The following is a 72,089-nucleotide window of genomic DNA, read 5'->3' on the forward strand; positions in this document are numbered from 1 at the left end:
ACAAGTCAAGTAACACTATAGATAAGTCATTAACAGACTTACCAAAAGCAGTAAGAGTAACTGAATATGCAAAGACACAACAAATCAGACAAGTCAAGTAACACTATAGATAAGTCATAAACAGACTTACCAAAAGCAGTAAGTATGAGTAACTGAATATGCAAAGACACCACAAATGAGACACTAAAATGTCTTCGGACAGATAATTTACTTTTATTACACGTTTACAACATTTATCCCTCAACTCTAACTGCAGAGAAAATGTAGAAGTTATTCCTACTCGAGGTAATGCAATTATCAATGTGAAAAATATTTAGTTTCCACAGATTTAGCAGTCAAGCCTTCAGAAAAACTGAAAATGGTAGTGTGCCGGCACAATTGAAACGACACATTTAAAAACTACAAAACGAATGAACGAAATTACACAGACAAGCCAACTTTGAGAAATGTATATATAAAATAAGTTGACTTTTTATATGAGCTATTAACAGACTTGCCAGAAGCTCTAAAGATGTGCACAAATTCCCCATGCACAAAACGGTATAGAAAATTTGAGAATACATGTAAAAAAGCTCATGGCACACGGATTAGCATAATCCTAGTTCACTGCTGGGCCCATCTGTACTTAGAGTCAGATACTAAATGAACCTCATAGATTAACAGAGTTAAACACATCTGGGATTAACAAGGTTGAACACATCTGAGATTAACATGGTTAAACACATCTGGGATTAACAAGGTCAATTACATCTGGGATTAACAGGGTTAAAAAATTGGTCCTACAGCACTAACAGATGCTATCCTACACATAACCATTTGTGTTACAAACTATGGTAGATACCAATTGTGTTGATCATACACACGCCACCTTATAATCCTTCATAGCTATATTAAACAGTGTTGCATTAAAGCTCATCACACTCAGTGATATGTTTGCTACAGTTTGCATCCGTTCAGGCTTTTTAGTTGCAATAGAAAATGAGTTAGGAGCATCGATCCATTGTAGCCAAGTGTACGTAACCGCAAGGATGCAATCAAATAACATGCTATAGACCCGCAAGCTTATAAGTTATATACATATAGATAATCTATCAAATGCTATATATTCAAAAATAAGTGACATAAACAGCCAATCATTATAGTACACGCAGAAACCTAAATTAAACTTTTTGAACCAAAAATCTTTGCATCATTTGCTCAGCAGGTTTCATTCTGATTGTCGCTTTATTTGGAAGAATTTTATCTTCTAGCTGTTCAAAATTTTACATAGTGTGTGCTAACCTGAACTTTTCTGCACTGCTGAATTAGTCGATATTAGTGTCTAAACAATTATTTTATTAGAGCAAAACTTTTACGCCCTTCTATTTGTAGAACCTCTCGCAAAAAATAATGATAACCCTTTAGCCCATGCGTACTGCACAAGTTATAGTCCGAGACAACTTAGGAACAAATTAGCTGAACGAATGACTGTCTGAAACGCATATCATTTGTAAACTGGGGAGCGTCTGTATTACAATGAACCAAGACAAATAGGAAGGATGGTGACACATACAAACACATAGAGAATTGTTTGTGTAAAAAACTTACCGAGTTCTAGATACTCCAGCAGCTTCACCTCTTAATGCTGTTTTGAGCCAAGACTGTTTCAGAGCCTACTATTGACCCTAAATAGAGCTCTCCATGTGTATTACAAGCCTTCATTACCTGTAAGACAAGATACCTATTAGCCTGTGAACAAAAATATTAGCCTGTGAGACAAGACATCAGCCTTCGAGACAAGATACGTTTGTGAGACAAGATATTAGCATGCGAAATAAAATATTAGCCTGTGAGACAGTATTTTACCCTGTAAGACAAGATTTTAGAATGTGAGAGTATATATATTTTATATATAATTATATATACATTTTATACTATAAAACTATATACAAAAAAACTATAAAATATAAAATTATATACTATACAGAATATAAAACTAGACAGCGCAATGATATTGATAATTAAACTTGAACAGTCTTGTCTTGCAGTTAAATAAATATTAGTTTAATGTAGCCGAGAATTGGAGTAATATTTTTCTTTGAGGAGGGGGTGGTGAACAACCCACACTTCTATTTTTTTTTCCTGCAAACCTTCGCTGCTCATTACTCGTGACAAAAACTGGCCAATTAATAAATAGCTGAGTTTCTAGAGATTTGAATTGGATTGGGGCCTTTGACCTATGACCCCTTCTAAGGCAGGCCTGAATCACAACTACGAATAACACGTTTGTATCAATAGCAAATATAATTTGATTCGTATTTATAATTATAACACAAATCATGCGCAAATTTTTTAAAATATGTACACCAGAAATATGTGTAAAAAGCACTCAGAAACATAAACCAGGGCGCTCATGATTCTAAATAAACTTTAGTGTACGAGAAGGTTCATAAGTGAAATTCCTGCAGAAAAATACCAATACAAACTATTCACCTAGCAACAGAACTATTGACTGAGTTTAAAACAAATTGTTGCTAAGCTACGAAACCACCTTGCGTAACAGCAAATACCAATAGAAGTGCGCCTGCTAGTATAGCCAGGTTCTTTAAAAAATTTGTTGAGGCTTCAAAATAGAGCCCATCTGCAGCTAGTCGACATATGATCATGAACTGATGCTACTAGATATGCAGAAAATGTACTGCGATGCCTACATTTGCCAGTCCTTGAAAAAGTCATTTCCTTTGTCGTCAACGACGACAAAAGCTGGAAAGTCCTCAACTTCAATCTTCCATATTGCCTCCATTCCTAAAGAGTAACCAATCCAGCGCAATAATGAAAGTTGTTGTATTATGAGATTCGTTAGGCACAGGCTATATTGGCCTCTGAGCTCACAGGTGGTCTTGGCTCACAAGCAGTACAGGTGGTCTTGACAATTACGGTAAGTGAATAAAGCTGGATAAAGCTAGTGAATAAAGCTAGTGAGTAAAGCTAGTGGGTAAAGCTAGTAGATTAGGTAGTATAAGGCAGTATGGGGAGTATATAAGGAAGTCTAACAAAAGACGGAATGTCTTCTTCACCTTCTTCATGTAAATCTATTTATTGATACAACATGGTGCAGTTGACAAAATTCTAGAGTCTTTTGTGGTGTTATCGTTAGCACTAATTTTCTGGTTGTGTTATTAGTTTAACGTTTGACAGGACCCTTTCATGGGCGTGCAGGTGAGGTGATGTGTGGTAGTGTAGTGTTTTGCCGACGAGTTGTGAGGCTGTGAGGCGTTGAAGCAGTGAAGTGTCAGTGTCGGAGAGGTACAGAAATTTCTCATTCGTTCAGCTGTGGAAGTTGAGAATAAAAAACTTAAACGGAAGATGTAGAGTGAGTTAGTGGCGTAAAATATATTGCGTTGTGACGTGATGGAGATCGGTTATCCAACGTTGGTGTTTGGTGAGCATGGTGATGGTCCGTGGGAGACATTTATAGAAGAAATGAATTTATGTATCGAGAGTGCAGCTGAGAGGAGAGGTTATGATGATGGCGAAAGAGTGCCTATTATGAGGGGTAGAGCTAGGTTAGTGCCACTATTGAGAGACATTGGAAAATATAAAATTATTATAGAAATTATAAAATAAAAAACTATAAAAAATTGGACAGAATTAGACAACTTCTTTTAACCTGCTAAAAATTCCATTTCATTACGTATTAAATTTATTTATAAGTGTACAATAACATAATTAGCATTGATGAATATTTGCCACCTCTCTGCTCTACTCGCTACATGTACCAGCTCAAGTCACGCTACTCCAAAGGTATGTATGTCCTGCATAGTAAATAAAAATTCATTTTTCTTTTCAATGGCTATTAAATGGTCAAGTGTGCGAGAGGCTGCTTGTGATAACTGCATCACTCGGTCTTTTTTGTTGAATTAGGTTGAAAAAGGTTTTAACCAGACGCGCTAAATGTTATAGCGAAGACAGAAACTGATGAACAAAACTTTTGTGATATGAATTTGAAATTCAGTCAAATAGTTAGAAGACTGAAACTTTCAAACTGGTTTCAAATGTGAGTTTAGTAAGCTAAACTTATTTAAAGTGAACTGAAAAATTATGTTATACGTACGTCCTGCATTTGGTACACACATTTTAATGTTGCATTTTATTGCAGATCATAGCCATTAAAATACCTTGAATACAAACAATTATTGTAGGTAACTATAGTTACTAAAGTTAGTATACTATTTTGTCACTAATTTTCAATATATACACATTTTTATAAAAATTTTGACGATTTTTACCAGGGGATGTTTGCATTGTATAATTACAATGGTCTCTATACCCCTACATACGAATTTTTCACCCTACGATGTCAACCTTGGAATGGATAAATATTGTATCCCGATGGTTAGCCTGTCTTGACAAACTGTTGCTTTTGCAGAGTTGTTCCGCCGTCGAGCAGGCGAGCAACACAACAGCTTGTCACAAGACGTACTGCACCTGATGCATCAGCTGCACTTATAGGGAGTTGTTCTATTCCGTCTATGCAGGTTGGTTGCGATGTTATGTCGGTCACTCCATTGGTAATAATTACGAATTTCGCGCAAAAATTTATGTAGAAAAAATAAGATTACAACGTTTAACCAGCGACCAGTCTCTGCGGTAAACTTTAGTAGAACCTGAGAACTTAGGCAACAACAGCGACTAAACACGTCGTTATTTGTGCGCTCAGTCAGTTTTATTTCTTTTTTTTATATCAGACAGAGTTTATTTGTTCTTATAGATTATGTAAAAAAAACGCCAAAAAAACCAGTTTGTCAAGGCAGGCTACTTGAGGGTGCACTGTACTTACTTATTATTTCACATTTAAACTCTTTCACAGAAAACACTTTCTCATGATATGAAGTTTGAAAGTTGGAATGGTAACTGTTGTTATATGTGAAATGAAAAACTTTCTGTGCATAAATTTTTTTATCACTCATGCAACGCCAGGCATTCCCCTAGTATACTATGTATAACAAAGAGACCTGATGAGTTACGCCATGAAATAGATTAGTAGTTAGACAAAAATTCAACTTTTCAGATAATTTTTAGTCTAAACAAACAGTCCACTTATTATTATTAGTGTAGCTTTGAATTTTACCTTGACTTATTTATGTTTAGTCATAGAACTACTTTTGAACATAACGTATCATAACTATCTACTGCTACATATCATATTATGTAGTTACATACTGTATACAAATACTAGGTGAATACCTGGGGTTGCACAGGTATTAAAACAGCTTATAAACATTGGCAGGTGATGTAGTTGCCTGCCACTTGCCATTAGCCTGGCACATTGTCAATGACTAATTTAGGTAAGCTACTATCCTATTGCTAAACTTACTAATAAGAGCTGTGAGAGCAAGCTTTAGTGACTTTGCGTAACACAGGGTGCTATGTGTATTTTAGCTGACATATTGACTAATATTGCCTAATGAATCCATTGCATCTCGCGTAGCTTAGCTGGTTAGATAATCGCCTGGTGAACGGGAGGTTCCGAGATCAAATTCAGCATGAAGCGGATCTTCCATTCCTAGATTTTAATAGCTATAAAAAATAATAGCTGCCTTACTGAGCAATCGCGCTTGATCAACTCCCGAGGCAATATACAGTATGACACTATATGGAAGCAAATAGGCTAGCGCTTTCGGTCATGACGGAAAGTCATAGCGTAACTCCGTAGAAGTCGTAGCTCTTATTAGCAAGCTTACACAAATTTTCCATTGGCAATGTGCCAGGCCAATAGCAAATGGCAGGCAACTCTCAATACCTCTAACTGTTTATAAGCTGATTTTTAATACCCGGGCAACGCCAGGTACCACAGCTAATGTATGTATATATACTAAATGAAATTGGTGTTAAACACATCTAAAACTAACGAGGTTACAAAAAGCTGTCCTGTCATCGACTACTACAATAAACCAAGCAAATAGGAAGGAAGGTGCTACATACAAACACGTAGAAAACTACTTGTGTATAAAACCTACCGAGTTCTGGATATTCCAGCACCTCTACCTTCTTAATGCTGTTTTCAGCTAAGGCTGCCGCAGGGCCCCCTATTGACCCTAAATAGAATCATCCATGTGTCTTACACGCCTTCGTTACCTGTAAGACAAGATATTAGCCTGTGAACAAAAATATTAGCCTATTAACCAAGATAAAAAAGAATGGAAGGCATACGCTTTTCCTAAAAAAGTAGAAACTATTATCACCTGTAAAACTTAGCGAAAAACAAGCGCTGTCAAATAAAAAAGGCAAAATAATTCCAGTTTAAAACCAAACGTCTTCAAAGTTATTTCAATTATATTGCCTAGAAATTAATATTTGTGTCATTTACAACAAAATATCATAAGTTTATGAGCATTTGTCATACAAATAATCCTATGTTAGCAGTTGTTACAATCATGGCCTATTGATGAGCGCTGTCTGAATACATCTTATTGTCAGACATATAATAGCCTCTTGTAAATCTTGTACTTACCGTAAAACCTTTAATTGAACGCCATGGCGCTCTATTTTTCAACCCTTACTCTATAGAAGACTAGAAGTAGTCAATTGGAGGGGGTGCTCGAATAGAGACTGGTGGTGTACTTTTCCAATGGCCCGTAAGAAATTAGAAAAAATAAATTTAGGTCTATTACGGGTGAAACGAATCTCGCCTATAATTTCACTCTTTTTCCGGTGGAGCGATATCAAACCTCTTGGATGCAATAAATCTGCTAGCTCACCTCCAACTTGTCAAAAATCTCTTAGTAAATATGTATCGAAAAACTGAGAAATATCGCTACCAGCTGATATCTATCGCTTGCAATTGACCTGCGATGATATTACAGCCTGTGTCTTTCTTTGCAATTTGTTGGCATTTTCAATTTGTATTTCATTCAAAATTTGAAGATATATTTTTATTTTATATCTATATTTAACATAGTTGAATAAAAGATGATTGCACTCACAGATATGTTTGCTATAGTTTGCAGCTGAAACTAACTAACTGAAACTAAGTGCAATATAAGTGGAGTTATAAGTATCGATCCATTGCATGATCAGATTACCGCAATGATCCTATCAAATAATATGCTATAAATTTGCAATTTTATAAGTTATATAACGATAATCTATGAAATGCTATAAATATATATTCATGAACAAGTGACATAAACGAACCATACTTACATGTATATTACATGCAGAAACACAAATTACCATTTTTAAAACAAAAATATTTCCATCGTTTACTCGGATAGTTCCATTCTGATTGTTGCTTTCGATGGAACAAACATCTTCTAGTTGTCCAATACTTTTCACAATGTCTTCTGGCCTCAACTTTTTTTCTGCACTGCTGCACTAGTAGATATTAGTGCCCAAAACAATTTTTTGGGAGAGCAAAACTTTTACGCCCTGTGTTTAGCACAAATACAATGTGTAAAGGTTTGCACACTAAGCGTAACCTTTGACCCAAAACTTGCAAACCGTTTTGATATGCCTGTTCTTCGAATTAAAAGGCCGCTTTAAGCAAGGAAACATTATTAGCCTGAGATCGTTATTCATTATTTCCATGGTGCTGCTTTCAGAGTTTTAATGAAACAATTGCAAAGATTTGGAGTGGACAATAAGAGAATTGAGAGACAATGATTGTTGTTAATGTAAACAATTCATTATGAATATGATTTTGTGGACACTTTTCTACTGATCACTTGGTACTATGGGTTCATAAAAATCAAACATAGTCAAACTACTACTCAAATGGAAGTGGCGTTCAAATAGAGGGTGGCGCTTTATTTTTCAACCCTTCTTTTATAGCGGTGATCAAATAGAGGTGACGTTCATATAAAGGTTCTACGGTATATATTCACCATATAAGTACATGTCAGGAGTTGTCATACTTACAGCCTTGCTTCTGTTTCCTTTGGCAAGCATGACCATACTGCCGCCAACAGCCTGGAATTCTTCAACATAGGAGTCCATTCGTCCAGCTGTTGTTGGTCCAAATGAGCCACTGGCATAACCCTGCAATGATCAGCAGCAATACAAAATAGCCTCATAGTTTCCATGACGGCAAATATCATTAATTAGTTTAAAAAATCAAAGAAACTTACATTTGTAATCGTCCTACTCTGGAGATTTAAGAGAACAACTCTAACTTGATAGAAATAGAGAATGTGATACATGTAGCAAAAACATACATTACACATAATATGTCAACAATTTGAAACAAGAAACTAAGACATTAGTAGTTGCAAAATCTCCAACAAGCAATATTATATGGTGAATAATATTCAGCTTTATATAGTTTATATATCGCTTTAAAAAGTTCCCTAAGGCTAACTGTTTACAGTATATAGACTCTGTGACCATAAGGCTACCTGGCAGACACTATTGTGAAAAAGCGTAACGTTTATTATGTGTAATGTATGTTTTGCTACAAGTATCACAATTTTTATTTCTATCAAGTTAGAATTGTTCTCTTAAATCTCCAGAGTAGGACGATTACAAATGTAAGTTTCTTTGATTTTTTAATATAACTAGTAGAAATACTCAGTGTTGCGATAGTCACCCTATAGAATGAAATTCGCATTTGGTTAATTTTCAACTTTATTCATCAATCCTATCATATTCTACAATAATTATCACTCTCGCTGAATATGAACACTAATCTCAGGATATACTATGAAGCAACGTTGTCTTGTTCAATAAAATATTGAATGAACAATGAAATTTAACTTGATAGACTACCAGAAGAGTTTCCAGGGAGTGATTTCAGTCTAACCAAACTTCTGATATCTTTACCAACCCAGTCTACAGTTGTATTTATATGTTTCCTGTAAACTAGGATAGATTGACTACCTCTGGTGTCTTAGCAGGTCCTGCATAATAGACTGGGTACTTCAGCATATAATCAGGCATGCCCTCTCCATTGTCTAACCTCTCCTTAAGCTTGGCATGAGCAATATCTCGGGCTACCACTAAAGTTCCTGTTAAACTCAACCTGGTCTTGACAGGATGTTTGCTCAGATCGGAGAGTATCTCAGACATGGGCTTGTTAAGGTTGATCTGTAGACAAAAAATATTTTAGTAAAAGATGATCTGTAGTTGTTGCATTGAGTGTATGACACGGTTTTCTACATATCCTGGCTGAATGTCCAGCATTGCACAAGTAATAAAACCAGCTTATAAACAGTGGCAGGTTGTGTAGTTGCCATTGGCTAAGTTCACTAATTGACTAAGTTCACTAATTTACCAATGACAAATTTAGTAAATTGGCTAATTGGACTAACTTAAGCTAGTATATAGCTATACTTACTATAATAAGAGCCATGAGTTGGTCAGGCCATGAAGCCAGATTATGTGACGTTATGTTATGCATCACACCACAGCGGTATGTGTATCTTAAAGGATATAATGACTATTTGCATAATTAATCTACCCTAGGACACTTATATTTCGCTAGTAATTAGTTTCGTGAGTAGCATACAGAGTAAAATTTCGCAGCAACCTAATTTCGCAGCTCTGATGAGTGCGAAAATATAGTGATGTGAACATAAATGCAGTGGAACAAACATAATTAGATTCCTCAGGTTCAGTTCACCGATAAAAAAAATTTCAATTTGCGACTAGTTTGTAATTGTGAACCGCAGGTAGAATGGTGTGGGCAAGATCGATAATGCAATTTGATCGCTTGCTGCCGTTTGTTTCTTGGACTATCAACAGGCACGTATTCTCTGGGGCGGCTGGCCGGCTGAGCCGCCCCAACTTTTTGGAAATTTTTTACGGCTAAATACAGTCCAACTCGGATAACTCGCCCTCGAATAGAATGTAACATTTCATCTCAAACACAAGGTTAACTCGAACGGATTTGTTTAGTCAGTTCCGACGCAATGATAAATTGCTTCAGATTACTCGACCTCAACATCATTTATTCGAAAAGTTATTTGCCAAACGGCCATGGACACGGTTTTTATCGCTGTAGAATATCACTCCATTCCAAGCCATAGAGACAAACATCAACTTTTAGTAGTTCTTAGGCGTCATTATTATCATCATCAGCGGCAAAATATTCTTGTTAACGACTTTTATAAAGGTTTGCAAAAGATCAAGTTTTACCAAACACCCGCTTGGCCATGTCCCATCAAAAGTGTAAAAATCTCCGAATGAACTTAAAATAAAATCCGCAAAATTGATCTTTGTTGAAACGCTCAAAAGAAAAAGTTGTCTTTTTTCTGAGCGTTTTAACTGCGGTTAAGTTTTGCCTATTTTAATTTAAAAACGTCTCGTCAGTCACATCACCTAAAACAAAACAAATCTCAAAAAATAGAAAAATGTTGATACTTTCCAATAAAATTTTTTAAAACTTCATACGAGAGGCCCGGCTGAGACCCTACATGAGAGAAACCTGTTGGGGGCTTACATCGCCCCCTCCACACCCTAGGTGTTCATAACAAGTCGCCTAATATTAGCCGCCCCAACTTGCAACCAGTGAATACAGACCTGACTATCAATGGACAAAGCTATTTTATTTCGCGGTTTCACTCGTTCGTTATGATAGTTTAGTTTCTCACATGAAATTTTTTCGAGGGGCTGGCACCGCGAAAACGCGAAAGTTAGATGAGGCGAATACATAAGTGTCCAAGGGTAATGCGTCGCAAGAAGCATGTGTCGCTTAGTGGATAGACTGCCTGCCTGCAGAACAATTTGTAGGTCCTGAGTTCAGTTGACAGTTACTTTGCAGTTGACGATCGCGCACCTTTATCGGCGAATACCTGACTCGGCCGACCAGTCTTTACCCGCCGAGCAGTTGACAATCGTGCTCTTACACTCCCCTCGCAATTAATTGCCTTGCAATCAATCGGCTCGCACTTGCGTCGCAATCAATCGCCTTGTACTCGCCTCGCAATCAATCGCCTCGTAATCAATCGCCTCGGGCTCGCCTTGCTATCAACCGCCTTGCAATCAATCGCCTCGCACTCTATTGCTTTGCAATCAATTGCCTAGCACTTGCCTCGCAATCCCTCGCCTCGCACTCGCAATCAATCGCCTAGCACTCAATCGCTTCGCAATAAATCGCCTCGCACTTGCCAACACATTCATACGGAACGCCGCGCCTGAAGACTCTCGCTGCACTCGGGGCGAAAAAAATCCCTGAGTGACGCCACATCACGGAGTTGTCCTACTTGTGTACAGAGAACTGATAATGAAATTGACATTGCTAGGCAAACTGGAAGTCTTCAAACTTGCAGTATTGAAAAATTTTGCATGTTTTAAAAAATTCTACAAAATATTTTGCTTTTGCCAGCATTTATTGAATGGAGACTTCTACATGCTTAAAACACTAATCATGGCTCACCAGTTCTTCGTCTATAACCTGTGTTTTGACATGGTATATACAAACAGTAATGCGGTTGTATCGATAAAATTTATATGCATAACAGCACAGACAGTATGATGTCAAGGCAGATACAGCATTAGCACCTTACAATAATAAAACATAACGCCCACATGATAGCCTTTTTATGAGATACAATAAGGAAATATATATTGAAAAACATGTTAGAAAATGCTGCATGTGGATAATCTGTAGGTGTAGCAGAACATGAAGAACATAGCATGACATAACAATAACATAATGTTAATTCAATGCAAGCATGACATAACAATAACACAATGTTAGTTCAACGCAACACTTGCGGATAGACACATTTTTTTGTTTTTCTGTCGGGTGTATGAACAAACAGTTTTTGGCTTGTGCCTACTTTAGAGCAGGCGACGTACAGCTGGTCATGGCTAAAGCAGGGTAACAGTAAGTCGATACCAGCTGCTCTCTTTCTTCTCACCATCGCCTAGCGCAACGCTCGGAGTACCCGTGCAAGTTCTGTAGTAGTAAGTTACAATACTCGTAGCAGGAAAAAAAATTAGTAACTCAGCTGCTGAAGGAAATGAACATGTTTAGTATCACGAACAGTGGAAAATCCAACGCTTTTAAGTAGTGGAGGTTTGGCAATTCATAGTTTGTTTAATGAGTAGTACATTTGTATAGCTGTATAGGCACCTTTGTATAAGCCACAGAACGCAGGACGGTGCTTTTTAACACGGCAGCAACTTTGCTGTTTAACGGCACTAACGGCCTAACGGCACTGTTCCGTATTAACCTACGCTTTTTAACCCAGTGCCTAACGGAACAGTACCGTTAGGCATTGTTTCATTTTTTCTTTTACCGCTAGAGGCGCACTAACTGGAGATTTCGGTTAATGCGCCCTAGCCATGAAAGAAAGACCACAGAATAGCCGCACCCTTATATAAGCCGCATGGCTCAAATCATCATAAAAAAGTAGCGGCTAATAGTCCGAAAGTACAGTATTTACTACTCATATTAATTCAGTTCGCTCCGTACGACTGAAATTCGTATGACGAAAAAAGGAAAGACCGCACTTTAAGGTGGACAAATACACCCACACGCAGATTGCCGTTTACATAGTAGATAGATATAGGACATCATTACCTTCACAACATCAGAGCTGAGAGACTGTGAGGTAACATCAGGCATATATTTTTGAACGTCTGTTTCAAGCTGTTCAAGAAATACACCCTCAGATGTGATCTTTCCCAAAGCCTACCAATAATATACATCTAAATATAGTCTTGCCACTCCCTGGCAGGTTTTTTAACACTGAAAGCCTACGTGTCACTTTTTTTCTGACATATTCCATCGACTCTCTTTCCATGAGCCGAGATTAGATATTAGAGACTCAATAAAAATAGTTGTGAAAACACCAAATAATTCATACACAGGAACAAATTCTGAAACACAACTATTAACCTAGTAAGTCTAATCTAAAGGAATAAATAATTTCCATTTAACATTAGTGTGTGAACATTCTTATACAAAGATTTTGTTAAAAGGCATCCCAATAGTTGAGACTATGGGTTGTTTATTAAAAGCATGTGACATTCGCATGACCTTCAAAACTGCGATGGTAGGTTGGAACAATTTCAATTTTCTAAATACCAGGTATTAGATATTGACTAACTGTACTCCCCGCATGTGTAATAAAATTTTTTGGACAATTCTTTTTTGTATTTAACATATAAGAACATTTGCCATTCTAACTTTCAAACTTTGTCAAACAACTGTAACTTTCAAACTTCATATCATGAGAAAAAGGTTTCATGCAAGTCGAAAATGTTTTGAGCAGATCAAATAAAAAATAAGACAGCTATAAAAGGGTTCAAATGTAAATGTGAAATAATTAGCAATAGCTAAATTAAGTCTGTCTTGCTACGATTACAATAAAAGATGATTCCGTAATAATAAAATTAATACGAATTGAGAAAACAAAATCAAAATCCTGAATATGTGGAATTAATAATAACAATAACTTATTCGGTTCTCAAAGTTACTGTTCCACCAAAACTTGGAATACGACGATACTGGTACCTCTCGATACTGGTACAAATGTAAAAATGAGATATCGTACTGTCTTTGTCTGACCGAACGGAGAGACAATGTCAAGGCTCTTCCTACGGAGGTAATACAATTGTCCACATGAAAAGAATTGGCCTTGACCACGATATAACAATTGAACCCTACGAAAAACCGAAATTAGAAGTTCAAGAAAACACGAAAGAGCATCGGGTTTTATAGAGTTGATAGAATTCATAGTTGCAAATCAAATAGTACGTCATTTAGCGTGTGCGTGTGGTATACGCTATATGATAATTTCTTTGATCAATACGCCTTGTATAGCTCAATAGTTGAGCGCGTGGATAAAAAGCTTGCAGTTGCATTAGTCATGAGTTCAAATCCATCAGAACTCGGAATTTTAATTCCAAGATTTGAATATCTATAGCTGGACAATGACACATGCACACACGACCAACTTTGAGAAACATAGATAGAGATGATATAAGAGCCATCCAAATCTATGGATACAGGTTAGGAAAAAATAGCACCTAACAGGATTTGAACCCACAATATTCAGCTTATCCATCAGGCACACTACCAACTGCGTCAACCATTCACCTCCCACCATGTTTGAGTTATTTCACATAAACTTATTCCATGTGCTTTCTTGACACACCTGACAATCTCTCACAACACATCGTACTGACAGTGTACTAGTCTGAATAAAACTTGACTAGTGAGAAGTCGGTGAAAATATTTGTGTCATAGAGGTGTCTGCGATTACCGATATAGTGTAAACTAGCCTTTAATGATGGGTTTTCAGAACGTAACTTCACCATCAAGTGAAGACTCGATGGTGAAGTTACGACACAAAGTACACGACACAAAGTTACAAGACACTCCCATACCAACTGGACAGGAAGCTCCGTGGCGTGGCAGTCTCACTACTCTCACATCGTGCACAAAGTATTTTCCACCGAACTGAGCACCGATTCCAATCTGTTGACTCATCTCTTGTATCTTCTGCTCGAGTTGCACATCCCTGAATGCTCGGCCATGTTCATTGCCTGTAGACGAGAGAGAGGAACATAATCACAGGCAGCTCATGGTAAGCTACTAAAGGAAACTCACTCGTGGAATGGTAGTATCACTTGCTTGAATATTGGCTTCAGCATACACCAAGTGTATCTGGTGTATGCTAAAATATGTTTATTGGAGTCATTCGTGGGCCATCTTTAATTCATATAAAAATCTAGCTATTGACAGAGTAGCTATTGTGTAAGATTGTTTCAATGATATCAATTGATAACATCATTGAAACAAGTTGAAAATGTTTCAACTTGTTTCTAGATATGCAAGATATGTTAAAGAACACGCAAAATATAATTTGCAGAACATATTGAATACATCAAAGCCCTGTTGACACCTGTGCTGAAATCTTGTCTGAATCCCACCTAATAGATGGATTTATGAAGTTTAATCAGAGCTGTTTCGACAGGTACTTTTGCATAGCTCGACTTAATTCCAACGGAACAAATATTGAAAGCTCAAAAAATTTTATGCCCCATACTACTAAGTGACAACAGGTAAGTCCATAATTCGCCAGCCAGGTGCAAGAATGGCCTTATTGACCCTTTGTCAGAATCGGTGGGTTAATTGATTTCAAAGAAATTGACGTGGTTTTGAATGCACTATTTCGGTTCACTCGTAAAACCATTTGTTTTGTACTTTTGTACATCAACTAATCAAATGTGACCAGTAAATTCTTTCTACAAATTCATACTAATAATGACTAGATAATGTTGATTATACCCGAACTTTTTAGGGATGCAATTGGTTTCGCCAAATATTCAAACATATTCTTTTCAAAGATGGCGTTTGCTTATTTTATTTAGTAACTAGTTTCCAGTGTGGATAGCAACTGAGAACTTAGCTGACACAAAGGCCGCGATAAAATAAGTTAGCTTGACGACCTAATTACCGTACACTGGCAGAATCGTAGTCAATACTCAAATGTTTACACAGTATTTAGAGAAAACTAATTCGACAGAAGTTTAATTATCTTTATTTGGAGCGTTTGAAACATTTATAATAATGTATCTGTAGCTAGATTTAACATTTTATTCTGGCAATCATGAGCAATTACAAAATTAAATATATGACAATGGAGCCGCGTAGAAGTAGACTTTTATTGCAATAGCCAATGTGAATACAAGAAATAAAGATGGACTGTTTCACTATATACATGTACATCATTTTGGGCAAGTCTGGGCGCATCTTTTTTTCTGAGCGTTTTTACCGCGATCAATTTTTGTCAATTTCAATCTTCAAATATTTTGACAATGAAACTGCCTAAAACAACAAACGACATCTCAACTGATAGAAAAAATTGATGCTCTCTGTTAAAATCAACTAAAATTTGACGCAATCATATCTTTAAAGCCGAAGAATTTAAAAATACTTACCTGAAGTAGGTAAGTTATCAAAGTACTTCGTTGAGGCCAATTTAACACATTTTAAATTCATTTCGGCGGAAGTTCCTCCAATAACAAAGGCTAAATGGTAGGGTGGACAAGCAGCCGTCCCGATAGTCTACAATAGTGACTTGAACAGTTAAGCTCAACAATATGATCCTATTGGAACTCAGGCTATATCGGAACAAAGACTAACATCCAAAAAACAATAAACCCAATTGAAAAACTCAACTCCATAGCAATTTTTAAAAACAAAATGACCTTCACAAAAGCGCAAAAAAAAGATGTAACGGTAAATGCTGTTTCCTGCAAGCTTTATTTAGGCGTGACGCTTGTCACACTTATAACCTGCCACCTACAGTTGAGAGCTGTAAGGAACACACATATTCCAAACCTGTATTTTCTCATGTACAAACTCCATGAGTTTCTTTTCATTCAGCAGAGCCTTGGTTGCCTGGTAGAGAAAACTCTTGTTAGCCGAGCCACCACCTTTGGCTATGAACAGGAAGTGGTACTCGTCTCCCTTGGTAGAGTATATTTCTATCTGAGCAGGAAGATTTGTGCCAGTGTTTGCTTCCTTGTACATGTCAAGGGGAGCCACCTGAAGTACGCAGCAAAATATGATTTACTCGAAGTTTCTATAAAGGTTACAAAATAACTTTCAATACTTTGTGAAATATATTCATTTTTATAGCCAAAAAACTCCAGAGTTGTCACCAAGTGGTGTGTATTCGCTGGCTTATCCTTGTTGTTTGAAATATATTTTAAAAAACAAAATTACAGAGCCAATTACGGACATTTGCAAAATTGGTTGTTGCATGTAGACACGAAAAATGTGCTAAGCGCAGTGGATATTGCAAAAATCTAAAGCAATAGTTTTTACATCATAATCTCGTCATATTTGCGCAAAAAATTAAATTTGTTAACTTGTTCTAACACAATATGTTCTAAACTGTGTTTTGATTTGAATGATCTTATTTTGAATCGTTCTAAAACGATTCTAATCTGGTACATATGAAAATCACAACAAAACTCGACTGACCTAATGTTGAACCATTATTGCTATAACTAAGGTAGGATTATATCAAAAGCCCACGTTTCCATGACGATAATTCAGCAACTAATAGTTTACCTGTGAATACCGCAGATTCCTACTCGTATACGTGTTGTACACTCCTCGTGACAAGGCCTCCGCATCATCTCCACCTGTCCACACTTGCTGACCTTTCTTTCCTGAGAAATTGTATTCTGATGCACACATTCTGTACGCATGATGTGCACATAATGTATTCAAGATATCTTTAGAACAAAAAGTACAGATCTATTTTGAATGCACCCTTGTTAAACCTTGATAAGTATTTAACAGACTTGCCAAAAGCAGTAAGTATGAGTAAATGAATATACAAAGACACCACAAATGAGACAAGTCAAGTAACACTATAGATAAGTAATTAACAGACTTGCCAAAAGCAGTAAGTATGAGTAACTGAATATACAAAGACACCACAAATGAGATAAGTCAAGCAACACTATAGATAAGTAATTAACAGACATGCCATAAGCAGTAAGTATGAGTAACTGAATATGCAAACACACCACAAATGAGACAAGTCAAGCAACACTATAGATAAGTCATTAACAGACTTGCCAAAAGCAGTAAATATGAGTAACTGAATATACAAAGACACCACAAATGAGACAAGTCGGACAACAGTATAGAAAAGTCATTAACAGACTTGCCAAAAGCAGTAAATATGAGTAACTGAATATACAAAGACACCACAAATGAGACAAGTCAAATAACACTATAGATAAGTCATTAACAGACTTGCCAAAAGCAGTAAATATGAGTAACTGAATATGCAAAGACACCACAAATGAGACAAGTCGGACAACAGTATAGAAAAGTCATTAACAGACTTGCCAAAAGCAGTAAATATGAGTAACTGAATATACAAAGACACCACAAATGAGACAAGTCAGACAACACTATAGAAAAGTCATTACCAGATCTGCCAAAAGCTCAATTTATTAGTCAACTAGCTGAATGGCCGGCGTTGTTCAGGTAATAAAAAAGTCTTCAGACCGATAATTTATTTTTATTACATGTTAACGCCATTTATCACTCAACTCTAACTGCAGAGAGAATGTAGAAGTTATTCCTACTCAAGATAGTACTATTATCCATGTGAAAAATATTCAGCCTTTACAGATTTAGCAATCAAGCTAAGGAAAAACCGGAAATAGGAGTGTAACGGCCCAATTGAAACAACACATTTGAAAATTACAAATTAAAAAATAGTTAATGTAGCAAAAATTTAGCTTTCATAAAAATAACAAATGCAAAAGGTAATATTAATAAACAATTAAAAGTGCACATTTAGTGTGTGCAATCGTAAAAAAGGTACAGAGTATATGATGAACATGATAGGAATGATAAAAACGTCTTAGCCTTGTGGTTAGGTGTGAATTTTAATGAACTTGCGGCTGCAATCTTCATGAGTTCTAAACCAATATGAAGAGGATCTATCATTTCTAGATTTTAGTTGTTAGAGCTGGATAAACACTGAATGACAGACAACAAACTTTGAGATGAAGTTTTGTATGAGGTAGTAACAGACTTGAAGCTCTAAAAATACGCACAAAACAGCGTAGGGAACTTGAGAACACCCTCGTTATATCAGAGGTGATCGTAGAAACTCAACCATATCAAGGTTATGAAATTCAGGTCTTCACTGCCGTAAATGATAGTTAAAGCAAGCTTTAGAAATTTCAGTAGAAAATTGCTATACAACTGAATGGCATCTATGAAATTATTCCGAATACAATCGGTGAGCAACGCACTGCCGGGAAGACAACTTCAACTAGATAAAAAATAATACTTTCTCAAATCTTTATTGATTGTGTGTAACTGAAATCTATGCTATATAACATGCAAATAAAACCATTTTATTTAAAATACGGTTGTAAGCTTGTTGTTTACAAATATGTGTATTTGTCTCTGACATACGCATGATGTGTGCATGATGTACCTGTAAAGCCTGGTTCCCATATCGATTGCGATACTCCGGCGATAACTTGCGCAGCAAAACGTTTGCGGCGTTAGGCTCTGCGGCATATGTTCACATATAAGCTGTATCGCTAAACATAATCGCGTAATCAAATAAAATGCTCGCTAACCACGCCGTTTCTATAATGGTGACCTTCACCCATACAGTGCATGTCGGGAAGGTTTTGCCTGCGGTCTTTTGCGAAATTTGAGCAGCGCGAAACTATTGCGATGCCGCCGGCAACTAGCGGCGGTACCCGGCGCTTAGGTTACCATTTCACCGCTAATAGCCTGTGGTGCTGTCGCCGGTGCTTTGCGACGTATATAGGAGCCAGGCTTAATGTATTCAAGATAGCTTTAGAACAAAAAGTACAGATCTATTTTGAATGCAGCCATGTTAAATCTAATTGCAACATCTAAAGTTGGTACAGCATACCCATAATTATGGCTGTTCCAGTATCCTGACAGCCAGGTAGTACCATACCAGCCGCAATGTTAGCATTCTTCAAAAACTCTAAAGCTACATATTTGTCATTAGGGGATGCTTCTGGGTCTTTGAGAATATTAGAGAGGGACTGCAAATAAAATATCACTTAGGTGTAAAAATAACAATAATTTCACAAAATTTCACAAAATTTCACAAAATTTCACAAAACCGGAAGGTCTCTTTGGTTTCTAAATAAACCAGACAATAAATCAGATAGTCAAAATCTGAAAGACGGAATATAAAAAATAAGTATAATAAATACTAATAAATACGGAACAGGAAATCACGAATAAAAATGAGGGAACTTACCAAATAGTGCTCTTAGTGTTTGGTTTCTTCACTATGCAACCATGGCAATCATGTTAGTAAGAATCAATTGCTTGCACACATGGTTTTTAAGTAATACCTGAAGATGAGCTGGCCTGAGGAGGTGAGATATGTCAACCATAGCCTGTTCACAGAGCAGTGTCAGTGCTTGAGGATCAACCACCAACATATTTTTGCTTTGAAAGGTGCTTGTAGACACAAAGTCAGCTAAAAAAAGAAAATCGGATGATTTTCCTGTTGCATTCCTGATCAGACCTATGCAATAAACTATAGTCATATATAATATTTGTATTTACCATTTTGACACATTTGAATATTTATTTTCCTTTATTTATACAACCAGATGTTAAGCCTTGTCTGTATGTTCCATTATACATTGAAAATGTACTAAAAGACACATGCGTTGTACCAGACAACTATAATACCTAGCATATTGGTAGCAAACAAAAATTGAAATGATTTCCTTTAAACAAGGAACAGCAGCACAGCTTTGCATACAACCCATCTGCACGTAGCTCCAGCAACTTACTTTAAAACACAAATATCATCAATTTAAGCACAGCATACACACATTGAAAATAATTAGACTTACTGTGTTTGAAATATTTTAAGTTTGCAACAAATTTTAATTACTGTTTAAATAATTCCTGACACTAAAAGTTTGAATACAGTGCGCAAACCTACAAGTTAGCTTTTTGAAAGGTGGGTTTAGAGGTTCTGTGCTTTCAAACATATCCTGGTAATAAAATGGCTTAAGTGTTCCAGTTGACCGTCTAAGCAGACATAGTGGCAGCTTATTTCCGGCGCGAAGGAAACCTTTTGCAAGTGACTGCATGTTCTGCAATGTATATTGAAACTAAAAGAGCAATAGCCAAAATTCAAACTGCCAAAGCAAAAAAGAAGTACATAAAGTTTCAGTAAAAATTAAAAAAAACGAACAAATTATCTGAAGGCAAAACATTGAAGGTGTGTTGGATCCTGCGACCAACACGTAGAGGCGACCTGGGTCGGCTTACTCTACCGGTCTGCATTCACTCTCCACAGGGGCCGTGTAAGAGTTGCCCGTTGACCAACACGCGGAGGCGACTAGGTCGGCTTACACCACCGGTCTACTACAACCACCTTACACGGGGAATTGCTCCCTGAGTGATATTATGCTCGTTCGACAAGGTCGACCTGAGGTCGACCGGGGTCGACAGTGTTTCTATACTCTACTTCCAAAGCACAGTCCGTAGACTGAGGCTTGGAGTAAATAAGTGCTCAGTGTGATTCTGTTATTGCGCAAGGTAACAGAAGAGTGTGGGTCCAAATGCAAAGCATGTATTGAACGAACTTACTAGGCCGAAACACGGCCTTAAATATAATCAGATATGCAAATGAGGTGGCTAGGGCCAACCTCCTCTAGGGGCGTGACTATATAAAAGAACCAAGAGAACACAACTCTAATGACAATAACTAAAAAGGAGATGGTAATGCATGTTTCCATCACAAAGGGCAATAATTGCGGTAAAACGTATAGCACAAATAAACAATCATTGTTTGCCAACGTGAGCAATATGCATATGAGCAATATGCAATATGAGCTGCCAAGACTCAAAGGCATAACTGTTTTTCCAATAAAGTTATATGCAAACACTTATGTACTGTTGCTTCAACACTGCATGTCGGTGTACGGAGCGCTGGATAAATAAAACTAGCCATATAAAGGGGCACCAACGAAAGAATTTTGCCGTTGTCTGTGTTAGGAGTTAAAACAAAATAATTGAGTAGCTACTTTAGCCGAAGCTCTAAAGGAATAGATACGGTAATGGATATCATTAATTTTCTGACAACGATGTAGCGATGGTAACAAACATAATTGACAAAACTTTAGGATTTTGGGTTAAATGCAATAGACCGAGCGTTTAACTTGAAACATCTGAAATGGCAATCACGTGACTTTTACATTGATAGCGATACGTAATGCATGCGCCATATTGGAAAGCTAATCGTGTACTAGTCAGTTTGTAAACAAACAGTGAAAATTGACAGAAACGTACATGTTGAATAGTTATTTTTTAGCTGGGTGTTAATGAAAACTCCTCCACAACGTTTAGAGTTCCCTGATAAAAGAAAACCTATTTATAACATATGGAGTGGGATATGATAAGTAGATGTAGAATAGATTTTCTTCGACCATATTATTCATACAAACTGTTGTATAACAGATGCATAAACCCAGCAAATGGTATATTCAAGCAAATAACAACTGTTCCATTATCTTAAAAATTATATTACATATGCATAAACTATAATGGAAAAACTTAGCACGTGAAGTATTTCGATAAAAACAACACATATGCTGCCAAAACAGAAACCGTTTTCAAGATTTAAGTGATAATAGCTTATGAATGTATAAAATGTATAATACAGTATCTATAAAAGATGGAATAAACTACTGCAACAACTAAACGGAAATTAAAAACAGTTGTAACAGGTGTAATAGAGAATAATCAAAATAATGCAAACATGGAAATGCAGGAATTAGTGTAATCAGATTAAACTTATACATACACGTTACAGAAACTGCGTAAAAGGAGATTTGTATACCACTGGATATTGAGCCAAGGTGCATCAGAGTTTCTTAGAACTAAATCAGATTACAAATAACAGCACAACCACAGCTGCAGATGAATATTACAGTGATTACTTTGTTACTGGCCTTTAAACAGTACTGCTTTAGTATTTTATGCCGCGAAGAGACACCTTGCAGTTGGAATGTGCGATGTTAGCTTAATCATGCTGTCAGAGATCATAAAACGACTGAATAAGGTTTTTCATCAACGAAGCAGTGGTTAGATACGCCATCTGCTGTGTCCGTAAGGTGTTTCCCAAGGCATAGCACATCACTAGATCCTACACTACTGATAACATACACCACACAATGTAGAAGATCTGGCTTTGCATTAATACAAAAGTATCGATCTGCAACTAGCAGGATCCTGATGACACCGCCTTATAAACGCACCAATCCTCCATTGTTTTGTAGCTCGAGTAGAGTATAGAAATGTCGGTACTGGATACTTGACTTAGTGGTAACCAGCGACTGATGGCCAATGTCACGTGACAGCACTTTAGTTAGCTTTTGCACAATGTAACTAGCTATATAGACTACACTGTTACCTATAACATAAATTTGACATCTGAAATCATTGTGAGCTCCACCTACTGATCAACTTCTGGAGTAGCCTGTATGATGAGAATCTCGTTTTGAGCAGTAACATTACCTGTCTTACCAGCATCTGATTTTGCACCACATTTGCTGACAAGTTTGCGAAAGGTAGCCTTAAACTGAGTAACAATAGGATTATTATTCCAACCACCTAAACAAAAGCATCAATGATAACAATTACATAAAATCAACAAAAATGAATGTCTTTTTCTCATAAACATAGTACCCTTCTGATACAACAATACAGCTAATAAAATAAAATAGGTCAAAATGTTACTATATTACTATGTAAAATGAAAATGTGGCAATTTTCACCGGAAGTCATTCACACACATCTTAGGCATAAAGCTTAATGGAAACTTTTTAATCAAGCATGGATCAAACATGGATTGCAACCATGATAATTATTATTTTAATAGAAATGACAACAAACAAATTGCAGAAATACTGCAAAAAAGTACTAACCATTGCCACAGATGTATTACTAGAGAACTTCACACCAACATCTTCTGCTAAGCTGCAGACATATTCATAAGCACTTGCTGTGGCAGCTGTCGCTGTTTTGCGTGCTGTTTGAGGCTTCTGAAATTTCTTTAGATATACCTACTTTAAGTTGAACAACTTAGCAGCACTGTGCTTGACAATATTGTTTTGAATTCAATCATTGAAAAGCACCATTCAACATTGAAAAATAAACGTTTAAATGACTGGGCAGTGCAATCAGTGATGCCACAGCATCTGGTTTCAGTCGAACATTTTGACCTGTTCTGTCAAAACATGGATCATTGAAATGTTCATTGCAGATAAGTGCCCAAGGACCAGGCTTATTTACTCTTCTGCAGTTGCGATACCATTGTAAATAACCAGAGTTCTCAGTTACTTTGTTTGGAAATATAAAAATTAAATCTAAAAGAAATCTAAAATGAAACTGTAGTAGTTAGCAACAGTAGTAATAATAATAGTATTATTACTCTTATCTCCTTGCTGCTAGCTATATCCAGGTACAACAATAAATAATATTATAGGCACTACAAACATTTTTTCAAATATTTATTTAGAAATATTAGTATAATAAAAAGAAATTTGTATTTTAGAAATATTTAGAAAATTTATAAGTAGTATGTAGAGAGCAGATCTACACAAAAAAGTGACGGATCCAGCGGGGGATAGAAAAAGGGGGTTGCGAATTAAATTGGCTAGGGGTGTAGATTGAATTGCGTGGAGTTGAATGAGATGTTGGGGTTTGGGGGGAAATTGTGGTGTAGAGTAGGGGGTTGAATTCGAGGGGGTATGGATCCGCTCCTGGCGTAATCGGCGGATTATCTGTGGATGAGTCATCCGATTAGTGGGGGATGAGTCATCCGATTAAACGTGGATTATCGCGGGATTAGTCGGGGGAATCGTTGCGGATTAGTCGGCCGAATCGTCGCGGATTATCGGTGGATTAGTGGGGAGTGAATATCTGGGACATCGAGGGCTGGTTGGTTTTCCGGAGTGGATCTCGCGGATTATTGAGGAGAGCGAGAGATTACCGGATGAGTGAGGGGGTTAATATCTGGGACACCGAGGGGTTGATTTTCCGGAGATTGTTATATATTTGAAACATTGAATATATATGAGAAAGTGTTTATGTACAAAGTTATTTTGTTGAAGATTTGATGTTTTTGTAATGTTGAAGCTCTTGAATGGTTAAGAATTTTAAGGATTTTATTTTCGGTTTTTTTGTATATATGTAAGATTGAAATTTGTTGGAGAAATTAATATGTTGAATGAAAGATCAGTTTTATTACAAAATTATCACAAAATTATTTAAAATTGAGAATTATTCCATGAAGTGGTAAAGCACCCATAGATCCTTTAATTAGATTAAACTAGTAGACTTGCTAGTTCCATGCACTGTGAGAGATCATCATGAGTAATCAGTACATTGAGAATTATTCCATGAAGTAGTAAAGCACCCATAGATCTTTTAATTAGATTAAACTAGTAGACTTGCTAGTTCCATGCACTGTGAGAGATCATCATGAGTAATCAGTATATTGAGAACTATTCAATGAAATGGTAAAGAACCCATGGATTCATTAATTAGATTAAACTAGTAGACTTGCTAGTTCCACGCACCGTGAAAGATCATCATGAGTAATCAGTATATTGAGAACTATTCTGTTAGATTGCCATCATAAAGCTTAAGTCAAGCTAAATTTGCGCTATCTATTCTAATATAGCTAAATATTCTAATACAAGTAATGCTTTTGTTTAGCTATTTATTAGATAGCCACAGCTGAGGCTTATATAAACTAGGTCTGAAAGGCAACAGTGCAATACATACTATGAGAGTGAATAAACCACATCTTGTGTTATTATTCATACAGGTAACATTTATTACTGTTATACTTTCCTTGTTGTCTCTACATGTTAATACAATACATACTATGAGAGTGAATAAACCACATCTTGTGTTATTATTCATACAGGAACATAACAGAAGTTATTGGCAACAAGGATGGGATATTCTTGAGCAGTACAACTGATATTCTTACAAGAATATAACCCGGAACCTATACAGCATTCTCAGTATATACAAGTATGTCTTCGGAAGTGGATAAGTTAATCGAAGTCATTACGGCTCAAAACCTAAAGATGGAGGAGCAACAAAAAGCTCATCAAGAACAACAACAAGCTTATCTGGAAGAAAATAGGAAACTCATGGAACTACTGGTGAAAGGTCAAACCGAGACAGCAGCGAAGCTAGCACCATCGGCAGCCTTACCCAAGTTTTCAGAGTATGATCCAGCTACCGAACTATTGACTGATTACATGAATCGATATGACACTTTTGTAGCGGCTCACTCTATACCTGAGGAGAGGAAAGCTAACGTGTTCTTAATTAATCAGTCACCTGTTCTTTACAAACAGATCAGCAACATGGCTAGCCAACTGGAGACCCCAAAACTTATAAAGGAAGTTACCATGGAAGAAATAGATAATTTCTTAAAAGAACAATATGATCCCACACGATTTTTAGTACGCGAGCGTTATAAATTCTGGAGTACTATGAAAAGGAAACCTGGAGAAACTATTCATGAATTAGCGAATAGAATTAGACAGGAAGCGACCACATGTGACTTTTCTAATATTGATGATCCATTAGATGAAGCTATGAGAACACGGTTTGTCTGCTCAGTAAATAATGAAGCAGTTCTCAAAGCACTGTTCAAAGTAAAAGAAACAGAGCTATCTTTTAAAAGAGCTATTGAAATTGCGACAAAAACGGAGGACGCAGCCAAGATAGCCAAAGAAACCGTATATGGAGAGCAACAAAAAGTTAACAAGGTACAACCAGATCATAGAACTAAGACACCACCAGGAACTTCAAACTACAAAGAAGCAAGACAGACAACTTTCAATTGCTACAGATGCAATAAAACTACACATACTGCTAAGGAATGTCCATACAGATCTGCTACATGTAATTTTTGCCAGAAGTTAGGACATCTAAGAGTTGCCTGCCGAAAAAGAAAAGCAACTACTAATAAAAGGCCTATAGCACAGAATTCTATACCAAAACAACAGCTTAAAACTATTCGAAGAATACATATGGAACAACTTCAAAAGAATATTGAGATAGAAGAGCAGATCATCGAGATGGAGTTAGATACAGGAGCCTGTGACAACTTCATTACTGAGGAAGTCTGGTGTAAACTTGGAAAACCTGTACTCTCTACAACAACGACAAACTACGAATCTGCTTCAAAACATCCTATTGAAGTAATTGGACAGTGCCAGCTGAATACTAAAACCGTTAAGGGAAATCCTATTGCTTTGAACTTTGTAGTTAGCCGGGTTCCAAATCTCAACCTGATAGGACGAGGAGCAATCAAACTATTGGGGATATCAATAGACAACCTGCTCAGCCAACAAACTACTACGACTTGTAAATTAGTAGACCAGGAAACGGCTGACAAAAGTCTACAACAATCTTGCGAGCAACTCTGCAATGAATTTCCTGATCTATTTAACAATGATCTAGGCTGTTTAAAGGATTACGAGCTAGAAATAAAATTCAAGGCAGATGCCAAACCAGTGTTTCACAAACCTCGACCTGTTCCATTTGCTATTCAAGATGAATTAAATCTAGCCTACGAAACTGGAATTCAAAGAGGAATCTGGAAACCAGTACAGTTTAATCAATATGGTACGCCTGTAGTTCCGGTCAGGAAAGCGCAACTTTCCAACAGTCATCAAAGATCGATCAGAGTATGTGGAGACTACTCACAAACAGTCAATCCACAATTAGAGACTCACCGACAGCCTATACCTCTACCCGAAGACCTGATGAACAAGTTAGGAGGAGGATACGGATATACTAAAATTGATCTAGCGGATGCATACAACCAAATCCCCCTGGGACCAAACAGTCAGAAAAAGCTTGCTCTTAGCACTCAAAAAGGAGTACTACTACAGATGAGACTTCCGTTTGGAATCAGTTCAGCACCTGGATATTTTCAGGAGATAATGGAACAATTGACAGCTGATCTACCAGGGGTAGCTGTATATTTAGATGATATACTGGTTAGTGGTACTGATGCTACAAGTCATTTACAGAATTTGCGACAACTACTTGCAAGACTGAATGAGAAAGGTTTACGATGTCGTAAAGAAAAATGCCATTTTGCTCAACCCTCGGTAGAATATCTTGGTCATAACCTTTCAGCAAAAGGAATTTCTAAAGGACTAAAAGCAGATGCTGTTAAACAGATGCCTGCCCCAACTAACATAAACAGTTTACGTTCATTCCTTGGATCAGTACAGTTCTACAGCAAATTCCTACCTAACCTATCAACGATTACAGAACCATTACACCAGCTAATTAGAAAAAAATGTGCAGTGGAAGTGGAGTGCAGAACAGGAAACCCGTTTTCTTCAGCTAAAGCAACTGCTGACTGCTGACACAGTTCTTACACATTTCAACTCAAAGCTGCCTATAGGAATAGCATGTGATGCTTCCGAAAAAGGAATTGGAGCTGTCTTATTTCACAGATATGAGGATAATAGTGAAAGACCTATTATGCATGCTTCTAAAACATTGACGGCGACCCAAAGAAAATATGGTCAGATTCAAAAAGAGGCACTAGCTATCATATTTGCGTTGAAGAAGTTTCACCAATTTCTCTATGGCAGAAAATTCACCATCATTACGGACCATCGAGCATTGACATCTATGTTTGCACCTAACAAAGGAACTCCTGCACTTGCTGCTAACCGATTAGCAAGATGGGCTCTCTTACTCAGTCAATATGAATATGAAATTGAATATAGAAAGACCAACAAACATGGGAATGCAGATGCTCTTAGTCGGCTACCTGTTGGACCAGATGTTGGGTTTGACAGAGAGGAAGACGATGCTGACGTAGACATTATTTGCACTATTAAAACTATTGGAGCTCAACTTAACCCTACAGATCCAGGAGTAATAGTCAAGGAATCTTCTAAAGACATTGTTATCTCTACAGTCATGAGATATACAACAGAAGGATGGCCACATCGAGAGGAAGCAACTCCAGCTACTTCTGAAATCAAAGAATTTAGAAAGTTAGAAAACTCACTATCGGTGTGTAATGGTTGTCTACTCTATGGAAACAGAGTAGTAATTCCTACCAGCTTACAAAAAGAAGTACTGAAGATATTGCATCTCGGACATTTTGGGATACAAAGGATGAAGCAGCTAGCACGCACAGCGGTATACTGGCCTAGAATGGATGCTGACATTGCAGAGACAAGCAAGTTGTGTATATCGTGTGCTGAAAATCAGAGACTACCTTCAAAGTATCCTGTACATCCGTGGATGCTACCAGAGAAACCATGGAGTCGTTTACACTTAGATCATGCTGTCAACTTTATGGGAAGTAACTGGCTAGTTCTCACAGATGCTTACACTAAATATCCTTGCATACACAGGACCAGTTCTACATCGACAAAATCAACTACTGATCTTTTAGAACAAGATTTTTCACACTTTGGCTATCCACACACATTAGTTACAGACAATGCTACTACCTTTAAATCAGAAGAGTTTCAACAGTGGTGCAAAGAAAGAGGAATTACACATTTATCAGGAGGTCCTTATCATCCTGCAACAAATGGAGTTGCTGAGAGAATGGTGCAATCATTTAAACAAGCTTTGAAAAAGTCTAGTCTACCACCTAATGCAGCATTATTAGAATTCTTGATGCATTATAGAAGAACACCTTTAGAGACTGGATATTCACCAAGCCAACTCCTACATGGAAGGCAAATCCGATGCAAAATTGACACAATTATTTCATCACCAGCCCATTCGGCTCAAGGAAAACAATCTAAAAATACACAGCTTCTGAATGACACGGTAAACAAGATTCACAGCTATCAAGTTGGAGATCCATGCTATGCGCTATACTGTGGCCCTAGAAGATCTAATCAGCCTCGATGGGTTCCAGCATTAGTGACTAAAGTCTATGGCCAGCGAAGTGTTAATGTTAGAGTATGGCCACGCGGACCCACATGGAGGAGACATGTAGAACAACTACAACCTAGATTTAGCACAGAAGAAGACCTACACCCTGGAGATATATTTCAAACATCAGATAAAAATAGTGACAGGCTACCTATTCCGGTACCTCCCGAAGAACCAGTGCGTCAACCAAAGAGACCAAATCCTAGACATCCTCTACACAGTGATTATGGACCACATAATCCACGTAGGTCATCTAGAAGGAGACAGCAAACACAATTTTATCCGTAACGTTTCGTCTGTTCATATCATCTCCAGACTAGTGAGGAGGTGTTAGATTGCCATCATAAAGCTTAAGTCAAGCTAAATTTGCGCTATCTATTCTAATATAGCTAAATATTCTAATACAAGTAATGCTTTTGTTTAGCTATTTATTAGATAGCCACAGCTGAGGCTTATATAAACTAGGTCTGAAAGGCAACAGTGCAATACATACTATGAGAGTGAATAAACCACATCTTGTGTTATTATTCATACAGGTAACATTTATTACTGTTATACTTTCCTTGTTGTCTCTACATGTTAATACAATACATACTATGAGAGTGAATAAACCACATCTTGTGTTATTATTCATACAGGAACATAACATATTCCATGAAGTGGTAAAGCACCCATAGATCCTTTAATTAGATTAAACTAGTAAACTTGCTAGTTTCATGCACCGTGAGAGATCATCATGAATAATCAGAATATTGAGAATTATTCCATGAAGTGGTAAAGCACCCATGGATCTTTTAATTAGATTAAACTAGTAGACTCGCTAGTTCCATGCACCGTGAGAGATCATCATGAGTAATCAGTATATTGAGAATTATTCCATGAAGTGGTAAAGCACCCATGGATCTTTTAATTAGATTAAACTAGTAGACTCGCTAGTTCCATGCACCGTGAGAAATCATCATGAGTAATCAGTATATTGAGAATTATTCCATGAAGTGGTAAAGTACCCATGGATCCTTTAATTGGATTAAACTAGTAGACTTGCTAGTTCCATGCACTGTGAGAGATCATCATGAGTAATCAGTATATTGATAATTATTCCATGAAGTGGTAAAGCACCAAGGATCCTTTAATTAGATTAAACTAGTAGACTTGCTAGTTCCATGCACTGTGAGAGATCATCATGAGTAATCAGTATATTGAGAATTATTCCATGAAGTGGTAAAGCACCCATAGATCCTTTAATTAGATTAAACTAGTACACTTGCTAGTTCCATGCACTGTGAGAGATCATCATGAGTAATCAGTATATTGAGAATTATTCCATGAAGTGGTAAAGCACCCATGGATCCTTTAATTAGATTAAACTAGTAGACTTGCTAGTTCCATGCAGTGTGAGAGATCATCATGAGTAATCAGTATATTGAGAATTATTCCATGAAGCGGTAAAGCACCCATGGATCCTTTAATTAGATTAAACTAGTAGACTTGCTAGTACCATGCACTGTGAGAGATCATCATGAGTAATCAGTATATTGAGAATTATTCCATGAAGTGGTAAGGACCCATAGATCTTTTAATTAGATTAAACTAGTAGACTTGCTAGTTCCATGCACTGTGAGGGATCATCATGAGTAATCAGTATATTGATAATTATTCCATGAAGTGGTAAAGCACCCATAGATCCTTTAATTAGATTAAACTAGTAGACTTGCTAGTTCCATGCACTGTGAAAGATCATCATGAGTAATCAGTATATTAAGAATTATTCCAAGAAGTGGTAAAGCACCCATGGATCCTTTCATTAGATTAAACTAGTAGACTTGCTAGTTGCATGCACAGTGAGGGATCATCATGAGTAATCAGTATATTGAGAATTATTCCATGAAGTGGTAAAGCACCAATAGATCCTTTAATTAGATTAAACTAGTAGACTTGCTAGTTCCATGCACTGCGAAAGATCATCATGAGTAATCAGTATATTGAGAATAACTCCATGAAGTGGTAAAGCAACCATGGATACTTTAATTAGATTAAACTAGTACACTTGCTAGTTCCATTCACTGTGAGAGATCATCATGAGTAATCAGTATATTGAGAGTTATTCCAGGAAGTTGTAAAGCACCCATGGATCCTTTAATTAGATTAAACTAGTAGACTTGCTAGTTCCATGCACCGTGAGAGATCATCATGAGTAATCAGTATATTGAGAACTATTCCATGAGGTGGTAAAGCACCCATAGATCCTTTAATTAGATTAAACTAGTAGACTTGCTAGTTCCATGCACCGTGAGAGATCATCATGAGTAATCAGTATATTGAGAATTATTCCATGAAGTGGTAATGCACCCATGGATCCTTTAATTAGATTAAATTAGTAGACTTGCTAGTTCCATACACCGTGAGAGATCATCATGAGTAATCAGTATATTGAGAATTATTCCATGAAGTGGTAAAGCACCCATAGATCCTTTAATTAGATTAAACTAGTAGACTTGCTAGTTTCAAGCACTGTGAGAGATCATCATGAGTAATCAGTATATTGAGAGTTATTCCATGAAGTGGTAAAGCACCCATAGATCCTTTAATTAGATTAAACTAGTAGACTTGCTAGTTCCATGCACTGTGAGAGATCATCATGAGTAATCAGTATATTGAGAATTATTCCATGAAGTGGTAAAGCACCCATGGATCCTTTAAATAGATTAAACTAGTAGACTTGCTAGTTCCATGCACTGTGAGGGATCATCATGAGTAATCAGTATATTGAGAATTATTCCATGAAGTGGTAAAGCACCCATGGATCCTTTAAATAGATTAAACTAGTAGACTTGCTAGTTCCATGCACTGTGAGGGATCATCATGAGTAATCAGTATATTGAGAATTATTCCATGAAGTGGTAAAGCACCAATAGATCCTTTTATTAGATTAAACTAGTAGACTTGCTAGTTCCATGCACTGTGAGAGATCATCATGAGTAATCAGTATATTGAGAACTATTCCATGAAGTGGTAAAACACCCATGGATCCTTTAATTAGATTAAACTAGTAGACTTGCTAGTTCCATGCACTGTGAGAGATCATCATGAGTAATCAGTATATTGAGAATTATTCCATGAAGTGGTAAAGCACCCATGGATCCTTTAATTAGATTAAACTAGTAGACTTGCTAGTTCCATGCACTGTGAGAGATCATCATGAGTAATCAGTATATTGAGAATTATTCCATTAAGTACTAAAGCACCCATAGATCCTTTAATTAGATTAAACTAGTAGACTTGCTAGTTCCATGCACTGCGAAAGATCATCATGAGTAATCTGTATATTGAGAATTATTCCATGAAGTGGTAAAGCACCAATGGATCCTTCAATTAGATTTAACTAGTAGACTTGCTAGTTCCATGCACTGTGAGAGATCATCATGAGTAATCAGTATATTGAGAATTATTCCATGAAGTGGTAAAGCACCCATAGATCCTTTAATTAGATTAAACTAGTAGACTCGCTAGTTCCATGCACTGTGAGAGATCATCATGAGTAATCAGTATATTGAGAATTATTCCATGAAGTGGTAAAGCACCCATGGATCCTTTAATTGGATTAAACTAGTAGACTTGCTAGTTCCATGCACCGTGAGAGATCATCATGAGTAATCAGTATATTGAGAATTATTCCATGAAGTGGTAAAGCACCCATGGATCTTTTAATTAGATTAAACTAGTAGACTCGCTAGTTCCATGCACCGTGAGAAATCATCATGAGTAATCAGTATATTGAGAATTATTCCATGAAGTGGTAAAGCACCCATGGATCCTTTAATTGGATTAAACTAGTAGACTTGCTAGTTCCATGCACTGTGAGAGATCATCATGAGTAATCAGTATATTGAGAATTATTCCATGAAGTGGTAAAGCACCCATAGATCCTTTAATTAGATTAAACTAGTACACTTGCTAGTTCCATGCACTGTGAGAGATCATCATGAGTAATCAGTATATTGAGAATTATTCCATGAAGTGGTAAAGCACCCATGGATCCTTTAATTAGATTAAACTAGTAGACTTGCTAGTTCCATGCAGTGTGAGAGATCATGGACCAAAGCACCCATGGATCCTTTAATTAGATTAAACTAGTAGACTTGCTAGTTCCATGCAGTGTGAGAGATCATCATGAGTAATCAGTATATTGAGAATTATTCCATGAAGCCGTAAAGCACCCATGGATCCTTTAATTAGATTAAATTAGTAGACTTGCTAGTTCCATACACCGTGAGAGATCATCATGAGTAATCAGTATATTGAGAATTATTCCATGAAGTGGTAAAGCACCCATAGATCCTTTAATTAGATTAAACTAGTAGACTTGCTAGTTTCAAGCACTGTGAGAGATCATCATGAGTAATCAGTATATTGAGAGTTATTCCATGAAGTGGTAAAGCACCCATAGATCCTTTAATTAGATTAAACTAGTAGACTTGCTAGTTCCATGCACTGTGAGAGATCATCATGAGTAATCAGTATATTGAGAATTATTCCATTAAGTACTAAAGCACCCATAGATCCTTTAATTAGATTAAACTAGTAGACTTGCTAGTTCCATGCACTGCGAAAGATCATCATGAGTAATCTGTATATTGAGAATTATTCCATGAAGTGGTAAAGCACCCATAGATCCTTTAATTAGATTAAATTAGTAGACTTGCTAGTTCCATGCACTGCGAAAGATCATCATGAGTAATCAGTATATTGAGAATTATTCCATGAAGTGGTAAAGCACCCATAGATCCTTTAATTAGATTAAACTAGTAGACTTGCTAGTTCCATGCACTGCGAAAGATCATCATGAGTAATCTGTATATTGAGAATTATTCCATGAAGTGGTAAAGCACCCATAGATCCTTTAATTAGATTAAATTAGTAGACTTGCTAGTTCCATGCACTGCGAAAGATCATCATGAGTAATCTGTATATTGAGAATTATTCCATGAAGTGGTAAAGCACCCATAGATCCTTTAATTAGATTAAACTAGTAGACTTGCTAGTTCCATGCACTGCGAAAGATCATCATGAGTAATCTGTATATTGAGAATTATTCCATGAAGTGGTAAAGCACCCATAGATCCTTTAATTAGATTAAACTAGTAGACTTGCTAGTACCATGCACTGCGAAAGATCATCATGAGTAATCAGTATATTGAGAATTATTCCATGAAGTGGTAAAGCACCCATAGATCCTTTAATTAGATTTAACTAGTAGACTTGCTAGTTCCATGCACTGTGAGAGATCATCATGAGTAATCAGTATATTGAGAATTATTCCATGAAGTGGTAAAGCACCAATGGATCCTTCAATTAGATTTAACTAGTAGACTTGCTAGTTCCATGCACTGCGAAAGATCATCATGAGTAATCAGTATATTGAGAATTATTCCATGAAGTGGTAAAGCACCCATAGATCCTTTAATTAGATTAAACTAGTAGACTCGCTAGTTCCATGCACTGTGAGAGATCATCATGAGTAATCAGTATATTGAGAATTATTCCATGAAGTGGTAAAGCACCCATGGATCCTTCAATTAGATTTAACTAGTAGACTTGCTAGTTCCATGCACTGTGAGAGATCATCATGAGTAATCAGTATATTGAGAATTATTCCATGAAGTGGTAAAGCACCCATAGATCCTTTAATTAGATTAAACTAGTAGACTTGCTAGTTCCATTCACTGTGAGAGATCATCATGAGTAATCAGTACATTGAGAATTATTCCATGAAGTAGTAAAGCACCCATAGATCTTTTAATTAGATTAAACTAGTAGACTTGCTAGTTCCATGCACTGTGAGAGATCATCATGAGTAATCAGTATATTGAGAATTATTCCATGAAGTGGTAAAGCACCCATGGATCTTTTAATTAGATTAAACTAGTAGACTCGCTAGTTCCATGCACCGTGAGAAATCATCATGAGTAATCAGTATATTGAGAATTATTCCATGAAGTGGTAAAGTACCCATGGATCCTTTAATTGGATTAAACTAGTAGACTTGCTAGTTCCATGCACTGCGAAAGATCATCATGAGTAATCAGTATATTGAGAATTATTCCATGAAGTGGTAAAGCACCCATAGATCCTTTAATTAGATTAAACTAGTAGACTTGCTAGTTCCATGCACTGCGAAAGATCATCATGAGTAATCTGTATATTGAGAATTATTCCATGAAGTGGTAAAGCACCCATAGATCCTTTAATTAGATTAAATTAGTAGACTTGCTAGTTCCATGCACTGCGAAAGATCATCATGAGTAATCTGTATATTGAGAATTATTCCATGAAGTGGTAAAGCACCCATAGATCCTTTAATTAGATTAAACTAGTAGACTTGCTAGTTCCATGCACTGCGAAAGATCATCATGAGTAATCTGTATATTGAGAATTATTCCATGAAGTGGTAAAGCACCCATAGATCCTTTAATTAGATTAAACTAGTAGACTTGCTAGTACCATGCACTGCGAAAGATCATCATGAGTAATCAGTATATTGAGAATTATTCCATGAAGTGGTAAAGCACCAATGGATCCTTCAATTAGATTTAACTAGTAGACTTGCTAGTACCATGCACTGTGAGAGATCATCATGAGTAATCTGTATATTGAGAATTATTCCATGAAGTAGTAAAGCACCCATAGATCCTTTAATTAGATTAAACTAGTAGACTCGCTAGTTCCATGCACTGCGAAAGATCATCATGAGTAATCAGTATATTGAGAATTATTCCATGAAGTGGTAAAGCACCCATAGATCCTTTAATTAGATTAAACTAGTAGACTCGCTAGTTCCATGCACTGCGAAAGATCATCATGAGTAATCAGTATATTGAGAATTATTCCATGAAGTGGTAAAGCACCCATGGATCCTTCAATTAGATTTAACTAGTAGACTTGCTAGTTCCATGCACTGTGAGAGATCATCATGAGTAATCAGTATATTGAGAATTATTCCATGAAGTGGTAAAGCACCCATAGATCCTTTAATTAGATTAAACTAGTAGACTTGCTAGTTCCATTCACTGTGAGAGATCATCATGAGTAATCAGTACATTGAGAATTATTCCATGAAGTAGTAAAGCACCCATAGATCTTTTAATTAGATTAAACTAGTAGACTTGCTAGTTCCATGCACTGTGAGAGATCATCATGAGTAATCAGTATATTGAGAATTATTCCATGAAGTGGTAAAGCACCCATAGATCCTTTAATTAGATTAAACTAGTAGACTTGCTAGTTCCATGCACTGCGAAAGATCATCATGAGTAATCAGTATATTGAGAATTATTCCATGAAGTGGTAAAGCACCAATGGATCCTTCAATTAGATTTAACTAGTAGACTTGCTAGTTCCATGCACTGTGAGAGATCATCATGAGTAATCAGTATATTGAGAATTATTCCATGAAGTGGTAAAGCACCCATAGATCCTTTAATTAGATTAAACTAGTAGACTTGCTAGTTCCATTCACTGTGAGAGATCATCATGAGTAATCAGTACATTGAGAATTATTCCATGAAGTAGTAAAGCACCCATAGATCTTTTAATTAGATTAAACTAGTAGACTTGCTAGTTCCATGCACTGACACTGAACTACTTGGGAGACTAAATGAGTCAGAGCTGATAACAAATCCAATTGATAAAATTCTGAAATAAGTATATCTTGAAGTGGTGTTCGAGATTTTGCAAATGCTCTATTCGGTTATAAGTCGAAGTTACAGAATATGATTCACCATTCATAAAATGAAGGTAGGTTTGCGCAATAAGATAGACAGACTATAGGCGACATCATGTGACTTGAGGTAGGACGAGAGTTCAGTTATGGTTGTAAAGGCAAAGCCATTACGTAAACAGAAGTAGGTGCGTACGCTTGCTGATCCAATCATTAGCTGCATCCTATACATCAACAATGGTAGAGCACGTGCTTTTGTTTATGTTTTGACTACAACAATACGGTGGACTGCTCGAGTCGTCATTAGTTAATAACAGAGAATGTACGTATCGCCTCTACCCTATCTATCTCATTGGGTTGATGTAATTTTCCTGTTCATCAAGAAGAGATGAATCTTAAAATGGAATCCAAAACTTGAAAAACTTCTCAGTTGCTATCTATATGATGTAACCAATGACAAAAACTGAACGACAAACGAATTGAATATTTCGAATAATTACAAAAAAAATTCACTCATTCAAATATTCCCCCAACTAATCCAAATAACACCAGAATCTACTCGCATCACATTCTAACTGATATCTTCAAAATATGGAAAAGACTGTGAAGTGATATATAACACACAATCTTTCGATAAAATCATGACAAAATACTTTTGGTAAAGAGAACCCTGTTATCATTCATCAATCTTTGAGAGAATAAATGATACACACTACATTTATTCAAAACAATACATATATTCATTTTCTTCATATTCTCTTCAAAACGAATACTTACCTATACCTAACTTAGTACAATTCCTCCATCTGTCCATTGGGCCTTCTTTTTTTTTGCTCATCCCTCTATTTACTGGGCAAGAGACTGTTATGGAATGGTTAAGCCAAACCAAACAGGAGAATTCCATAGGCAAGCCTAGGAAAACAGTCAGGTCGAATGCCAAGGCGCTTGTCCACACGACAGCCTGAACACAGCGACACTCAACGAACTTAATCGCGAGTAGCCGGCTAACAGAATTCTAGCTGAAGCATACAAGCCTTATGGTATCAACGCTCGATTGCCCCAAAATCTCAATCTGTATATAAGTAGGCATCAGGAGCAGGACTAAGTGATGAAAAGGAAAATTACACTGAGCAAGCTTCTTATACAGGGTATTGAAGAATAGTGGCGTATCCAACAGAATCAATGAAGCGAAAATAGTAAACAGATTTTCGCGAAATTCAATTTCGCGAAATTACACATTATATATATTATATAGTCAACTTTCGCGAAATTGAATTTCGCGAAAGTGAGTTTCGCGAAATTCAATATCGCGAAATTACACATTATATATATATTATATAGTCAACTTTCGCGAAATTACACATTATATATATTATATAGTCAACTTTCGCGAAATTGAATTTCACGAAATTGGATTTCGCGAAATTACACATTATATATTATATAGTCAACTTTCGCGAAATTGAATTTCGCGAAAGTGAATTTCGCGAAATTGGATTTCGCGAAATTATACATTATATATATTATATAGTCAACTTTCGCGAAATTGAATTTCGCGTTTTTCAATTTCGCGAAAAGTCTTCTGATATTATGGATGATACAGCTAAATTTATCAAAACTCATTAATCATTTGATGAGGAGAATTGTATATAACCAGCGGAATTTTACTAAAACGATATCAATTCTTCATTCAAACTCAGAGAATTAACACACTACACAACTATGGAGGATAATACTCAATCTGGAGTGATAAAACCTGGATCGAATAGTTCAGTGAAGATGTCGAAAAAGAAAATTTCACCTGTAACTTTTTCTAACACGACTCCTCCAACGAAGAAGAAGAAATCCAACCAAATCGAAACGAATTTGGAGCAAAGGGCAAAAGATGTGGCAGACAAGTTAAGAACATTAAGTAAGGATACTTTAATGGAAGCAAAATCACTGCAGAAAATGACAGACCTTTCAGTAGGATTGATTATGGAGGTGACAAAAACGGAAGAAGCTCATTCGATCCATGGAGCGTGCTGTATCATTCACTTCAACTATGTGGAAAATGGAATTAGTAAATCTACTGCTGTATTTGCTCCAAAACGATTTCTAGATGAATCGCTGTCTTATCCAAGTATTATGGTATATCTTGGATTAAAACCTAAGAGTAATGGACAGGGAAGTTACCATGACTTAAGACGAGTAACAGAAGGAACCTCAACTCCCTTGGACATGAAACGCACTCTAGCCAATCTGAGAACGAAGAGACTTGAAAAACTTATACAACTTTTCGAGACTCGTAATCTCAAGGAGTTCAAAGCACCATCTATTTTCTACTATCACAATGTTGGAACAAGTGAATACAAAGATGCTGAAGGCAAGGTGAATGTGGTACCAACTGTAGCATTTTCAACCAAAGTTGATGGAGAGGAAGTTCAAGGAACTTTAACGATGCCTTCGAGATATGCCCTTTCGTTGAAAGAAAATTATCCGGGTATCATTATATACAAGGGACTAGTAACATCTCACAATACTCGCGAATACTACGATGTAGTAGTCATGGGACATGAAGAAGCAAGCAGATTTTACGAGAGTTCGGCACAATGCAAAAAGGATCCTGCTATCATAGATATTTCCGATGACGATGAGTGATTGATGAACAACTCGATACAAACTTCGTTTTAAAGATTGTACATGAACATTTTCTTATATATATATTCAATGTTTCATTTATACTATATTATCTTTATTGTGACCTATCTACTTGAACATTTTCATATATTTCAAGTTAAACATAAACTATTTTATTTTTATTGAAACAAAATGATGATGGAAATAATGAATAATACATATAAATATATCTTTTAAAGTGAATAATTTTGTAATAAAACTGATCTTTCATTCAACATATTAATTTCTCCAACAAACTTCAATCTTACATATATACAAAAAAAAACCGAAAATAAATTCCTTAAAATTCTTAACCATTCAAGAGCTTCAACATTACAAAAACATCAAATCTTCAAAAAATAACTTTGTACATAAACACTTTCTCATATATATTCAATGTTTCAAATATATAACAATCTCCGGAAAATCAACCCCTCTGTGTCCCAGATATTAACCCCCTCACTCATCCGGTAATCTCTCGCTCTCCTCGATAATCCGCGAGATCCACTCCGGAAAACCAACCAGCCCTCGATGTCCCAGATATTCACCCCCCACTAATCCACCGATAATCCGCGACGATTCGGCCGACTAATCCGCAACGATTCCCCCGACTAATCCCGCGATAATCCACGTTTAATCGGATGACTCATCCCCCACTAATCGGATGACTCATCCACAGATAATCCGCCGATTACGCCAGGAGCGGATCCATACCCCCTCGAATTCAACCCCCTACTCTACACCACAATTTCCCCCCAAACCCCAACATCTCATTCAACTCCACGCAATTCAATCTACACCCCTAGCCAATTTAATTCGCAACCCCCTTTTTCTATCCCCCGCTGGATCCGTGACTTTTTTGTGTAGATCTGCTCTCTACATACTACTTTTATATAATAGAAATTTCAAATAATAAAAACCTTTGTTCTGAAGGAAGACAAAGTTCACTCACTAGCTTATAAATTTATCTAATTACCGACAACATACAGCCAAACTCGTACACTCAGTAGCGACACTGATCGACTCTCACTCACCCAGTGACTAGTGTAGTAGACTAACTAGCGGCAGTACTAACTAGTAGTAGTCGTAGACATTAGCAATAGTAATAGAACTAGTAGTAGAAGTGACTCACTTGTGAAATGTCATGCCCTTTCTTTTGAAAGCGTGGTGGATGCCGAGCCATGACATTGTAATTCGTGTAGACATTTTTATATGTTATATCTTGCATACTGTGTTGTTCTTTTTATTATATGGTTGTTTTACTCGCTGTGCTATACTTATCGTCACTTAAATTGTTGTCATACCAACACACTAGCAATCCTATTTATTCACCTTGTTAGCCGGTATTCTTACCGTTAGCCGGAATGGGTGATACTATTATATATAAAGGAGCACGCTCACTTAGTTGAGCAAAGAAAATGGCCGTACACTCCTCGGCTAGTGGAATTTCCTTCTCGAATAAAAAATTAAACGAAACCACACACAATTTATTTCTTTGTGAAATCGTCTACATTGTGCCAAGTAAAGGCCAACAAGTTCCTTTACACTGGTGGCAACAGTAGAATTGCGCAGAACCTGGTAGGCACCATCTAGAAATTTGGAAATCAAACTCCGGCAGACCTCCTGCCCTGCTTGCAAAAGCAGCCTCAATAGAAGAAAACCGGAGTAGTATGGCAAACACCGAAAGTTTCGAATCTGGCCAAGATAGCTGTACGGCTATCCCCCACATTCGTAGAGAAACTTGGTGTTTTAGAATAAGCAAGTTATCTAGCACTTCAGGGAAGGATTGATAACTGGCACTACGCCGACCACCCCTACTTTGTAAGGCGCTCGATACTGCCCAAAAAGGCACTCCAAGTCAGGCCACGATCGTCTATAACGGCTCCCCTCATTCGGAGAAAACCTCAAGTCATGTCTCAAAGGAAGACAAGGAGTGTAGACCGGGACACGGACCGACTAGCTGACGCCATTGGGCAACTTTTCAGATTAAGTCAGAACACACAACCGGCCTCCCAACTCAAAACGCCCAAGTATAATGGCGTCGGAGACCCAGAATACTTCATTACCAGATTTAGAGAAATCGCAGCTGCAAATAGATGGGCCGAAGAGGCCAGCACACTGCGCCTCAGAGACTTTGAAGAGAGAGGCAGAGTCCTGCAAAAGGGATGTCGAGGTGGCAGCCACCTTTGAAGCCATCCGAGCCCAATTTGGACTATCTCCCTGACAAGCCAGAGCAGAGTTGAGCAGTTTGAAAAAAGAAACCCAAACCTCTCTGCAGGAACACGCAACTGTTAAAAAATGCTATTCTCACCTACTAAATTTCTACATCAAAAAAGTAAGTACTTCTTATTCAATGTTATATTGTCTATGAATTGCCACACATCCACTACTTAAAAACGTTGGATTTGCCACTGTTCGTGATAGTAAACATGTTCATTTCCTTCCGCAGCTGAGTTACTTTTACTTTTTTCCAGCTACGAGTACTACAGAACTACAGAACTAGCACGGGTACTCCGAGAGTTGCGATAGGCGACGGTGAGAAGAAAGAGAGCAGGGTATATTACAAAAAAGCGCACCATCTCATTCACTTTTACAAACGCTCCCGATTGAAAATATACCTCAAATAACCTAAAAAGTAGAAGTTTTACAAACTAAATTGATCATCTCTTGAAGCAGTACGATGCCTCTCAAAAAGCCTACTCTACTGCCAAAACGCAAAAAACAGATTGATTTCCGTAGAGAGAGAGACCGAATTCGCGAAGCAGCAGCTAGACGAGCAAAAACTGCTGAGCAAGCACAGCTACGGCTAGAACAGGCCAGAACTGCTACTGCAGCTGCTCAAAGTGCAGAAACTGCAGAGCAAAGACAGCTACGCCTACACAAAAACAAAATAGCTACTGCATCTGCTAGAAGTGCAGAAACTGCAGAGAAAACACAGCTACGCCTGCAACGAAACAGAATAGCTACTGCAGCTGCTAGAAGAGCAGAAACTGCTGATCAAACACAGCTACGTTGAGAGCAGGCCAGAATAGATGCTGCAGCTGCTAGAAGAGCAGAAACTGCTGAACAAACACAGCTACGTCGAGAGCAGGCCAGAATAGATGCTGCAGCTGCTAGAAGTGCAGAGACTGCTGAGCCGACCCAGGAGCGACCCAAACAGCTCAGAGCAGCTGCTACAGCTGCCAGACGTGCAGAAATCATTGAGCAGTTGCAGCGGCGACAAGAAAATGATGCACTAGCTACAGCAGCTGCTCGGCGAGCTGAATTTCTAGAGCAGACGCAACGGTGACAACAGCAAGATGTATTAACTACAGCAGCTGCTTGGCTAGCTGTACATCGCCTGCTCAAGAGTAGGCACAAGCCGAAAACTTTGTTCATACACCCAACAGAAAAACAAAAAATGTTGTTTATCCGCAAGTGTTGCGGTGAATTAACATTGTGTTATTGTTATGTCATGTCTGTATTGAATTAATGTGATGTTATTGTTATGTCATGCTGTCCTTATAGTTCTGTTATACTTACATATTATCCACATGCATTATTCTAACATATCTTTCAGTATATACAGGCATGTATTTTCATGCATTCATTCTCCTTATTGTATCTCATAAAGAGGCTATCATGTCGGTGTTGTTTTAGGGTTAAGGTGCTAATGCTGTATCTGCCTTGACATCATACTGTCTGTCGTGCTATCTATGTAAAATATTACTGATAGTAAATTAAAATTTTTATTAACACAACCAAATTACTGGTACACTGTTTGTATATACCATGTCAAAACACAGGATATAGACGAAGAACTGGTGAGCCCTGATTAGTGTTTTAAGAATGTAGGAGTCTACATTCAATAAATGCTGGTGATAGCATAATATTTTGTAGAATTTCTTAAAACGTGCAAAATCTTTCAATACTGCCAGTTTGAAGAACTTCAGTTTGCCTAGCAATGTCAATTTCATTATCAGCTCTCTGTACAAAAACAAGACAACTCCGATTTGAGTGGTTTGATACTTATGCATTGTAGACTAACTGTAAAACACATTGCAAATTTCCATTGTTCTCCCCAACATTATTGACATGTATGACAGCATAATTATGTGAATGCAGTCTGATCAGGGAAACAATTTCAGTAAACTGCATATTTGGAGTTGTTTTACAGTATGAAAGACAACTCTCAATAAGCCTCTTGCTGTACGTGAATCTATTCCCGTAGACTGGTAATGCAGCTAGTTATATATAAAGGAGCGCGCTCACTTAGTTGAGCAAAGCAAATGGCCGTACGCTCCTCGGCTAGTGGATTTTCCTTCTCTAATAAAAAATTGAACGGAACCACACGCAATTTATTTCTTTATGAAATAGTCTAGATCGTGCCAAGTAAAGGCCAGTAAATTCCTTTACACTGGTGGCAACAGTGGAATTGCACCTCTGCATTCCTTTACAAAAGTCCATTCCTGCGGTTTTGCATTTCATGGAATAGCAATAGCGCTGTGTGCCTACACCCTTCTGTCTCTTAGATAAATCATTAGTAGTAATCTCAGTCGTCTGTTCGTTTGATTTAGCGGTGTATTCGTGATCTTACATAGCTGTTAAATCTGAAACTATATTGCTTTCTCACATTGAACTCAATGAAATTTACTCAAAGCGCTAACTCAACATGGCGCCGGCCGGATTTCCGTACTCGCGAATAACCTTTGCCATTCCAGGGTTTTCAGTTCAATGGGAACGAGTATAACAGAAACACGAAAGAGTAAACTTAAAGTGTGATAACTCCTTGAAAACTAAACATTTATTTTGTAGTTATCTCCTGGTCATTATAAAATGTATATATACAATTTTGGTACAGTATAGCATTGGCAATGAATATGAAACATGTTGAAAGATTGCTTTTAACTAAGTCTATGATATTCAGATTCTGGTGTTCACCGATGCAAAATTTTAACTGGCAGCAACCACGGCAAAATCTTGAACGCTCAAACAATACAGGTAATAGAGCACCAATCAAAATGATAAATTGTTGTCCGAAATCAAAAAACTCAAATTTAATGCTTGTTGATAATCTGAACTAATGAGTATTACAAATCTTGTAAAAATATATTGTACCTCTTGTATATGTTATACATAACAACCCTTTTGTATATGACTAAAGAAAGAGCACACTTTTGGAAATGTTGTCATTTTTAATGTGATTCAAACAGCCTGCGAAATATGTTTGGTTGCATACAAGTAGTGAATAACCAGTACTTGGTTATATCAATAACAAATCCGTATGTTAACAGCCTGTGCTGCTTTGTCCCGGGTTGTTTCAACCTAACTGACATCATTTGACAAATACACATTTATGAAACTCAGGCTAAGGATTATATAGAGCTTCTTACATAATACAAATAGAAAAACTTAAAAAAAATTCTTTCCGAGATGTGTAATTTACTTTATAGGAGGTACAGTATAGTTGCTCCTATAACATATACCTCTCATAAAACAAAAAGTTTAAGTGAAGTTTTTGCTTCATCCTTTGTAAAAACTCCATACAACGTGAAGACTTGTGAAAGAAAAAACAATGTGCGTAAAGCTACATATTATATACGGAAACAACTTCTGCAACAATCTAGTTTGTCGTCATAGTTTGTCAGATGTGTTGAAAAAACATAGACTAGGGTAGCTACCCATTGCTCATAAATACAAAAGGGATCGATTGGTGCAAGTTTTACAGAGTCGGTAGTACAATCTAAATGTCACGAGTTGGAGTATCATTGAAAGTTCTCTTTTATCCTAACCTTGACCTCTGGATACTGATAAATGGCGAGCAGGTAGTATGTACTGTATGTAAATGTTCTTTGAATGTATTATTTACGTTGTAGGAGCGCGTACTGTATACATTATAGCAGCGTCTGCTGAAAGTTGTCTACAATTTACAACTCCTATGCAAAAGTTTGTGATAAAATAGGCAATCAGAAAAGTGTTTTATTGTCTTTCAGGTAGTGGAGGAATGTAGCCAGGAAATAGGTAGAGCTTTTTACCATCAGTTGGTAAACACATCAGGGTGGGCTGCTGTCTGCTTACTCTTGGATATCTGTTGTTAACCTCTATGCTTTTTGCTCTTACCTTCTTTGCTATCTACAAAGTGAAGGATACTTTAGTGTACCGGGTAAAAGCCCTGCTTCAGTTGCAGAAGTATTATGGTAGACAGGAGAACAGGCTTCTGAAGGAGCATAAGTTCCTGATGTCTAGACATGCAGTTGATGGAAGTGATAAAGAGCTCTTATGACGAGTTGAGAGTTTGAGCAGATATGATGAGGTAGTTAATAATGCTGATAGAGTAAGGTTTGCTCTAATAGTGGCATTCAACGGGTTGAGAGATAGAGAAGTGAGTGGAGACTAGATGAAGAATGCTGATTCGACATGAGATATGTTGAATGAGGTATTGAAGACTAGAGAGTTGGTGAATAACTTGGACAGGTTGTTGAGAGTGGAGAGTAGAGGTGGTGACTTGAGAAGTGAGATTAAGAAGGGGATAGCGAGGGTGTCAAAGGAAAGCAGTCGAGATATTACCTTAAAGGTAGTAATAGACAGTGCGATTTGTCAAGCATATACTCCTCTAGAGGTAGCCCTAGAGATACTAGAAAGTATTATTGAGATGGCAGTGATGATCGTGATGTTAGTAGATATAAGGTGCAAGGAGTTGAGAGTATAGTAAGGAGAGGGACAGAAGGAGGTATAAAAACTATAGCAAGGAGAGGTATGTCTCTAGACATGAAGCAGGTAGTAGAGAAAATAGTGGAAAGAGTATGCTACAATTGCAAGTGTAGTGCTCTTGAGATGGGGAGTTGTCCCATCATTAAGGGTTTTCCTCGTACAAAAAGATTCTATGTACCCTATAATTGTAGGGATAAAAGCAGAGAAGCGGGATACGACAGGGGAAATAGCAGCAGTGGACTAGTAGGTAGTCGTGACAGCAGCTATGAGAGGTATGGTAGTTGAGATAGTAGAAGGGAGAGATCGTTATAGCTAATACTAGATAAATGCTCGACATCGCCCGAGTAATAAGAAAGTTTTTGCCCAAAAAATTTGCTTTTATTTAACATATTCAATAATTACTATTCTAACTTTTAAAAGAAAATGTTTGTTTAGTTCTGTGTATTTCTCCATTGCCTAATTCAAATATTTGAATGCTCTAGGTTCCCTTGTCACTGGACTCAGTCAAGACCACAAACCCATTGTTAGTACATCGTTGCTCTTAAAAACACCCACAGCCTCTACTTACAGCGAGCTAAACAGACATCATACTTGATCTTCAAGGGTTGCTCACACATTAAGTTAAATTTATTATATTAAATTAATATATATCGCTATTACAGCAAACTAATAAACAGGCAGTCCCATGCTTCAGATTCTCATGTGTAATAACTATGTGCACACTGATTCTTATATGTACAAAAGTGATTGAAATCCAAATTTGGTTGGGGTCAAATCGTTAGGGAATCCAATAGCCCGGGTTCAATTCCCACTCCGTGTAGTCTTTTTTCCTAACACTCTCAACATGGCCTCAGATAGACAGACACCGCTCTTATTATAGCAAAGATTACATGAATGCCCCGCGTTGCTCAAGTGATAAAAAAGTTTTTGCACAGAAAATTTATTTTTATTGAACATATACAACACTTGCCATTCTAACTTTCAAATGAAAATGTTTGTTTATTTCTGTGTGTGTCTGGCCAATGCACAATTCAAATATTTGAATGCTCTAGGAATAAATAAAACAGATTGTGGAAACATACTTCTTACATCTTATGCTGCACATCCATTCAAGATTTATAACAAATAATAGACAGTGGAAGGTAATGTAGTTGCTATTAGTTACGTTTCTTTATTCCATGAATTTGAATAATTCATGCTAGTCTGAATCTTTTGTATAATGAAAGCCGTGTCCGTAGGGGGTTAGATAGATTTAGATAGATGGGTAATAAGGGTGTGTCACAATAAATAGAAGACTAAACTAGAATTAGTCATTTCCTGAAGTACAGAGTAAACAGAGTTTTCTTATGGTTTGTCAAATAATAAAACCAACTTTACAAATCTGTGGTGTTGAAGAAGTTGAGAGTGAGAACTTTAAGTATAACAATCCATGTAAATCTCAAAGTCTGTGTATCCATGTGTAGTTGAGTATGTCCAGCTATAGCTATTAAAATATTGGAAAGAAGAATCCGTATCGCAGAGGATTTGATCTCAGAACCACTTATTAACCAGGAAAATGTCTTACCAATTTAGCTATGCGAGTTTGATTCATTGAGCGATATATGTCGCCAAGTGAGTGAAAATATGCTACCGCTCGCCGTTACGGCGTAATATAATTTTATTTTTGCTCTCTTGTGAGAACATGTAGTTAGCTCTTATTAGTAAGCTTACTCAAATTAAACATTGGCAAGGTGCCATGCTAATGACAAGTGGCAGGCAACTACATTACCTCTCATTGTTTATAATCAGACTTTTAATACCCGTGCAACACCAAGCATTCAGCTGATATTTACTATGATAATGTTTAGTCAGAAGTGAAAAATGAATAAAGAGAGTTATTGACACTATTATAATTATTATTAAGTAGTACCTGCTCCTCAAACAGCCTCTTTACATCCCGATGACAGCTGTGTTTGTAGAAAGCTTCAACAAGGGCTCTTATAAAGAAGGAACCATGAGCATAATCTCTTGTGGAGACATAACCTGTAAATACCAACACAACGGTAGCTCCACTTACTCACAATCGATTACTTGCAGAACTAGAAATGTCATCGCACACTCCAGACATGACATACTTGCTACTGCATTCGAGAAAAACAATACATGACGCTATATGTATATATCATAAAACCTGTAATTGAACGCCACTTCTATTTGAATGCCACATCTGTTTAAAAACAATCTCTAATTGACTGCCAAGAGAAGGGTTGAAAAATATATTAACTATTGACTATCTTTGATCTTTATGACCCCATAATATTAAGTGATCAGTAGAAAAGTGTCCACAAAATCGTATAAATGATGAATCGTTTACATTAATAACAGTCAATTCTCTGGTTGCCCTCTCCAATTCCAAAGCTTTTCGCTTTTTTCCGTTAAAACGTTGAAAGCGACACCATACGAATAATCAATAAAGGTCTCAGGCTAATAGTAGTGCCTTGTTTAACCATAGAAATAATCAACAAAGGTCTCAGGCTAATAGTAGTGCCTTGTTTAACCATAGAAATAATCAACAAAGGTCTCAGGCTAATAGTAGTGCCTTGTTTAACCATAGAAATAATCAACAAAGGTCTCAGGCTAATAGTAGTGCCTTGTTTAACGAGGTCTTGATACTTTGAAGTATATGTATAGAAATCGACATAGTAGTAATAGCTAATAGTAGTGCCTTGTTTAACCATAGAAATAATCAACAAAGGTCTCAGGCTAATAGTAGTGCCTTTTTTAACGCAGTCTTGATACTTCGAAGTACATGTACTTAGACTATAAAATGATTTAAATATATGTTGGTCGATGAACTTTGAAGTCGATGAACTTTAGAAATAATTACTGTCTTAGGCTAATAGTAATTCCCTGTTTAACGCAGTCTTAATACGTCGAAGAACATGTATTTGAAAATCGGTTTGTAATTTATGGGCCAAAGGTTACGTTTAGCGAGGAAACTTTTACGCATTTCAATTGAGCGTTAATTGGACGTTAATATCGACTAGTTCAGCAGTGCAGAAAAATATGTTCTCAAATTTAAAGTGAAATGAACATTGAAAATGTTAACCAATTGCAAAGTAGGACATAGGCTATAATATCAGCGGGGGTCAATTGCAAGCAATAGATATCATCTGGTAGAGATATTTTTCAGTTTCTCAATGCATATTTATTAAGAGATTTTTGACAAATTTGAGGTGAGTTAACAGATTTATTGTATCCAAAAGGTTTAATACCGATCCACTGGAAAATGGGAGCAAAATATAGGCAACATCATTCGCTTGTAATAGGGCTAAACGTATCTTCAAAAATTTGGACAAGCCATTTAAAAAATACACTGCAAGTCTCTATTGGAGCGCCGCCTCCAATTGACCGCTGCTATAGAAGAAGGGTTAAAAAATAGAGCGCCATGGCGTTCAATTAGAGGTTTTACGGTATATAAAAAGTTTTGTGAATAAACTCATCTCATTATTGTTTAACAACTCTGAGCCGTGGAAAATGAGGAGCTGTAGAGATTGTGCAGAAATATCTGTTACCAGGGAAAATGAGGAGCTGTAGAGATTGTGCAGAAATATCTGTTACCAGGGAAAATGGAGAAACTTATGATTAAAGATGATCTCCATTAACAAACATTAAAAAGTACAAAAACTATAATTTTAGTGATCAATTTAAAACTAAGCAAACATTTACATGGCATGAAAATATATTACCTACAGTTATTACAAACTGAAACTCACTATGCGTATGTACACAGGAGTTGACAGAGGGTCTATAGTCTAAATATAACCAGCAATACTTGACATGTCTAGTGTCTAGTTTCAACTACTAAACTGTTTAACAGAAGGTCCACAGGCTAGCAGGTTTAATTATTAAGAAAAACAGAGACAACAATATAGGAGAATTTAAACAGATGTAGTACATATCACCTTCTCTGTGTTACAATCCAATTTATAGGTAAGATAATATCCTACCAAAGACCCTTCAATATACTCATAAGTAGATGATTTACCAGGAAAACTCGGATTCATGATGAAAAAGTCATCCCCCGCCAAGAAATCAGCTGAGTTAGTACTTGTAGACTGAGAGCTAGACGTGGAAGGGAGGGCAACAGTTGGAGTTGGGTCTGGAGATCTAGAGGAATGAGGGATATTCCCAAATGGTAGATCATAGCCACCTGTAATAGATATTCATGTTACTAGCCGCTGTATAATTACACTGTGTTGTGAAGGAGGTAACAGTTAAGTAATTTAAGTATATCTGGTGGCGATCAGAACTGTAAAATGGATAGTAAAGATGCTCAGGGTGTTGTGAGGTTGGGTCATTTCTGTAGAGTTGTCTACTCTCACTATGCATACATAGAGTTACCATGAAGTTTATCAACAGCTATAGACACATTCAATCAGTGAAAGCAGATCAATTGATTAAAACTTCTCCCATAATATGGCCATTTTTATCATAAATTTTTACCTGAAAAGCAAGTCAACATTTTCATAGCAAGATGATAAGATTTTCTACTTCCTACCAATCTAAAGTCAGTAGTTAAATTGCCCACAAATCTCATGCTCCCACAGCTATAAAACACAGAACAACCCTGCACCTACTATATGGCAGGTATTACTGACATGTGTTAAACTTTTCAGTATATTCACTTAATACAAAGATATAATTTATATGATTAATTTACTACTACTGCAAGACATTGATGTAAAAGGGAACCATAACCAAATGACAGTGAAATCTGATGGTAGTTGCTAAAGTCAGCGGGTAAAATTCCTCAACTGTCAGTAATAGTCTTTGGCTGTATAAATTAAAGTGTAAATAGAGAATTGTCAACCTACCTCCAGAGCAAGCTTGAAAAATAAGTAGCTTGGGTTTTCCTGCCATGTGAGGAAAACACCGAGGAGACAGCAGATCGTATACTAAAGTACGAGGAATTGCTTGCCAGTCTACACCACTGAGGAGTGTCTCATTCCCATGTGTCATGACTACGAGTACAAACATGCCATAGTCTTTGTGATCTTCAACCTCTGTCTCTTTACGTATAACTCTCTTCATCTCCTGTATATATTATATGAAGTTGACCTTCACTCTGTATCATCTACTTAGTTGTTCATTTTAAGGCTGCTTACGAAGATAAAACAAGTGGTCTTACATTTACTAGCTACTAAAATCTATGAAACCAGACAGACTTGATAACAAAAGCTTAATCATTCAATCTATCATAACTGCACTGTTAAAACTTCTGTTGCCATGAAAACCAACATTATATACAATGGAGAAAGCTTAAGAACAAGATTGTCTATTAACCTGTGCAGGAAGATCCTCATGAATTTCTGTTACAAAAGACAGACTTTTAAAGAGCCCATCTATATTTTGCTGATCTATTTGTGACCCAGTTCTTTCACTCCCGTCGCGGTCTGCGCTGCCATCAGGTGCAGTGAAGTGGATGTTGTTGATGATCAAACAGCGCCCTCTCACAGGAGTTGTCATCTCATAGACCTAAACAAAACAGCATTGGCAGTTGACAAGAGTTCCAACTTTAATGATCCTTTGGAGGTGCCATGAATGATGAAGTTTCATATCATAATAAGAAACTTACAGATGACGAATCAAAGAGCTTCTTAGCCCAAGCTTTTCTACTTGGTTTCACTCTCAAGCGGATGATAGCCAACTCAGCTTCATGTTCGTCCAAGTAATCCAAGCTATCAGACAGCTCACTGTCATCACCTTCAGTTGTGAGTTGAGACTGGAGTTGTACTCTCTTCCCTCTCACATCTTGTTTGGATGATGATGCAGATTGAGGCCTTACATGTGCTGTAATGTTGATAGCTTGGTAACATATATGACAGTTTGATGAGAAAGAGTAGAAAAAGAGGATTTGTCTTTGTAAGAACAGTTGATATTATCTATGATAGTAGATTTAACTAAGTGCATACATGGAAACTACTGCATTGTAACTCAAGAACAATCAGACCTTCGAGTATTTTCAAGTAATCTATTGTAAAATTGCAAATATTTGTTAGAGAATATGAGTGCTTCTCCTTTAACCAATAAAAATTATTGTTATAATTATTTTATTTGCAAGTTACATAGAGCACTTACCACTAGAAATGGCGTGTCTTTGAGAGATAACTTTGGACAGGTACTCTGTCACTTTCTGTGTTTCATCATCTGAAAGGCTGTAACCTGCAACAAAGAGAAAGGTAAACACGAATACAAGTTCATCTCATAGCAACCATTGTAACAAAATTGAAATTTACTCACATGGGTAGACGAGTGGAGAGGGAATGGTGGGCCTCCCACTTGCCTCGCTTTTAGTCTCTCGCTTGCTGCAGAATGTAGGCTGAAATCCAGAGAAACCTTTTGCATCAACTTTTAATTGGCATCTCATAGGACCACCAGCTACTGTTGAGAACACGGGACAGAGCCAATCCGGATCAACAAAGGTGCCAGGGTGAGGATCCCGTAAATACAGACAGTGGGGGCAGACAACTTTAACTGACGGTCGACAGGCTTTCCAGGTTGATGTGATGTATTCCAGGATGAGTTGAGTGGTTTCTATGAGACGCTTCCAAGAGGAGGCGAGCAGTTGCGCTGAAGTTGAAACTTGAACAGTAACTCTTTGCTCTGCGAAGAAATGGATAAAATGGGTTGAACTCTCTCCGTGGTAAATCGTCGAACCGTTGTTTCGAATCTTCATAGTTGAATGAAGACTGGTTTCCACATTCAAGAATTTCACTATCGCTAGATGAAACGCATAGATAGGTAAGGGCAAGCCTCCAAACTCTATTTCAAGTCGAAGCTGAAGATCTCCATCCGTCTCCCAAGAGCCGTCCATGCTAGACTGACAGGCAAAAGGAATAAGATAGTATTCTTTTGAACGCTTATGCACTGGCCCATGCAACACCTTAAAGCTCTTCAGTAGCTCTACAGACACTTCCCAAGGAAACTTGGCTGACTCCTTTGTCAACAGATAGTACAGAAGAGCTGAGTTTAGTATAACGTGATGTTTAAAGTCCTCAACCATTTCCTCGTATTTAGCTTTGGTTATCTGTCGACCTTGATATGGAGATGACATGAAGGTAGCCAGCCGCTCTTTCCATCTCTCTTCCGCTCGATGATGAAACAAGAGGGTTATTGTTTCAGTGATACGACGGATCTGGTGAAAGACAAATGGTTTGAGGGAATTTAATTGGTTATACCAGAGGATGCTGCCAGTGTTATGCATATATCTTAGCACTGAGTGAGATTCCTTAACGGAATACTTCTCCTCGATAAGTGAAAGATTTATGACTGACTTATCAGTTTGATCCGTCACAAACTGTTTGATTTCATTCCATGCTTCAGGAATAATTGTTTTGAACGTTTTACATCTCTTACCTAAAGCCAGCTTGAGGTTCCTGATATTCGAAGCTTCTGACTGGTCATCACTGAATATAAAAACCTCTTCAGGATGAAATACTGGTGCTTCGGTATTAGACAAATGTAGGATCTTCTGAAACACCCCTTGCTTTGTGCCATAAAATTCCCTTTCCTCTTCTAGCATATTTTTTCGAAGTTGCTCTACCTCCTTCAAGAAGTTGTCTTGGCAGACTTCTACACTCTGATTTGAGACCGCATCAGCATGAGTGAACACAAGTAAAGGCGGGCCAAGAAGGGGACAAGACAAATACAAATGAGACATCCAGTCCCAGCACGTTTCTTTCGCAGCCACTTGTGAACACTTTTTGTGTGAAATTTTCAGAAATTGCTTAAAACTCACAACAAACAATGGTATACTATTTTCTTTTAGCGCATATTGGTAAGCAATATGGTAAACATCCTGGCCTCCGTGATCGATAAGGTTGGCAGTAGAATGTGGTAGCTTCAAATCGTGAACTTCAAAGCCTTTTGTGGCTTCATCTATGAAGGACACGTCTGACTCGGATCGCATTGTCAAAACACGTTTCCCTTGCCGAAGACTTTTAACGATACTAGTTTTTCCAGCAAGGGAATTTCCCACAATGGCGACTGGTGCATTACAGACTTCTATTTCTCTTCCCTGGCTAAGTGCTTTGAAATATTCCTGAATCGCATGAATTCCGTCCTGACATACAGCGTATGGAGGAGATATTAGTTTTGTACATCCATCACAGTTCAGTAATTGAAGTTTGTTGAGAGCCATAACCTTTTCATCTATCTTTGTAAGTTCATAGTTATAGCTGATGTCAAGCATCTCCAACTGTCTCAACTTGCTCAGCCTACATAACAACTGAAGCATATTAGCCTTATCTTAATGTTATTTATAATTGTATTTCTTTACAGGAAATTTTAACAGTAACACTAACACAAACTAGTATCACAAACAAAATATTCCATCATATTTTAACTGAGGGTATATTCTACCTCTAACAATACAGTACCAATTATTAACCTTATCATACCTGCTAAACATGTCAAAGAGACTAGATAGTAGACATGGAACTTACTTTGATCATACAAAAGTGTTTTTGTAGCAGTTCTGACAAAACAAGAATTTTGGGCTAAATAATTTCTTTCCCAGTTATTTACATCACTCACAAATGATGCCTTGGTTCCTTTGTTAGAAGGTTTGAAGCATTTATAAATATATAAACATAGTTATTAAATGAAATATATCTTAAAATTTAGAATAAGGTAAAAAAATCAAAACACCATCAAATTTCAAAGCAGTGCACAGGGCCACTTGCCAAATTATCATTCCAGGTTAATTGTAAGCAATATATATCCACTGGTAAAGATATTTATCAGCTTCCAAATACATATTTATTTAGAGATCCTTGACATGCGGATTTATTGCATTGCAAATCCTTCGCTCTGCCCAGAGATAAAAATAAAAATACAACGCCAGCCTCTATTTTAATGCCACCTCAATTTAACTGCTAATGATACCCATCTGATCGTCACTATGGGGAAAGGGTTGAAATATAAAGCGCCATGGCAATCAAATAGAGGTTTTAGAGAATCATTGGTGTGATAATCAATTACCCTGAGGGTAAATTATCATTCAACATGATTAATAAACAAGTATGTATTTATAAATTATGTTGAATAAATAAAACTATAAGATAAACATTAAATAGTTTGAAGCAGTAAATTGTTTGATATTTAGTAAAATAAAATTGTTCTGAAAGCCATGAATGGTAAATCTCATTTAGCATTGTATAAACATTTGAAGAACTAGTAATATTGATAAAGGAACATTTAAAACAGAAACTTCATAAAACCTGTAAGTGATAATTTAGATATGACATATTGTAAGATTAGCTTTTGAGTTTATTAGAGTATAAATGCTCCACATGGAGGTTAGATCAGATCTAAGAAAAATCCAGCTTAACCCGACCCAGGCCAGCAAGTATTGAAGCCAGACTCAAGCCCAATCATTAAACTTAATTTGTAGGTCTGAGATCAAAAGCCTGAATTTTCATATGAAACTTTTTCTAAATTAAAAAAATCTATATATTTTTATGATCACAATAAATGGGTTTACACAATGAAATAACAGAACTCACAGCATAATAATCGCGGTCATTACAATTATTTTCTAATACATAGTACTGGTGGAATGGAGGTATTACCTACTGCACAATAAGCAGTGGTGGATGTGGTTGCAGTGTTGCTAGTGCGCATTTCACAGCGCTGGATCCAAGGATAGCATTTTCACACTATAGATCTATTGACATATGTGTACGTGACCTACTTATATCACATAGACATCCCCATGTCTATGTATAGAGATGTCCATGTGATATAGACCGATGTCTGTGCCTTGGTTATATGCACATGTGTGTTTGGAATTAGTTTCTCACATGAACTTAGCATACTTGGGCTGATCTCAGCAGCCAGAATTTCTCACAAAGACCAGGTTGCAGCGGATTCCTTTGACAGCTAATAGTAGGAACAGACTCAATCTGCTGAGACCACACATGAGTGATCAGATTGGTTGACAGACTGGAGACAATCAAAGCTGAAGCTGTTTACACTGAAGCTGGTTTCGTTTCCAACTTTCAAACACCATTGATTGTGTGCAATGTGTAGTAAAGGTATAAACACACTAGGCGATATTTAGAGCGATATCGCGCTCCGTGGCGCTAATCTGCGCTGGAATTCACTCAGCGTGCTCTTGCAGAGCGATAACGTTAGACTTTCTCTGCACAACTTTATCGCTAGCGAGATGCATTTCGATTGGTTGGATTTTACCAGAATGCAATTTTATGGCGGGTAATTATTTCTTATCGATGTTCACCAACGTACAGCAGCGACAATTTGCTATTTTGTTAATATTGAAACATCTTCAGAACGAGCACTGAATTGTTTATAAATTTAATAATAGCACTCCCAGTCATGTGCACCATAACAAACAAAAATTACAAAAAATCCAAGTTGAAAGCCAACATTTGGAGTCAATCGTTGCGTAGGCTGACCATCTTGAGAACGGTAAATATTTAATACATTAGGCCTAAATATCAAAAACCACTACAAAATAAAATATGTATAAAAATAGTAAAAAATATTACAATTAAAAATGCAATAATCGTTTTTCTTATGTCTCCTTGTAGTGTAGGCAGTGTACAATCCGTGAAAGTGAGATAGGTTTAATAACAAATGCGTAAGTTGTTTACGTTGTCGTCTAGACGGCGCTGTATTGACTGACCTAAATTTATTAACAACTCCGAAGAAACTAATGACACGGAATTTTATTGGCAGTTGGTGGGCGTGCCCATTATATCGCTTGCTAGTGAATCGCTCAAGTGTGTTTATGCACACGCTAGCGATATCTCTGCCCTCCTCATGACGCTCGCGATAAAATCGCCTAGTGTGTTTATACCTTAATAGTGACAATGCTGAACAGACACATGGAAATCCAACAGTGTCAGGTTATCCACAGTATCAACTTCATACTAATGCATAGTTGCAGTATGTATGCAGTTTAAAGTTTTGAAAAAGGCATATTCACAGGGATGTAATGCACTAAAATGTACTGCAATGACTCAGTGCAGTTCTAATGCATCACAACCATAGTTTTTAGACATGAAAATGATTTTGTTCTATTATTATCCACTACCATGATTATTATTCCATGATTTATTATTGTATATGTAATGTGTTGATTATTTCATCAATATTTTTGTATTTTAAAACTTGAAATAAAACTCTCAGTTAAATATATGGCACCTGATACACAACTACTGCGTCAATTTAATTAATATCTTTAGAGTAGAGAAACTCTACTGAAAAATATTATTACATAAGATAAAATATTAATGCAACTTTAAAAATTTAAACATATCTATTGCATGTCAATAAAATGTCATGTGGTAGCAAAGGAAAAAAGATCCAGAAATGCAATGGTAGTGAACATACTCCTTTTGCTCAGAAACTTCCTACAGAGAGACTGAGTTATACTCACGATTCAGGGAGGTCCTGAAGTTGGCAGCTGCTCAACTCTAGCAGAGTAAGAGAAGTAAGAGTTCCAACAACCTCAGAGAGGCCTTCTTTGAAGTTGTTGTCAGTCAGCTGTAGCACCTCCAGTTGAGTCAGAGAGGATAGACTGTAATATATACATGTGATAAATTAAAGGTATAATAGTATAGGTTCACAGGCTATGATAAAGAAGAAATGGATTAACATCGTATCTCGAGAGTGCACTGTATAATAGTATAGGTGCACAGGCTAGGATAAAGTATCTCAGTACATAAAATGAATTTGTTCTACTATTAAATGAAGAACTACAGAACAGATGGGCAGCTAAAAAGTACGGTGAACAGTTATTAGCAGGAACTTAATCAATATTTTTTGTATAAAATTTAAATTTGAAATAAAACTCTTAGTTAAATATATGAAACCTGATGTACAAATACTGCGTAAATTAATTAAAACCATTAGAGTATAGAAACTCTACAGACAAAATTATTACAAAACATAAAATATTCATGTAATTTTGAAAATTTAAATAAATCTTTGCAAGTGGTAGCATGAGCGAAAAAGATCCTGAAAAGCTCTGGTAATGAATCTACTGCTTTTGCTCAGAAACTTCCTACAGAGAGACTGAGTTATACTCACGATTCAGGGAGGTCCTGAAGTTGGCACCTGCTCAAGTATAGCCAAGTGAGAGAAGTGAGAGCTCCAACAGCCTCAGGGAGGCCTTCTTTGAAGTTGTTGTCACTCAGCACTAGCGACTTCAGTTGAGTCAGAGAGGATAGACTGTAATATATACATGTGATAAATTAAAGGTATAATAGTATAGGTTCACAGGCTATGATAAAGTATCTCAGCACATAAAATGAATTTGTTCTACTATTAAATGAAGAACTACAGAACAGATGGGCAGCTAAAAAGTACGGTGAACAGTTATTAGCAGGAACTTAATCAATATTTTTTGTATAAAATTTAAATTTGAAATAAAACTCTTAGTTAAATATATGAAACCTGATGTACAAATACTGCGTAAATTAATTAAAACCATTAGAGTATAAAAACTCTACAGACAAAATTATTACAAAACATAAAATATTCATGTAATTTTGAAAATTTAAATAAATCTTTGCAAGTGGTAGCATGAGCGAAAAAGATCCTGAAAAGCTCTGGTAGTGAATATACTTCTTTTGCTCAGAAACTTCCAACAGAGAGACTGAGTTATACTCACGATTCAGGGAGGTCCTGAAGTTGGCAGCTGCTCAAGTCTAGCATAGTGAGAGAAGTAAGAGCACCAACAACCTCAGGGATGCCTTCTTTGAAGTTGTTGTTACTCAGCAGTAGCTCCTTCAGTTGAGTCAGAGAGGATAGACTGTAATATATACATGTGATAAATTAAATGTATAATAGTATAGGTTCACAGGCTATGATAAAGTATCTCAGTACATAAAATGAAGTAGTTCTACTATTAAATGAAGAACTACAGAGCAGATGGGCAGCTAAATTGAATATTCAGTTATCATAATAATCTGTATGAATTTTTAAAATAAACCAAACTATCACTTGTACTGATAAGAAATCAATCTATGATTTATTATTGTATATGTAATATATTGATTAATTAATCTATTTTATTGTTTTCCAAATGTAAATATACTAAAACTAAACAGTTAAATATATAAAGTATGGTGAACAGTTATTATATGGGAGGATGGAAGACATTAGCTAGAGGGTCACTTTCTGAGAAATTAGTATGGAAATACATATTTGATCAGTATTTATTCCTCTTATATGCTGAATGTAATGTGTGAATGTTAAGATAATATAATAATGATTAATGCTACAGAAAAGAAGGATTATTCTTATAAATACTCCTCTATATCTTGCATGTTGTGTTTGCTTCTTTTAGCGTATCGCTAATAATTCTGTTTATTATAACCATGCCAACATGTTAGCAATCCTATTATTCGTACTTTTATACGATTTCTTACTCGGTTCCATTAGAAGGAATGGGGAAAATGAATGTATATATAGGGAGCGCTGTCGATGGTAGAACAGAGCAGTAGTCGCAAACTCCACGACTAATGGAATTTTCTTCGGAATAAAGCGAAAAAAAACTGCACTAATTTTCTTACATTTATACAACTTTTATCACAAGCGAGATCGTGCCTGATTAAAGGCCGACCAAAATCCTTTACAGTATATTCTACCTCTAACTATTTGATATTTAGTAAAATAAAACGCTTCTGAAAGCCATAGCTGGTGAATCTCATCTAACATTGTATAAAAACTATGACTGAATATTTACCAGTGAAAATGTTGAGTAATAACCAATAAAGCTTTCAAATGATAGATAGAGCATAGTAGTAAAAGCAAGAAAGATGATTGTGCTGGTAATGCAAAGTAGAGCAAAGCGCCTAGCTGACTGAGATGTGTTATGTAATAGCCAGGTAGCCTTGAAAGTGTTTAAGTATAAAAACTTCACTGACAACAATTATTATATAACATAAAACATTAATGTAATTTTACAAATTTAAATAAATTATTGCATGTGGTAACAAGAGCAATAAAGATCCTAAAATGCTCTGGTAGTGAATATACTTCTTTTGCTTAGAAAATTCCTACAGAGAGACTGAGTTATACTCACGATTCAGGGAGGTCCTGAAGTTGGCAGCTGTCCAAGTGTAGCTCAGTGAGAGAAGTAAGAGTACCAACAACCTCAGGGAGGCCTTCTTTGAAGTTGTTGTTACTCAGCTGTAGCACCTCCAGTTGAATCAGAGAGGATAGACTGTAATATATACATGTGATAAATTAGAGGTATAATAGTATAGGTTCACAGGCTATGATAAATGGCTGTGATATACAAAAAATTGCTCATATTTCATGTTGTGAGTGCAAATAATAGTATATATGTAATAATTGTATGTAGAGCTGATCTTAAGTTGGGATTTGACTGTATAATGATTTCTTTTATAGATTTTATAGAATTTGCTATCAAATTGGGGAATAGATAAAAAAGTAGTGCCATGACAAATATATTTATAACAAGTAAAACCTTAGTTGCTATTTTACTCACTGATATCAACCTTTTTACAACTAAATCTGCATATTAGGAAGATTTGAACAGTTTGTAGTCTCAGCCTTCTAATGTTCATCATCATATTTTAGGATGATTATTAGTAGTACATAATGTGTTGGGTGGTCTCTACCACAAGACAGTGAACATGGATGTACAGAGACCAAAAGCTATGAGGAATGAACGTGTGGCTACAATGAAGTAAAACTGGCACATCATATTAGGTGATTGTATCTTTAAATTTCATCTTCAAAAACTGCTGAACAGAGGATAATATTGGAATTTCGACATACCAAAAATATTGAAAATGATCAACTTGGTATGTCGAGGTTTTACTGTACTAAGTTAGAAACCAGCTGTTTCTCCTTTGATCTCTTCTACTAGTTACTAAGTGGTCAAGACGGTGTTCCTTACCCCAATCAGGAGCATTGAACGAGATGAATGAAAGCCAATCAAATGCTGCCACTTGGCGAGAGCGGATAAACTTTTGACTAAAAACTAGTAATATCGATAAAGAAACATTTAAAATGGAAACTTCATAAACCCTGTAAGTGGTAATTTGGAGATGATATATTGTATGATTAGCTTTTGAGTTTATCTACATACATATATATATTTCTCGCATATATTTGTCGTCTGTCGTCTGTTTTCCTTCGGTATGTCCAGCTATAGCAATTATAATTTTGGAAATAAAATTTCACATTTTGCTGGACTTTAACACACTAAGATTGCAATCGGAGTTGCAAGACCACAGAAGCTCTTGCAATTGCACGCTGTTACTACATAACGTACAGACCCTTTTCCGTTTTCATACCAAAATGACTTATTAATTTAAACTCTATGGACCTTTATAGCTCTATGAAACGCGATGCTTTTTCTTCCTTGCCATATTAGGACTAATTTGTTTTCGGCAAATCGATATCAACAATAGACTCTCTCGAAATTAAACATTGGTGGTTAAACTCTATATTGACTCTTTTATAGGTGCAAACACACTAGGCGATTTTATCGCGTGTGTTATGAGGAGGGCGGAGATGTCGTTGGCGTGTGTGTAAACACACTTGAGCGATTCACTAGCAAACGATAACGCGGGCACGCTCACGCACACGCTTTTTTATGAGGCCTCTCTCACTTTTACGGATTTTAAACTACAAGACATGAAAAAACGATTTTTGGATTTTTAACATAAATATTTTACGATTTTTATATATAGTTTACTTTATAATAATTTTTTATATTTAATATATTAAATATTTACCATTCTCAAGATGGTCAACCTGCGCAACGATTTACTCAGAATGTTGATATTCAACTAGGATTTTTTGTACTTTTTGTGTTATGTCGTACAGGACTGGGAGTGCTTTTATTACATTTATGAACAATCCAGTGTTAGTTCTGATGATGTTTCAATCGTAACAAAATAGCGAAATGTTGCTGCTGTAATTAGGTGAAAATCAATAGGAAATAATTAACTGCTATAAAAGTGCATTCTGGGAAAAATCAACCAATCTAAATGCATCTCGCTAGCGATAACGTTGTGATGAGAATGTCTGGCGTTATCGCTCTGCATGAGCTCGCTGAGCGAGTTCTAGCCCAGATTAGTGCCACGCAGCGCGATATCGCTCTAAATATGGCCTATAGTGTGTTTTCACCTTATGAAACACGATGCTTTTAGCGTTTTGGTGAACTTCTATTTTCGGCTTTTTGTAAGGTTCAATTGCTAAATCGTGATGAATGTCAATATTTTTCACGGGGACTATTGTATTACCTCGAGTAGGAATGGCCTCTATATTCTCTCACCGATCGGTCAGACAAAGACAGTACAATATCTCATTTTTACATTTGTACCTGTATCGAGATGTATAGGATAGAAGGATAGCTGCTGGTGGAACAGTAACATTTTATACACACACTTCCATGCAAGAATTGTTATTATTAATTCAACATATTCAGGACTTTTATTTTGTTTTCTCAGCTCATAATAATTGTATCATTACAGAATCACCTTTTATTGTAATCGAAACAAAACCGATTTAATTTAGCTATTACTTGCTAATTATTTAACTTTTACATTTTAACACTTTTATAGTTGTTTTATTTTTTTGACTTATTTGACCTGCAAAAACATTTTTCTTATGGTATGAAGTTTGTAAGTTACAGTTGTTTGACAAAGTCTGAAAGTCTTTACAGTTGTTTTATTTTCCTTTTTAAAATGTTTCAATTACATAAAACACCTCTCATGATATGTAGTTTGAAGATTAGAATGGCGAATGTTGTCATATGTTAAATACAAATAAATTTTCTGACCAAAGACTTTTTATTATCTGGACAACGCCGGGTTGTACAGCTAGTTAGAGTATAAATGCTCCACATGGAAGTTAGATCAGATCTAAGAAAAATCCAGCCCAACCCGACCCAGGCCAACAAGTATTGAATCCAGACTCAAGCCCGATCATTAAACTTTATTTGCAGGTCTGAAATAAAAAAGATGAAATTTTATAACACAAAGTTTTTAAAAATTAAAATAATCTACATATTTTTATGATCACAATAAATGCGTTTACACAATGAAATAATATAATTCACAGCATAATAATCACGGTCATTACAATTATTATCTAATACACAGTATTGGTGTAGTGGAGGTATTACCTACTGCACAATAAGCAGTGCTGGATGTAGTTGCAGTGTTGCTAGTGCGTATTTCACAGCGCTGGATCCATTAATAACTTTTGCACTACACTATAGATCTATTAGACAATCTGACATATGTGTATGTGACATATCTATATCACATACACATTCCCATGTCTATGTATAGAGATGACCATGTGATATAGACAGATGTCTATGCCTTGGTTATATGTACATGTGTGTTTGGAATTAGTTTCTCACATGAACTTAGCATACTTAGGCTGATCTCAGCAGCAAGAATTTCTCACACAGACCGGGTTGCAGCGGATTTCTTTGACAGCTAATAGTAGGAACAGACTCAATCTGCTGAGACCACACATGAGTGATCAGATTGGCTGACAGACTGGAGACAATCAAAGCTGAAGCTGTTTACGCTGAAGCTGGTTTCGTTTACAACTTTCAAACACCATCGATTGTGTGCAATGTGTAGTAACAGTGACAATGCTGAACAGACACATGGAAATCCAGCAGTGTCAGGTTATCCACAGTATCAACTTCATACTAATGCATAGTTGCAGTATGTATGCAGTTTAAAGTTTTGAAGAATGCATATTCACAGTATGCATGAAATGCTGGGTTTCAGGTAATACATCATGGAAATAAATGTGCAGTAGACCGTAGTGGGTAATTGCCAGTTGGAGTGCAGCTGCAGTAAATATCTATTGTGCATTAGAGAGATGTAATGCACTAAAATGTACTGCAATGACGCAGTGCAGCTCTAATACATCACAACCATTGTTTGTAGACATGAAAATGATTTTGTTCCATTAGTATCCACTACCATGATTATTATTCCATGAATTATTATTGTGTATGTAATGTATTGATTCATTCATCAGTATTGTTAGTGTTAAATTTGTAATGAAACAACAAGTAATTTTAAAAATTCAAATAAATCTCTGCATGTGGCAGCAAGAGCAATAAAGATCCTGAAATGCTCTGGTAGTGAATATACTTCTTTTGCTCAGAAACTTCCTACAGAGAAACTGAGTTATACTCACGATTCAGGGAGGTCCTGAAGTTGGCACCAGTGCAAGCGTAGCTCAGTGAGAGAAGTAAGAGCTCCAACAGCCTCAGGGAGGCCTTCTTTGAAGTTGTTGTCACTCAGCCATAGCTCCTTCAGTTGAGTCGGAGAGGACAGACTGTAATATATACATGTGATAAATTAAAGGTATGATAGTATAGGTTCACAGGCTATGATAAAGTATCTCAGTACATAAAATGAATTTCTTCTACTATTAAATGAAGAACTACAGAACAGATGGGCAGCTAAATTGAATGTTCAGTTATCATAATAATCTGTATAAATTATTAAAATAAACCAAACTATCACATGTACTGATAAGGAATCTATCTATGATTTATTATTGTCTATGTGTTGATGAAGTTATTACAGATAAGAACTCTTCAGTTGAAGCCACTCACTGATAGTAAAAGTTGTTTGATGATACTTTGTGCTGATTTATTACTGAGTAATATATTATCACGCATCAGAATATGTGTAAGTATTCAAACTATTCAAAAATGTAAGATATCAAACTCTCTGTGATTGACTTAGATAAAGTGATGCCTACCTGAACAGTGCTAGTATTAAACATGTGACACAGGAGTAGATATAAGTACATAGAGATAGTCCAGTAGTAAAAGGAACAAGTAGATATTCATAGAATACTTGATGATTTACCATAATGGTTTTGATAGATTACATAATTATACAGCATATGAGGTACTTTATTACCTTTTCGTCACAAGAGTTTCATTAAAGTATATTTTGCTGTAACTTATCAATTACTAATATTATAATGCAATGCAGTTCTAATGCATCACATCCATAGTTTGTAGACATGAAAATGATTTTGTTCCATTATCATCCACCACCATGATTATTATTCCATGATTTATTATTGTAAATGTAATGTATTGATTATTTCATCAATATTTTTGTATTTTTAAACTTGAAATGAAACTCTTGGTTAAATATATGTATTGTACAAGTTACTGTAACATATTAATTAGATATATTATAACATTTCCGGTGGATGAAGGAAATGTAAAGGTTATAACTTGGTATGAACTACAGACTGATAATATAACAGGATATTCCCATACTATAGTATGGTATGTTATTTATTCACCTAGTTTATTACAGTTGGAAGGAGAATCACTACTCTGGTTGTATAAGTGAAGGTAACTCTGTAGAGTTTTACCTTTCCAGCTGGCAGTTCTCTGGAATTCTCTGTAACTGCAGCTCCTTCACCATAGGACAAAGTATATTCAATGAAGGAATCTTTCCTTGACATCTAAACTGTGTAATGGAGTCTTCACCAACATGATTAAGTATCTCCTCTACTGTTTTATCTTGCAGTGAGTCAAAGAGCCAGCGATTAGACTCCTGTGTAGACAGTCTGTAGGAAACTCTGTAGACTATAAAATATGTTGTGAGAATATAATAAACCTCTTTTATTACTTACAACTATATTTTGTCATATCAGCAACAGTAAGCTCTTGACTAAAATAAAACACAACCATCATCTCTCTTGTTCTGTACCAAAGGTTGGTAATTACTAGATGTTTCTGAGAGATTTTATAGTTTGAAGATAAAGCATAGACATCCTTTTCATAGAGTTCTTTCATGAGAAATCAGGAAATAACATTTGATCATTATTAATTATATGATGACCATTAGCATCAGCAGTGTAATCAGTCACAGCAAGTCAGACTTTGTGGCAGCATACTAAAGAGTTAATTGTTATTAATGTATCCGTGTCATTATTAGTACTATTTTGTGGACACTTCTACTGATAACTTTTCATTATGGGTTTGTTAAAATTAAATAAAATAATGTCAAAGTGACTGTCAAATAGAGGTGGTGTTCAATTAGAGAATGGTACTCTATTTTTCAACCTTTATCTTACAGTGGCAGTCAAATAGAGGTTTTACGGTAGCTAAAACTCAAAACTTGTCTGAACTTGAAAATTGAGACAGACATAGCAATTGTGAAAATACGTAAGTTTAGAATATACAAGCACCATGACATCTTCATTCTCTAATGGAAAAATAGCGAAAATTGTGAAAATACATAATTTTAGTACATGTATATACATGCACCATGACCTCTCCATTAGAGAATGAAGATGTCATGGTGCCTGTATATTCTAAAATTATGTATTTTCACAATTAGTATGTCTGTCTCTATTTTCAAGTCTCTGTCACATATTTGACTATGGTGAGCATGGTTCAGTCAATCAGTAAAGCCAGGTTAAGGTTGAAATAACCCCTGATAATTGACCGTGTCTCTACTAGATATTCCATCTTCTTCTCTACCTAAACCCTTACTATACCTTCAACTCCAATATCTATGGAAGGGGATGTTACGATGTGATGTGGTCTTGTGAAAACATTGTGAAAAATTGAGGTGGAATTATAATATAAACAAAGAAATATTCTTTTAAATCGCACAAAACTAGCATGTGAGTTTGTAATATTTTGAGTTAACAGATTTTTCCGCAAATTTAGTTTTTGAAATTTTTAAGAAAACAATCAAGGGTAGACAACTGCTGTAAAGATAAATTAACCATAGAAATTACAACTGTGTTGCTCTCATGAATGTAGAATCAGTTACTACTTCAAATTTACGTCGTGTTTTTAACATATTTCTAAATCATACAAAATTATATTTCACCATCATAAATGTCGAATAGCACACAAATGATATGATATGTATTTCATTTTCGTGAGTCACTTATATGAACAGCTAACACACAAGTTTTACTTACCTTCAATAATTCTCTAATCTATTTAATTAAAATCATTATAAACCGATCAATTGTTTAAATATAACTGCAGTTTGATTGAAACTCATGTATAAACTTGTTCACCTTATCCAATGTCCAGACTAACAGATACTGTTTTAGCAAGGTTCGACTGTAGTCCCTGAATGTTATGGTGATTAGTATAACTGTATATGTTACCATTAGTTTATGATGGAAGTTGATAAGTTAACAAGGGACAGTATTGTAGAAGAACAACTATGATAATAGTAAGGAAGATTATTAAATGATAAATATACAGATAAACATACCATCTGTACTGTAGTTTGTTGTGTTTGAGGGAGACAGCAGAGCGTCCCCTAACTGTAAGCTGTATGATGAGTCTGAAAGAGCTCTGGTACTAGAAGATGATGGCCCTTCATCCTGTCTGCTAGATGGACCAGACTCTCCTGACAACCAAGTAAGAGACACGAGTGTAATATTGGTAATAAAATGGACTTTCATAACATACCTGATGCTACTTGCAGATGATACTAATGCTAAATATTAGTATCATCTGCTAGTAACATGACTTTGAACATCATTTTACGATACACAATCTTAATAGCATAAATTGTAGCTCATCAGGAGCCTTGTTGCTATAGTGACGGACCGATGAAGTTGGTTTCAATTGCTATTAGAAATTGAACCTTGAAGATAATGAAATCCTCAGCCTCTGACTAGTGCACCTATCATAAGGTAGGTGTCCTGCCTGGTTTATTCTGTCAAGTATTATTTCAACTTGGGTGGTCATTAATAATCCAGGACAGTCGTGCGTCAATCTCCAGGCACTAGTTATAATGAAGCAACCCTGATGGACCACTACAGTCAAAGCCTTTAAACAGATAGTTCGCATTAGATATTTCAGAATGAAGTTCTCTTTCTCGAACAAAGACATTTTAAAGTATTTACCAACCAAGCTGTTTTTATTTACGGACAATACGTTTATTATTTTGGTTTGGTAAAAATTTGAGTTGTATTTTCAAGAGACAATAAATACCATTGTTTATTCCTAATATCAGTTGAAAAAGCTATAGAAACCCAGAGATATGCAATAGCAGAACCCTTGTGCATGCTGTTTCAGAAACAGAAACAAGACAAACTTCGAACACTTAGTACCAGCATGGGTCGGTCTTCAGGCAACTTGAAAATATTTCCTTAGAACACCAGATGCCTTTGGTGTAAAATGACAAACATGTGAGTTTGTATGACAACAGACATTTAGTAGTGAAATCTCGCTTCAAAGTACTTACTTCCAAAGTAACATATGAAAACACAACAGATTTTTCCTTGTCTTTTGATCTACGATATAAACCCACTTTCTACATCCATATCATAAGAAAGTGCAACTATATTAAGAACTGGTGCAAACGCTATGAGCTTTAGCAAGGTCGAGTGACATTGTTTTAACAAGTGCATCTGGTAAAGGAAAATGGTGGAAGGACTGGATTTATAAACATCAACTGATCAGCTTATAGACCATCAACCAATCAGGAATATACTAACATAATTTGTATCAAACTATACAATATTAACTAATACTATAAGCTTTAGCAAGGTCGAGTGACATTGTTTTAACAAGTACATCTGGTAAAGGAAAATGGTGGAAGGATTGGATTTATAAATATCAACTGATCTCCTTATAGACCATCAACCAATCAAGAATATACTAACATAATTTGTATCAAACTATACAATATTAACTAATACTATAAGCTTTAGCAAGGTCGAGTGACATTGTTTTAACAAGTGCATCTGGTAAAGGAAAATGGTGGAAGGACTGGATTTATAAACATCAACTGATCAGCTTATAGACCATCAACCAATCAGGAATATACTAACATAATTTGTATCAAACTATACAATATTAACTAATACTATAAGCTTTAGCAAGGTCGAGTGACATTGTTTTAACAAGTACATCTGGTAAAGGAAAATGGTGGAAGGATTGGATTTATAAATATCAACTGATCTCCTTATAGACCATCAACCAATCAAGAATATACTAACATAATTTGTATCAAACTATACAATATTAACTAATACTATAAGCTTTAGCAAGGTCGAGTGACATTGCTTTAACAAGTGCATCTGGTAAAGGAAAATGGTGGAAGGACTGATTTATAAATATCAACTGATCTCCTTATAGACCATCAACCAATCAGGAATAAACTAACATAATTTGTATCAAACTATACAATATTATTTTACTAAAGAACAATTAGAATAGCTATTGAAATTATACGATAACAGTCAGCATATTCAGTGCAGACCATACTCTCTCCTATAACAACACTTTATCTTACCAGAGGGGTCTGAAGACTTGGCTTTTTTACTGGGGCTGCCTTTTAGCTTCTTCAATTTGCGTTTTGACATCACTCGAGAATGACTGAAGCTAAATATAACATATATCACGATATTTATAATCAGATTTAACACATCATAAATACCACAAACAATACCACTTAAAGTTGGTACAAGCAGAGAGTGTAAATTTAAAAGAACATCGTTATAAACAACAGCTTGCTGCGATTTACACTCATAAATTTTAACTGCTGAGATAGAAGACAGCATGTGGGAGTCAGTATTCTTGAAGTATTCTGAAACAAACGCATGATATACTAGCAACATTTAATAATGAAAAACTATAATAGTACAAAATTATAGAACAGTTAAAGGTGACCAACATGAAACTATCATAAAGAGAATAAAGTTCATATTCTATAAGAAAAGTAAACATAAACATTTAGTTGCATCTGAAGTTATTCAACTGAACTAAGACAGTCATGTGCAGAATATTGGAAGACCAGATGATAATTAAATATTTTCAAATTATTCTTACTGATATTCACCTAAGTACACTTCTAAATAATTGCTAGTTTTATTCACCACTACTTTCAGTAAAATGTTAGAAATACAAATATTTATATTAAAATCATCATACATCAGCTGAGTAGCAATTTCTGTTAAGTTGAGTAAAACCCTTTTTACTCTTATTGACTCATAGTCGATGACTCATCTACCTTCAGAAGTTAATTTCCAAACTCTGAGTAAGAAATCGTAGAAGATTCCTATGCAAATGGTTCATTTAAACACAGTAAAATAATTTGAAATATCATTTTATTTTATAATTTTCAAATGAAATTAATTTTTGAAGTTGGAATTAATTTTCAAATTTATTTTTGAAAAACAACAAGACCATATATAAGTTTTTATAACTTGAGCAGTAATTGAGATATTTGCAAACTAAAAAATGCACCTTATTCAGCACAAAATTTCCCTTTTAATTATATATAAAATACTAGCTTTACTAAATTCCTCCATTTTAAAAAAATGGGGCAAAATGGCTTAGTAAAATAATTTCTAAATCACCGCTAAAATGCAGGAGAATATTGGCAATAAGAACAAAGATTTGTGTTACTCTTGTTTTGTGATCTCTTATATTAGTCATGTATATGATAGTGAGTACTCCTATGTTAGCCATGTATATGATAGTGAACTCCTATGTTAGCCATGTATATGATAGTGAACTCTTATGTTAGCTATGTATATGATAGTGAACTACTATGTTAGCCATGTATATGATAGTGATCTCCCATGTTAGCCATGTATATGATAGTGAACTCCTATGTTAGCCATGTATATGATAGTGAACTCCTATGTTAGCCATGTATATGATAGTGAGTACTCCTATGTTAGCCATGTATATGATAGTGAACTCCTATGTTAGTCATGTATATGATAGTGAACTCCTATGTTAGCCATGTATATGATAGTGAACTCCTATGTTAGCCATGTATATGATAGTGAACTCTTATGTTAGTCATGTATATGATAGTGATCTCCCATGTTAGCCATGTATATGATAGTGAGTACTCCTATGTTAGCCATGTATATGATAGTGAGTACTCCTATGTTAGTCATGTATATGATAGTGAGTACTCCTATGTTAGCCATGTATATGATAGTGAACTCCTATGTTAGCCATGTATATGATAGCGAGTACTCCTATGTTAGCCATGTATATGATAGTGAACTCTTATGTTAGTCATGTATATGATAGTGATCTCCCATGTTAGCCATGTATATGATAGTGAGTACTCCTATGTTAGCCATGTATATGATAGTGAGTACTCCTATGTTAGTCATGTATATGATAGTGAGTACTCCTATGTTAGCCATGTATATGATAGTGAGTACTCCTATGTTAGCCATGTATATGATAGTGATCTCCTATATTAGCCATGTATATGATAGTGAGTACTCCTATGTTAGCCATGTATATGATAGTGAGAACTCCTATGTTAGCCATGTATATGATAGTGAACTCCTATGTTAGTCATGTATATGATAGTGAACTCCTATGTTAGCCATGTATATGATAGTGAACTCTTATGTTAGTCATGTATATGATAGTGATCTCCCATGTTAGCCATGTATATGATAGTGAGTACTCCTATGTTAGCCATGTATATGATAGTGAACTCCTATGTTAGCCATGTATATGATAGTGAACTTCTATGTTAGTCATGTATATGATAGTGA

General features: G+C 36.1%; 1 protein-coding gene and 1 pseudogene across 1 annotated transcript; one reads left to right on the plus strand and one right to left on the minus strand.

Moving 5' to 3' along the window:
• Positions 1-1,582: 1,582 nt before the first annotated feature.
• On the minus strand, positions 1,583-19,914 carry LOC137405358 (fumarate hydratase class I, aerobic-like; annotated as a pseudogene).
• Positions 19,915-42,504: 22,590 nt separating this feature from the next.
• Positions 42,505-43,113, plus strand: LOC137404835 (ATP synthase subunit b-like). Its single transcript, XM_068091062.1, has 2 exons — positions 42,505-42,639; positions 42,847-43,113. Exons 1-2 carry the CDS (start codon positions 42,505-42,507, stop codon positions 43,111-43,113), a joined length of 402 nt encoding a protein of 133 aa, XP_067947163.1.
• The last annotated feature ends 28,976 nt before the right edge of the window (positions 43,114-72,089 follow it).

Source organism: Watersipora subatra, chromosome 9, assembly GCF_963576615.1.
Source record: "Watersipora subatra chromosome 9, tzWatSuba1.1, whole genome shotgun sequence".
In the NCBI taxonomy this organism is placed as follows: Eukaryota; Metazoa; Bryozoa; class Gymnolaemata; order Cheilostomatida; family Watersiporidae; genus Watersipora; species Watersipora subatra.

Excerpts from the sequence above, each read along its gene's own strand:
- LOC137404835 (XM_068091062.1), top strand. The coding sequence starts at position 42,505 with ATGCCTCTCAAAAAGCCTACTCTACTGCCAAAACGCAAAAAACAGATT. Across the intron at positions 42,640-42,846 it reads CACAGCTACGGCTAGAACAG|GCCAGAATAGATGCTGCAGC; the intron begins GCCAGAACTGCT and ends CGTTGAGAGCAG.